The 71,592-nt window shown below is 54.2% G+C and overlaps 1 protein-coding gene across 1 annotated transcript; it reads right to left on the bottom strand.

Moving 5' to 3' along the window:
- Positions 1-18,671: 18,671 nt before the first annotated feature.
- LOC140202044 (fish-egg lectin-like) lies at positions 18,672-63,833 on the bottom strand. Its single transcript, XM_072266902.1, has 4 exons — positions 63,725-63,833; positions 62,413-62,640; positions 61,077-61,419; positions 18,672-18,828 (listed from the first exon to the last, which is right to left on the bottom strand). The coding sequence occupies exons 1-4, from the start codon at positions 63,831-63,833 to the stop codon at positions 18,672-18,674; spliced, it is 837 nt and encodes a 278-aa protein (XP_072123003.1).
- Between the last annotated feature and the right edge of the window lie 7,759 nt (positions 63,834-71,592).

Below are 71,592 nucleotides of genomic sequence, written 5' to 3'. Positions count from 1 at the left end.
GCCCACCAGGAAACTGTGGTCCACCCGGTCAAAAGCCTTCTCCTGGTCAAGAGAAAGAAACGCTGCCGGGGTCCCAGTCTCCTGGAGTAGGTGGATCAGGTCCCGTACTAGGTGGACATTGTTCACCTAGCGGCCCGGGACTGTATAAGATTGGTCAGGATGGACCACCTGTCCAATTACCGAACTCAGACGGTTGGCCATTGCCCGGGCGAAGATCTTGTAGTCCACGCACAAGAGGGAGACCGGCCGCCAGTTCTTTAGCAGGCGGAGGTCTCCCTTCTTGGGCAGTAGGACCACAACAGCTCTCCGCCATGAGAGGGGCATTTCTCCAGTGGCTAGGCTCTCCCCTAGGACAAGGCTGTAATCATCCCCCAGGACATCCCAAAAAGCCTGATAAAACTCAACACTCAGTCCATCCAAACCAGGGGACTTGCCCCTCCGGAGTTGCCGAAGGGCAGTGGACAGCTCCTCCCGAGTCAGGGGGGCATCCAGACGCACTGCGTCCTCTGGGCTGACCTTCGGCAAATCCTCCCAGACCTCATTACACGCCTCCGCATTTGACGGATCAGGCGAGAATAAGGACCGATAGAATGAACGGACCTCGTTGTTAATTCCATCAGGGTCCGTGATGGAGGAGCCATCGGCAGCCAGCAGCTCCACTAGCTGCTTTTGAACTCCCCGCCACCTTTCCAACGAGTAGAAGAAGGGTGAGCCACGGTCCAAATCCTGCAGCATTTGGATCCGTGACCTCACGTACGCACCTCGGGACTGCTGAAGCTGCAGGTTCCTTAGTGCGTCCTTCTTCTCCTGGTATTCCTGCCACAGCTGTTGGTCTCCAGCGGTCGGACCGAGGCGGGACTCCAGGTCGAGCAACGCTCTCTCAAGCCGCTCAACCTCAGAGCTCCGCCTCTTTGTCGACCCCCTAGTGTACTCCCGACATAAAAACCGGATGTGGGCTTTGCCCACATCCCACCATAGCCGTAGGGAGCAGAAATCTCTTCGCCTCTCCTTCCAGGAGACCCAGAAAGCTCGGAACGAATCCCGGAATCGGCTGTCCTCCAGCAGCCGGTTGTTAAAATGCCAGTACCCGGATCCCACCCGAGGGTGTAGTGGAATAAATTCCATCCACACAAGGTGATGATCCGAGCACGACACCGGCTGCATGGAGGACGCCGACACGCGGGAGACGTAGGCCCGAGAGATGTAAATGCGGTCTATCCTGGAACCTCCTTCTCTGGACCTCCTCGAGAAGGCGCTAGAGTTGGGGTGAAGATTCCGCCAGCTGTCCACCAAGTCAAAGGAGCCGACTAGCTCCTTTAACTTTTTTGCCGATGCTGGGTCGCGTTGGAGGCCCGAACGGTCCTCCGCCTCGAGGGTACAATTGAAATCTCCCCCGAGGATGACGCAATCTCCAGGATCGATGGAGCTCAGCAGGGTGGACAGCTGGCAGAATAGGCGCGTCCGCATCACACCGCGCCTGGGAGCATACACATTGATAAAATGCAATGGTACGCCATCCAGGCGCACAACCAGGTGGAGCAGACGGCCGGGCACAACGTCCTGGACTCTTTCAATTACTGGCTGGAAGGTCGGGGCCAACAGGATCGCCACCCCGCTAGAAATGGAGCTGAGGTGACTCATGTAGACCCCGCCCCGCCACTCCAGGAGCCAAGCAGACTCGTCCCCAGGGATGGTATGGGTTTCCTGCAGGAAACTCACCGTATACCGCCCATCCCTGAGGGCTGAGAGATTGTTATGCCTGCGAAGAGGACCCCTGCTGCCGTTTACGTTGAGACTAGCTATGGTAAGCTTCATGGCGGGAGCACACTAGGTCTCAGCAGCTGTGCCCATTTCGGTGAGAGCGGAGGCGCCCTCCACCACACTGTCCGGAAAGAAAGCAAGGTTACTTTTTGCCTTCCGGGCTCGAGCGGTACCAGCGACACCCTGTGACCCACCATCCCCCGTAGGAGCGAGGCTGCTTCTCCCTCTAATGTCCCTTACTAGGTCATCTAGGAAGGATTTTAGTTGCCGTCTGTCGTTCCCCGCCACCGCATTCCTCTTTCCCTTTCCCTTTCGTCCGAGGATGACTCGCAGGGACCTCACCAGCCTCGGCATGCTGGGCCAGCGTAGCGAGGCTAGTTGAGGCCGGTGCTTGGCACCCTCAGAGGTAAGAATAAAATGCTTAATTTCCTCTACAGGTATCAATGGGGACTTCTCAGGAGGGGTGAGGATGTCCATTATTTCACTATCGAAAGAGTCCCCCTCCAACCCGTCACTGCAGACAGAATCCCCATCGGCCTCCCCGCATGTTCCAAAAGATGGCTGCGCTTGTGACCCATACCGCGCAGCGGGCACCTCGCTCTTACCTGCCCGCTCCACCGTCGCATCAGCCTCATCCACATTTGCGACAGTGGAGGGACAATCCCCAGGGACTCCCTGCAAGTCATTAATTGCTGGGGTCGACGTGCACAGAAAAACGCCCTCCCCAGGGGGCAGGCATAGAGGGGAACCCGGCACCTTTGGTCCAAGGGATTCACAAGCAGCCTGGTGCTGAGAATGAGAGCGCTTTGTCTCGTCTCCTCTTACATTATTCGGTACACTGGCCTCCAGAGAGGCGCTGACTTGTAGGTCCTGGGTGGAGGCCTCCAGGGCTGCCTCATTGGTGCAAACAGGGCTATCACAAGCTATTTGCACAACCACACCATCTTCCCCAGGACTGGTGGCTACATCTGGGGACTCAGGTTTAGAACCAACCCCTACCCGGATTCCCACCCCTTCCTGGGACTCCTCCGCATCTACATCCCCTGCCCTCTTGCGGGAACGTTCCCTTCTCCTCTTCACACCGGAGGAGCACACAGGTGCAGGCTTCACCGATGGGGCGGCGCTCTCTGTTTCCATCGCCCCGTCTGCTAGCGCACCTCCCCGAGCCCCACGCTCCACTTCAGGCGAAATGGGCGTGAGCTCTGCAGCCTCAAAGGCCCGCTTCTTACTGTGTTTGGATTTCCCCTTTGCCTTCTTACTCCGCACAGACTCCACCCCGTCCCCCACCCGAACCACAGGGAGAGGAGCAGGGACCGACCCAACCGTAGGAGTAGAGGTAGGGGTAGGGGCAGGGGCAGGGTGAGGGGCTGGGGCAGGATTACGGGCGGGGGCAGGGTCAGATGCAGGCGCAGATGCACGTGCAGGAGTAGGATCAGGGGCAGAGGTAGCTGGGGCACTGGTGCCCGAAATGGGCTCCCTCGGGTTCCGGCCGGCAGGACAGTCCCTCCGAAAGTGCCCCACCCCCCTGCACGCATGGCACCGCGGGCGCTCGGAGCTCCAGTACACCTGATAATCCACTCCCTCATGCCGGACAGTAAACCGGCCCTCAACATCGTCCTCCCTTTCCAGCTGCATGAATACCTGACGCCGGAAAGAGATTACGGTGCGGAGGGTGCGTCTCTTAAATTTGTGTCGGATGGCAGTGATCTCCGACCTTACTTGCCCTAAACGGGCCAGTGGGGGTAGCAAGTCCTCATTTGGAATGAAAGGCTTAACATGCCCAAGCACGATACGTTGCGTGGGGGCCGTCACCAGCTCCATAGGTAAAAAGATGTTGTCTACCGTGACTCCCCTGCTTAGGGCCCGGTGCACTAGCTCTTCATTCACCAGATAAAACACCGCCTTTCCAAACTCCTTCTCGGTGGCCAGAATACCACCTTTCCCAACAAGGTCCTCCATTGCCTCCGTACACTTTTCTAGTGTCATTCCAGGACGCAAAATACATTGCACCCCACGTTCCACCTTCACCGACCGAAACAGGGCGTTGTCCGAGGCCGGGGAGGCAGCCGCCCTTGCGTAACTCCCCGAAGGCCCGCGACTCCCTGGAGACCGGTCCGGCATGCTGGCGCTCTTTCCAGTCCGAGAATCCTACAGCGGTGCCGGTTAGAAGTCCTGGAACGAGTCGAATAACTGGCCGGGAAAGTTTGCAGTCGACAGTTCCTCGCTGGCTCGACGCCAGGAAAGGCTCCGTCGGACTTGCAGAGACCCAGGCCGGGAGAGGCCGAAACGTCCTTCCAGATGCTTCGGCACCAACACCGGACGAAAATCAGGAAAAACAATGGAGGAGGAAACTTACCCCGCTGTCAATGGGGGGGAACGACGGCGTTTGCCTCCGGTTTTGGAGCGAACCGGCTTCCTGGCGAGTTGCCAGCGGCCGCAGCTGGGAGCTATGCAGTTAGCAGCCGCCAACAAACCCAGCCCAAACCGGCAGTAAAACTGCACACCGAGTTTCTTCACCAGCGCCGTCACTCACTCGATTGTTCAAGAGACTTTTAGAGCCACCTCCAAAGTATTCCACGAACTTTATCCAGTAGTTTTGCCTCGATTTCTCCCAGCTCAGTCAGCACAGCTCCTCTCTGTGTCTGACCCTGGGAGTGTGTGAAGGGGCAGTGTGGAGGAGGCTTCTATTCAAAAGGTTCAAAGGAACATTTAAACAAGCCTGATGTATTTTGGAAACAAGTCCTGTGGACTGATGAAGTTAAAATAGAACTTTTTGGCTGCAATGAGCAAAGGTATGTTTAGAGAAAAAAGGGTGCAGAATTTCATGAAAAGAACCTCTCTCCAACTGTTAAGCACGGGGGTGGATCAATCATGTTTTGGGCTTGTGTTGCAGCCAGTAGCATAGGGAAGATTTACTGGTAGAGGGAAGAATGAATTCAATTAAATACCAGCAAATTATGGAAGCAAACTTCACACCATCTGTAAAAAAGCCAAAGATAAAAAGAGGATGGCTTCGACAACAGGATAATGATTCTAAACACAGCTCAGAATCCACAATGGCTACCTCAGGAGGCACAAGCCTGACCTCAGCATCATCGAGAATCTGTGGACAGACCTCAAAAGAGCAGTGCATACAAGATGGTCCAAGAAGCTCACAGAACTAGAAGCCTTTCGCAAGGAAGAATGGGTGAAAATCCCCCAAACCACTTCCTCCAAACTGAAGGTGAAGCCATGGGCGCCTGTATGGGTCCCAGCTATGCCTGCCTTTTTGTTGGCTTTGTGGAACAATCCATGTTCCAAGCCTATTCTGGTATCTGTCCCCCACTTTTCCTTCGCTACATCGACGACTGCATTGGCGCTGCTTCCCGCACGCATGCAGAGCTCGTTGACTTCATTAACTTTGCCCCCAACTTCCACCCTGCCCATTTCTGACACCTCCCTCCCCTTTCTTGATCTTTCTGTCTCTGTCTCTGGAGACAGCTTATCTCCTGATGTCTACCATAAGCCTACAGACTCTCACAGCTACCTGGACTATTCCTCTTCTCACCCTGTCTCTTGCAAAAATGCCACCCCCTTCTCACAATTCCTCCGTCTCCACCGCATCTGCTCTCAGGATGAGGCTTTTCATTCCAGGACGAAGGAGATGTCCTCCTCTTTTAAAGAAAGGGGCTTCCCTTCCTCCACCATCAACTCTGCTCTCAAACACATCTCCCCCATTTCACGTACATCTGCTCTCACCCCATCCTCCCACCACCCCACTAGGAATAGGGTTCCCCTTGTCCTCACCTACCACCCCACCAGCCTCCGGGTCCAACATATAATTCTCCGTAACTTCCGCCACCCCCAACAGGATCCCACCACTAAGCACACCTTTCCATCCCCCTCCCCCCCGCTTTCCGCAGGGATTGCTCCCTACGCGACTCTCTTGTCCATTCATCCCCCCCATCCCTTCCCACCGATCTCCCTCCCGGCACTTATCCTTGTAAGCGGAACAAGTGCTACACATGCCCTTACACTTCCTCCCTCACCACCATTCAGGGCCCCAGACAGTCCTTCCAGGTGAGGCAACACTTCACCTGTGAGTCGACTGGGGTGATATACTGTGTCCGGTGCTCCCGATGTGGCCTTCTATGTTTTGGTGAGACCTGACTCAGACTGGGAGATCGTTTCGCTGAACACCTACGCTCTGTCCGCCAGAGAAAGCAGGATCTCCCAGTGGCCACACATTTTAATTCCACATCCCATTCCCATTCTGATATGTCTATCCATGGCCTCCTCTACTGTAAAGATGAAGCCACACTCAGGTTGGAGGAACAACACCTTATATTCCGTCTGGGTAGCCTCTAACCTGATGGCATGAACATTGACTTCTCTAACTTCCGTTACTGCCCCACCTCCCCTTCGTACCCCATCCCTTATTTATTTTCTCTTTCCTTTTTCTCCCTCTGTCCCTCTCACTATAACTCCTTGCCCATCTTCTGGGCTCCCCCCCCCTTTCTTTCTCCCTAGGCCTCCCATCCCATTGATCCTCCCCCCTCTCCAGTCTTGTATCCCTTTTGCCAATCAAAGTTCCAGCTCTTAGCTCCATCTCTCCCCCTCCTGTCTTCTCCTATCATTTTGGATCTCCCCCTCCCCCTTTCAAAACTCTTACTATCTCTTCTTTCAGTTAGTCCTGACAAAGGGTCTCGGCCTGAAATGTCAACTGTACCTCTTCCTATAGATGCTGCCTGGCCTGCTGCATTCACCAGCAACTTTGATGTGTGGGTTGCTTGAAAGTCTCTTAACTGGCTACAAAAAGCATTTACAAGCTATGATACTTGCCAAAGGGGGTGTTACTGTCACAATGGGGTGCTGGGAACAGACCCAAATGCAAGACACAGACACTGAAGTACAAGGAACAGGACTTGGCTAGAGTAGGGACGTGACATGGTTCCAACCAGGAGCAGGGACAAGAGCACAGACTTGGGCTAGGGAAAGCAGGAGCAGGACTAGGAACCATGTACTAGGAGACAAGGCATGGACTCCGAGCCCGAGACTGGACAAGGACCCAAAACCTAGGTCATGGCTCAGGCTTGGATCCTGGAACCAGGCAAGGACATGACATGGCTTCAGGACAGGACATGGCTGGGGTCTAGAGGCCTGATCTTGGAAACAAGACAAGGTTCGGACTCCGAGCCCGAGACTGAAAAAGGACCCAGAACCTGGGTCTTGCCTTGGGCTCGGACTCCAGAACCAGGCAAGGACATGACATGGTTTGAGGCTTGGGATCTTGGAGCCTGACCTTGGCTGTGGGATCCTCGAGGCTGGCATTCTTGGGTCTTGCCCTTGGCTGTGGGATCCGCGAGACTGGCATCCTTGGAGCTCAGAGACAGACTGGGAACCAAACATCAACATAGAGCCGGGACTTATCCTTTGACAAGCCGGGACTCATCTTTAACACGACACTAACATGAGACAGGACAGAACATAGACATAGAGCCGGGACTTATCCTAAGACAAGCCGGGACTCAACTTCTCCACACCAAGGTGGGACAGGTCCACCTGTTGGGTAACGGCAGAATGGCCAGACTTATCCAACAGAGGCAAGGACAAGACAAGACATGAACCCCCCCCCCCATGGGGCAACGGCAAGACGGCCTGACTTAACCCACAGAGGCGAGGTCAAGAAGAGACAAGCACCAAAGAACAACAGGCAGTTCCTTCTCTGTTCCGGGATAGCTCCAAGTCTCAGTTCAGCCGGCAACCTCAGCTGGCTATGGAAACAGCCGGATCCCTACTGAGCTCGGAGTGGCTGGCAGCCACTCAGCTGGCCTGGGAAACAGCCGAATCCATATCACAAAGACGACTCCTACAATTGGCAACAAGGCTCCATGAAGCAGTGGTCTTCCAACCAGGCCTAGAGATCACAAATGGTTTCACCAGCAGGTTGCTCCGAGGGGGACTGACAAGACAAACCAACAGCCCACACTCAATCCCAAGGCTACGTATATTGCAAGCCCAAAGATGGGAATCAGGCTACTTGGGTACCTATGAATAACTCAAACAAGGGACAGCTGGAAGACCCGGAGTCCTGAGTCCATGGACCAGACCGTGAACCAGAATGCGGACTTCACGGACCGGACCATGACAGTTGCTAAGTACTACCATGCAGGGTGCCCAAACTTTTGCTTCGGGCTTTTCCTTTTTTGTTATTTTGAAACTGTAAAAGATGAAAATAAAAAAGTTTTCTTGAAATATTAAAGAAATGTGTCATCTTTAACTTTATGCCTTTTGGAAATCAGTTCATCTTTTCATCAGTTCAGCTATTCACAGTAACAGAAATTTTGACCAGGGTGCCCAAACTTTTGCATGCTACTGTATCTTCTTATATATGGAAAAATAAAATTTCTCGATTAAATAAAGTTCATCTTCAAAAAACTCAAAAGAATGGAGGTTTAGCCTTACCCAATTTTAGGTTTTATTACTGGGCAGTCAATATACAGAATCTTACGTTTTGGTTATATTATATTAATTGAGAGGACTCCGGTCTGGGTCTCTTTAGAAGCTAATTCTGTTAATAAATTTTCTATCATTTCTCTCCTCAGATCCTCAATTCCTTTATCTTTAAGTAATTTAACTGATAATTTTGTAGTTAAACACACTTTGAAAGTTTGGGTACAATTTAGAAAATATTTTGGTTTATTGAGTTTTTCACTTTCAAATCCCATTTTTTTCTAACTTTTTTTTAAACCTATGACTGATGTAATTTTTAAAGAGTGGAATAGATTGGGTATTAAATGTTTTCAGGATTTGTTTGTTGGAGATAGTCTCTCTTCATTTGAACAACTGACAACTAAGTATAGCCTACCCAAAACCCACTTTTTTCGATATTTACAGATTAGAGACTTTTTGCGTTCTCAAGTACATATATTTGCTAAAAGTCCAGACAAGAATTTACTTGATACAATTTTTAATTTGAAACCCTTCCATAATGGATCTATATCTAATATTTATGGTATGTTGTTGGGAATGAGAAATATTCCTTTAGACAAAATTAAAAACCTCTGGGAACAAGATTTACAGATTCCAATTTCTGAAGATACTTGGAATGAAATTAAAATGGGTTAATACCTCATCATTATGTGCCCATCATTCCCTTCTACAATTTAAAGTGGCTCTTAGGGCCCACATGACTAAAGATAAGCTGTCTCGTTTTTATTCGGATATATCTCCCTATTGTGAATGATGTAACAATGGAGAAGCTTCACTCATTCATATGTTTTGGAATTGTCCGAGTCTTGAAAATATTGGAAGGAAGTATTCCAAACCTTTTCGGTGCTTTTTATAGTAAGTTTTAAACCTAATCCTTTGACTGCCTTATTTAGTATTGTTGGAGGAAATGATATTATTTTGGAGTCACATGATTTGCACATTTTGGTCATTATTTCTCCTATAGCCAGGAGGCATTGTTGCTTAAGTGGAAGAATGCCACTCTGCCTACCAATACTCACTGGTTACGTGATGTTGTGTCTTGCTTAAATTTAGAGAAGATTCGCTGTTCAATTTCTGAACCAAGACAAGATTTTTTAACATTGTGGGGACCTTTTTTGAATTATTTTCAAAATCTTTGATTTGCTATTAAGCACAGATATTGGCTAACAATATGTTTTATTATATGATAAGGGTTTTTTTCCTTTTGTTTTTAACCAAACAGCTGTTTTTTTCTGGTAGTGGGTTTAGATTTTTTGTTGCATAATAAAATGATTTCTTTTCAATGTTATGTTTAAATTTAATGTATATGGATATAGGGTAATGAGACTATATTTGTGATTCTAATATATTGTAATTGATATACATTATATATCCTACTGTACTCCGTATTCTTTTTTGTAAGAAATCAATAAAAATATTGAAAAAGAAAGGTTTAAATAAGTTTGTGGTGCTGGAAGCTCATGGTAGGGAGAGTTTCTCCCTTCAACTGTCTGCGTGAGATGATGGGACTTTTGAGAGACTTTGAGATTTTTTTTACTGTGCCCATGGTCTGTTCTTCATCAAATTACAGTGTTGCTTTGCACTGTTGTAACTATATGTTATAATTATGTGGGTTTAGTCAGTTTTTTTTTTAGTCTTGGTTTGTCTTGTGTTTCTGTGATATTATTCTAGAGGAACAAATTGTATCATTTCTTAATGCATGCATTACTAAATAACAATAAAAGAGGACTGCGTGTCCTCATAATCTGATCTAATCTAAATAAGATCCTCCCTCATTCTTCTAAACTTCTGCAGGTACAGGCCCAGAGCCATCAAACTTTCCTTATATGTTAATTCTTTCTTTCCAGTAAACATCCTTGTGAACCTCCTCTAGACCTTCTCCAATGCCAGCACATCTTTTCTTAGAAAAGGGGCCCAAAACTACTCACTATAGTCCAAGTGCAGTCTGACCAATGCCTTATAGAGACCTAGCATTACATCTTTGCTTTTGTACTCTAGTCCTCTCAAAATGAATACGAACATTGCATTTGCCTTTCTTACCACTGACTCAACCTGCAAGTTAACCTGTAGGGAATACTGCATAAGGACTCCTAAGTCTCTTTACACTTCCAATTTTTGAATGTTCTGCCCATTAAGAAAATGACCCACGTCTTTATTCCTTCTATCAAAGTACATGACCACACACTTCCCTGTACTTAATTCCATCTGCTACTTCTATCAAAGTACATGACCACACACTTCCCCGTACTTAATTCCATCTGCTACTTCTATCAAAGTACGTGACAACACACTTCCCTGTACCTAATTCCATCTGCTACTTCTTTGCCCATTCTCCCAATCTGTCTAAGTCCTTCTGCAGACTTCCTGCATTCCCCTCACTACCTGCCTCTCCTCCTACCTTCATATCGTCCATAAACCCGGCCACAAAGCCATTGATTCTGTCTTCCAGATCATTCACATATAATGTGAAAAAAGCAGTCTCAACACTGAACCTGTAGAACACCAGTCGTCACCAACAGCCAAACAGAAAAGACCCCCTTTATTCCCACTCTTTGCATTCTACCAATCAGCCAATCTTCTATCCATCCTAGTACCTTTCCTGTAATATCATGGGCTCTTATATTGTGTAGCAGCCTCATGTGTGGCACCTTGTCAAAGGCCTTCTGAAAATCCAAGTAAACAACATCCACTGACTCTCCCTTGTCTATTCTGCCTGTTATTTCCTCAAGGAATTTCAACAGATTTTTCAGGCAAGAGTTCCCCTTAAGGAAATCACGCTGACTTTAGTCGATTTTATCATGTGCCTCCAAGTGCCCCGAAATCTAGTCCTTAACAACCAACTCCAACATCTTCCCAACCACCCATAATTTCCATTCTTCTGTTTTCCTCTCTTCTTAAAGAGTGGAATGACATTTGGAATTTTCTAATCCTCTGGAACCATTCCGATTCTTCAAAGATCATTACTAATGCCTCCACAATCTCTTCAACTACTTCTTTCGGAACCCTGGGTGTAATCCATCTAGTACACTTCTCTACCTTCTCTACCTTCAGCCTCTTCAGCTTTCCACTCACCTTCTCCTTAGTAAGAAGAACTACACTCACTTCTGCCCTCTGACACTCTTCAATTTCTAACATACTACTAGTGTCTTCCACAGTGAAGATGGGCACAAAATATTTATTAAGTTCATCTGTAATTTCTGTGTCCCCCATTACTACCTCTCCAGTATCATTTTCCAGCAGTCTGATATCTACTGTCACCTCTCTTTTACTCTTTATGTATCTTAAAAAGAATTTGGTATCTTAAAAATCATTTTGTCTCTCTCTCTCTCTCTCTCCCTTCTCTTTCTCCACCTCTCTTTCTCTTCCTTCTCCATCTACCTCTCTCAATGTCCCTTATCTCCCTCACACTCTGTTTTTCTGTCTCTCCACATCTCTCATTCACCTTCTGCCTCTACTTCTCCATCTCTCTTTCCTCTCTCTGTCACTGCCTCTCCCTCTCTTTGTTTTCTCATCCTCTCTCCCTTCTCTCTATCTGCATCACTCTCTATCTCTCACACTCCATCTCTCTCCCCTAACTATGAGGACCCAACAATTGGCAGACCCACCAGCAATCCTGCACTCACCCTGTCAGAGAGCTTCCCGCCTTCAACCTGAGGCAAACAGATTACTGACTCCACCTGAACTGATGACTCCTCTCCTCGTTCTCCTCACATGCTGCCTGACTAACTCAGGGCTCTATTTTTATCTCAGATATCCAGCATCTGCGTGGCCTTTACTCCAGGGCCCAGGGGTGAAAGGCGGTCTGCAGAGGGAAGGTTTAGAGGCAGTGAGAGGTGCTAGCGGAATGCAGGTCTTTAGCAATATGCATGGCACGTGAAAGAAGCTTCTCTTCCCCCCGGCACAGTGGGGACAGCTGCTCCCTCTCACCTGCAGAGACGTGGGTTCAATCCCCACCTCCGTCACAGTCTGTGTGGAGTTTGTCTATAGTGGCTGCAACTCATGAGTAGCTGAGGGCGATTTGCTATGTCAGCAAAGCTCTCGCAAGCTGCCATGGCATTCTAACCGTCTGGTATCGAGGGCTCACTGCATAGAGGGTTGTTGACTTAGCCAGCTCCACCATCAAGGATATCTTCAATAGGAGATGACTCAGGAAGGCTGCCTCCCTCATGAAGAACCTCCGCCCTCCTCTTCTCATTGTTACCATCAGGGAGGAGGTACAGGAGCCTGAAGACACACACTGAACATTCCAGGAGCAGCTTCTTCCCTCCACCATCAGATTTCTGAATGGACAGTGAACCCGTCAACACCATCTCGTCATATTTTTACAATAATTATCTGTCCTTTACTGTTGTAAAAAAAATTCACATCATATAATTCAGCTGTAACAAACCTGATCCTATTCATCTGGGTGCTCTGGTTTGCATCCACATCCTAATGACGTGCTTCCTATACTGTAGACCATGTGTTATTTTATTAAGCAACACACACAAAATGCTGGTGGAACACAGCAGGCCAAACAGCATCCAGAGGAAGAAGCACAGTCGACGTTTTGGGCCGAGACCCTTCGTCAGGACGTGTTTGTGTTAGTTTATTGATGCAGTTTATTTTCTCCAAATGCAGTAGGTGTTCTTCTCATTACATTGTACAATCAGGTACTTCATTTTGGTGTTTAAATTAAAGATTTAGTTGATTAAGTTAGGTTTGTTGAATTAGCCAGTAGGGGTTGTCTTGTTAACATTTCAGCTAATAAGATTGCGGGGAAAGAACGGATAGCCAGTTTTTCGACAGAGAGCACAGGAAACAAGGGTTTTGAGAATGAAGGAGAAAGATGGAGGAAAGAAAATGGACAATGAACATGGTGAAACACTCAGAAACAAAGAGCCCAAAAATCCTTATGCAGACTACAGTCTCACGGAGAATGCACAGATAACTTCCAGTTAGCCAGCTAGCCCACACATTGGAGGAAGTTCAACATCGGAGAAATTATTTATACATATGGTGATTATATTTATATGTAAATACAACTAATTCACATCATATAATTCAGTTGTAATAAACCTGATCCTATTCATTTTTAAATCGGAGCAAGAGGCCAAGAGTGAAGGAGTGAGGAATCTCGGAGAAAAGTCTTTTTTTTACACTGCTCGGGGAAGAGAAGCTGGACTGTGCAGGCGCATGATGTAGAGCGCCAAAGGTTTAAAAAAGACCTCCATATACAGCGGGCAGCGGAGTGAGAGGGAGCAGAGTGGGACGGCTTTGGCTTAACAGGCTTCAACGTGAACAGGCAGAGGCGAGCGTAGGTTCCAGTAAGTTTTGTTTTGTTTGTTTAGAGTAGAGAGAATGCCAAGCAGGATGTTGGAATGCTCCTCTTGCAGGATGTGGGAAGTCAGGGAGACCTCCGGTGTCCCTGACAACGACACCTGAAAGAAGTGCATCCGGCTGCAGCTCCTAACGAACCGCGTTAGGGAACTGGAGCAGGAGCTGGATGACCTGCGGATCATTCGGGAGAATGAGGAGATTATAGATCGTAGCTACAGGGAGGTAGTTACGCCAAAGGAGCAGAGCACAGGAAATTGGGTCACTGTCAGGCGAGGGAAGAGGAAAGGGCAGGCAGAGCAGGGTTCCCCTGTGGCCATTCCCCTCAACAACAAGTATACCGCATTGGATACTGTTGGGGGGGATGACCTACCTGGGACAAGCTGCAGTAGCCGGATCTCTGGCACTGAGTCTGGCTCTGCAGTGCAGAAGGGAGGGTGGAGAAAGAGGAGAGTGGTAGTGATAGGGGACTCGATAGTTAGAGGTGCAGATAGAAGGTTCTGTGGTCGTGACAGAGAATCCAGGATGGTTTGTTGCCTCCCGGGTGCCAGGGTCAAGGATGTCTCTGATCACTTGCATGGCATTCTGAAGTGGGAGGGTGACCAGCCAGATGTCGTGGTGCACATCGGTACCAATGACATAGCAAGGAAGAGTGAAGAGGTCCTGGAGAGTGAGTATAAAGAGCTTGGTAGGAAGTTGAAAAGCAGGACCTCGAGGGTGGTAATCTCAGGATTGCTACCTGTGCTACGTGCCAGTGAGGGTAAGAATAGGATGCTCTGGAGGGTGAACGAGTGGCTGAGGAACTGGTGTAAGGAGCAGGCTTTCAGATTTCAAGATCATTGGGACCTCCTCTGGGGCAGGTGGGACCTGTACAAGAGAGACGGGTTACACTTAAACTAAAAGGGGACCAATATCCTTTCAGGGAGGTTTGTTAGTGCTATTGGGGAGGGTCTAAACTAGAATTGCAGGGGGAGGCGAACCAGAATGCCAGAGCAGATAGTGGAGTGGGGGTGAAAATAAATGATGTTAAAAGTTCATGTAAAGTCACAAATAGAAGAGTTGTGTGTGGTGGTAGTAATCTTCTGAGGTGTGTCTATTTCAATGCAAGGAGTATTGTGGGGAAGGCAGACGAGCTGAGGGCGTGGATTGACACATGGAATTACGACATTATAGCCATTAGTAAAACTTGGCTACAGGAGGGGCAGGACTGGCAGCTTAATGTTCCAGGGTTCCGATGTTTCAGATGTGATCGAGGCAGAGGAATGAAAGGTGGGGGAGTAGCATTGCTTGTCAGGGAAAATATTACAGCAGTGCTCAGGCAGGACAGATTAGAGGGCTTGCCTACCGAGGCCATATAGGTGGAGCTGAGAAACAGGAAAGGTATGACCATATTAATGGGGTTGTATTATAGTCAGCGAGAATTGGAGGAGCAAATCTGCAGAGAGATAGCAGACAACTGCAGGAAACATAAAGTTGTGATAGTAGGGGATTTTAATTTTCCACATATTGATTGGGACTCCCATACTGTTAAAGGTCTAGATGGGTTAGAGTTTGTAAAATGTGTTCAGGAAAGTTTTCTAAATCCATACATAGAGGTACCAACTAGAGAGGTTGCAATATTAGATCTCCTATTAGGAAACGAGTTAGGACAGGTGATGGAAGTGTATGTAGAGGAACACTTTGGTTCCAGTGATCATAACACCATTAGTTTCAACTTGATCTTGGATAAAGATAGATCTGGTCCTCGGGTTGAGGTTCTAAACTGGAAAATGCCAAATTTGAAGAAAGGGGAAAGGATCTAAAAAGCGTGGATTGGGACAGGTTGTTCTCTGGCAAGGATGTGATTAGTAAGTGGGAGGCCTTCAAGGAGAAATTTTGAGAGTGCAGAGTTTGTATGTTCCTGTCAGGATTAAAGGCAAAGTGAATAAGAATAAGGAACCTTGGTTCTCAGGGGATATTGCAACTCTGATAAAGAGGAAGAGAGAGATGTATGACACGTATAGGAAACGGAGCAAATAAGGTGCTTGAGGAGTATAAAAAGTGCAAAAAAATATTTAAGAAAGAAATCAGGAGGGCTAAAAGAAGACATGAGGTTGCCTTGGCAGTCAAGGTGAAGGATAATCCAAAGAGCTTCCACAGGTATATTAAGAGCAAAAGGATAGTAAGGGATAAAATTGGTCCTCTTGAAAATCAGAGTGGTCAGCTATGTATGGAACCAAAAGAAATGGGGGAGATCTTAAATGTTTTTTTGCATCTGTATTTACTAAGGCAACTGGCCCATGGAGTCAATGGAAATAAGGCAAACAAGTAGTGAGGTCATGGAACCTATACAGATTGAAGAGGAGGAGGTGCTTGCTATCTTGAGGCAAATCAGGGTAGATAAATCCCCAGAACCTAACACGGTATTCCCTCGGACCTTGAAGGAGACTAGCCTTGAAATTGCAGGGGCCCTGGCAGATATAATTAAAATGTCAGTATCTATGGGTGAGGTGCTGGAGGATTGGAGGATAGCTAATGTTGTTCTGCTGTTTAAAAAGGCTCTAAAAGTAATCCGGGAAATTATAGGCCGATAACTTTGATGTCAGTAGTAGGTAAATTAATGGAAGGGGTACTAAGGGATAGGATCTACAAGAATTTGGATAGACAGGGATTTATTAGGGATAGCCAACATAGCTTTGTGCGTGGTAGGTCATGTTTAACTAATCTATTAGAGTTTTTCGAGGAGGTTACCAGGAAAGTGGATGAAGGGAAGGCAGTGGATGTTGTCTACATGGACTTCAGTAAGGCCTTTGACAAGGTCCCGCATGGGAGGTTAGTTAGGAAGATTCAGTCGCTAGGTATACATGGAGAGGTGGTAAATTGGATGGTAAATGGAAGAAGCCAGAGAGTGGTAGTGGAGGATTGCTTCTCTGAGTAGAGGCCTGTGACTAGTGGTGTGCCACAGGGATCAGTGCTGGGTCCATTGTTCTTTGTCATCTATATCAATGATCTGGATGATAATGTGGTAAATTGGATCAGCAAATTTGTAGTGGACAGTGAGGAAGGTTTTCAAAGCTTGCAGAGGGATTTGGACCAGCTGGAAAAATGGGCTGAAAAATGGCAGATCAAGTTTAATACAGACAAGTGCGAGGTATTGCACGTTGGAAGGACAAACCAAGGTAAAATATATAGGGTAAATGGTAAGGTACTGAGGAGTGCAGTAGAACGGAGGGATCTGGAAATACAGATACAAAATTCCCTAAAAGTGGTGTCAGAGGTAGATAGGGTCGTAAAGAGAGCTTTTGGTACATTGGCCTTTATAAGTCAAAGTATTGAGAATAAAAGTTGGAATGTTATGGTGAGGATGTATAAGGCATTGGTGAGGCCGAATCTGGAGTATTGTGTTCAGTTTTGGTCACCGAATTACAGGAGGGATGTTAATAAGGTTGAAAGAGTGCAGAAAAGGTTTACAAGGATGTTGCCGGGACTTGAGAAACTCAGTTACAGAGAAAGGTTGAATAGGTTAGGACTTTGTTCCCTGGAGTGTAGAAGAATGAGGGGGAGAATTGATAGAGGTATATAAAATTATGATGGATATAGATAGAGTGAATGCAAGCAGGCTTTTTCCACTGAGGCAAGAGGAGAAAAAAACCAGAGGACATGGGTTAAGGGTGAGGGGGGGAAAAGTTTAAAAGGAACATGGGTGGGGCTTCTTCACACAGAGAGTGGTGGGAGTATGGAATGAGCTGCCAGATGAAGTGGTAAATGTGGGCTCACTTTTAACACTTAAGAAAATTCTGGACAGGTACATGGATGAGAGGTGTATGGAAGGATATGGTCCAGGTGCAGGTCAGTGGGACTAGGCAGAAAAATAGTTTGGCACAGCCGAGAAGGGCCAAAAGGCCTGTTTCTGTGCTGTAATGTTCTATGGTCCTATGGGTGCCTGAGCTCGAGCCTCAGCTGAGGCAGTGTGTTGTGTCCTTGAGCAAGGCACTTAACCACACATTGCTCTGTGATGACACCAGTGCCAAGGGAGGAGGAGAAGATGGCAGCGCGACGCAGCGTGCGCGGCCTCTCCGGTGATGAATATCTGTAATCTGTCAAGTAGGAGGCCCTGCATAATTCTGACTTGATGGAGACAGATGTGAGAGCACGGAGGAACATCTGGTGAAACTTCTGAAATGCCTGCTTCGCTGCTGCTGCTACTGTGTGGTCCAGAATCTCTGGAGGATAAGGCCCCGAGTCCTTGGCTTTGCTTGTTGCTTGGCGGCCGGGGCCGGGGTCGAAGCACTCGGCAGAGATGGTGCTCGGTGCTTGGTGTCGGAGGGCTGGTCGAAGGCTCGAAGTTTTTGGATGGACTCAGAGTTGGACTGTGGTCGGGTGCTTCCAGAATGCTGCATTGGCAAGTTTGCAGTGCTGGAAGCTCATGGCAGAGAGAGTTTCTTCCTTCTACCATCTGCGTGAGATGTTGGGGCAATCTGGACTTTGAGACTTTTTTTTACCATGCCCACGGTCTGCTGTTATCAAATTACAGTATTGCTTTGCACTGTTGTAACTATATGTTATAATTATGTGGTTTTTGTCAGTTTTAATCTTGGTCTCTCTTGTGTTTCTGTGATATCATACCGGAGGAACATTGTATCATTTTTTAATGCATGCATTACTAAATGACAATAAACGAGGACTGAGTGTCCTCATAATCTAATCTAAATTGTATCGGCCCTGGTGCCCTTCCCTTGGACAACGGTGGCGTGGAGAGGGGAGACTTGCAGAATGGGCAACTGTCAGTCTTCCATACAACCTAGCCTGGAAACCTTCCAAGGCACAAATCCATGGTCTTATGAGACTAACGGATGCCTATATTTATATATAGTGATTGTATTTATAGATATAGTGATTGTATGTACATATAGTGATTGTATTTATAGATATAGTGATTGTATTTATGTATATAGTGATAGTATTTTTCCCGTTCTCATAGTTATAGGTGTGGGATGTGCTGTGTGTGACTGTTGGTTCTGTGTATTTCACATTGGCTCTTTGGTTCAGCTGTATTCATGTGTTTGGCTGAATGAAAATTAAACTTGAAACTGGAACTTGTCAGGATGGAGGTCTCAGATGTCCCGCATGGGGCAGGACTTCTCTCAGCTGATGTCAGTGCCGGTGCAGTGGACAACCCGGCCATTGTCTGTCAGTAGCCAGAGGTGCCCCAGGTCCCATGTCACGTGCCTGAAGAGCAGGTTCCCGATCTGGATGTTGGTCCAACCCTGGCCAGTTGGTCTTTCTGGGGTGATACCGCTCCTGAGAGAGAGAAATGCGGCGAGTAGTCAGGTGCTATATCAAACATCCCATCCATTCTGGCACCTACACCCCTCCCAGTCTCTGTAAAACCCTCCGGCCCCTACAGCCCTCCCATCTCTGTGACTCCCCCCTATACCCCTCCCAGTCTCTGTGATTCCACCCTATACCCCTCCCAGTCTCTGTAAAACCCTCCGGCCCCTACAACCCTCCCATCTCTGTAAAACCCTCTGGCACCTACACACCTCCCAGTCTCTGTAAAACCCTCCGGCCCCTACAGCCCTCCCATCTCTGTGACTCCCCCCAATACCCCTCCCAGTCTCTGTAAAACCCTCTGGCCTCAACACCCTCCCATCTCTGTGACTCCCCCCTACAACCCTCCCATCTCTGTGACTCCCCCCTATACCCCTCCCAGTCTCTGTGATTCCCCCCTATACCCCTCCCAGTCTCTGTGATTCCCCCCTATACCCCTCCCAGTCTCTGTAAAACCCTCCGGCCCCTACAACCCTCCCATCTCTGTAAAACCCTCTGGCACCTACACACCTCCCAGTCTCTGTAAAACCCTCCGGCCCCTACAGCCCTCCCATCTCTGTGACTCCCCCCAATACCCCTCCCAGTCTCTGTAAAACCCTCTGGCCTCAACACCCTCCCATCTCTGTGACTCCCCCCTACAACCCTCCCATCTCTGTGACTCCCCCCTATACCCCTCCCAGTCTCTGTGATTCCCCCCTATACCCCTCCCAGTCTCTGTGATTCCCCCCTATACCCCTCCCAGTCTCTGTAAAACCCTCCGGCCCCTACAACCCTCCCATCTCTGTAAAACCCTCTGGCACCTACACACCTCCCAGTCTCTGTAAAACCCTCCGGCCCCTACAGCCCTCCCATCTCTGTGACTCCCCCCTATACCCCTCCCAGTCTCTGTGATTCCCCCCTATACCCCTCCCAGTCTCTGTAAAACCCTCCGGCCCCTACAACCCTCCCATCTCTGTAAAACCCTCTGGCACCTACACACCTCCCAGTCTCTGTAAAACCCTCCGGCCCCTACAGCCCTCCCATCTCTGTGACTCCCCCCAATACCCCTCCCAGTCTCTGTAAAACCCTCTGGCCTCAACACCCTCCCATCTCTGTGACTCCCCCCTACAACCCTCCCATCTCTGTGACTCCCCCCTATACCCCTCCCAGTCTCTGTGATTCCCCCCTACACACCTCCCAGTCTCTGTAAAACCCTCCGGCCCCTACAGCCCTCCCAGTCTCTGTGACTCCCCCCTATACCCCTCCCAGTCTCTGTAAAACCCTCCGGCCCCTACAACCCGCCCATCTCTGTGACTCCCCCCATACCCCTCCCAGTCTCTGTAAAACCCTCTGGCCTCAACACCTTCCCATCTCTGTGATTCCCCCTACACACCTCCCAGTCTCTGTAAAACCCTCTGGCCCCTACAACCCTCCCAGTCTCTGTGATTCCCCCCTATACCCCTCCCAGTCTCTGTGATTCCCCCCTATACCCCTCCCAGTCTCTGTAAAACCCTCCGGCCCCTACAACCCTCCCATCTCTGTAAAACCCTCTGGCACCTACACACCTCCCAGTCTCTGTAAAACCCTCTGGCCCCTACAACCCTCCCAGTCTCTGTGATTCCCCCCTATACCCCTCCCAGTCTCTGTGATTCCCCCCTATACCCCTCCCAGTCTCTGTAAAACCCTCTGGCCTCAACACCCTCCCATCTCTGTGACTCCCCCCTACAACCCTCCCATCTCTGTGACTCCCCCCTATACCCCTCCCAGTCTCTGTGACTCCCCCCTATACCCCTCCCAGTCTCTGTAAAACCCTCCGGCCCCTACAACCCTCCCATCTCTGTGACTCCCCCCATACCCCTCCCAGTCTCTGTAAAACCCTCTGGCCTCAACACCTTCCCATCTCTGTGATTCCCCCTACACACCTCCCAGTCTCTGTAAAACCCTCTGGCCCCTACAACCCTCCCATCTCTGTGACTCCCCCCTATACCCCTCCCATCTCTGTGACTCCCCCCTATACCCCTCCCAGTCTCTGTAAAACCCTCTGGCCCCTACAACCTTCCCATCTCTGTAAAACCCCTACACACCTCCCAGTCTCTGTAAAACCCTCCGGCCCCTACAACCCTCCCATCTCTGTGACTCCCCCCAATACCCCTCCCAGTCTCTGTAAAACCCTCTGGCCTCAACACCTTCCCATCTCTGTGACTCCCCCCTACAACCCTCCCATCTCTGTGACTCCCCCCTACAACCCTCCCATCTCTGTGACTCCCCCCCTATACCCCTCCCAGTCTCTGTAAAACCCTCCGGCCCCTACAACCCTCCCATCTCTGTGACTCCCCCCATACCCCTCCCAGTCTCTGTAAAACCCCTCCGGCCCCTACAACCTTCCCATCTCTGTGACTCCCCCCTATACCCGTCCCAGTCTCTGTGATTCCCCCCTATACCCCTCCCAGTCTCTGTAAAACCCTCCGGCCCCTACAACCCTCCCATCTCTGTGACTCCCCCCCTATACCCCTCCCAGTCTCTGTAAAACCCTCCGGCCCCTACAACCCTCCCATCTCTGTGATTCCCCCTATACCCCTCCCAGTCTCTGTGACTCCCCCCTATACCCCTCCCAGTCTCTGTAAAACCCTCTGGCCCCTACAACCTTCCCATCTCTGTGATTCCCCCCTATACCCCTCCCAGTCTCTGTAAAACCCTCCGGCCCCTACAGCCCTCCCATCTCTGTGACTCCCCCCTACAACCCTCCCATCTCTGTGACTCCCCCCTATACCCCTCCCAGTCTCTGTAAAACCCTCTGGCCCCTACAATCCTCCCATCTCTGTGATTCCCCCCTATACCCCTCCCAGTCTCTGTAAAACCCTCTGGCCTCAACACCTTCCCATCTCTGTGACTCCCCCCTATACCCCTCCCAGTCTCTGTGACTCCCCCCTATACCCGTCCCAGTCTCTGTAAAACCCTCTGGCCCCTACACCTTCCCATCTCTGTGACTCCCCCTATACCCCTCCCAGTCTCTGTAAAACCCTCCGGCCTCTACAACCCTCCCATCTCTGTGACTCCCCACTATACCCGTCCCAGTCTCTGTAAAACCCTCTGGCCTCAACACCTTCCCATCTCTGTGACTCCCCCCCTACAACCCTCCCATCTCTGTGACTCCCCCCTACAACCCTCCCATCTCTGTGACTCCCCCCTATACCCCTCCCATCTCTGTAAAACCCTCCGGCCCCTACAGCCCTCCCATCTCTGTGACTCCCCCCTATACTGCTCCCAGTCTCTGTAAAACCCTCCGGCCCCTACAACCCTCCCATCTCTGTGACTCCCCCCATACCCCTCCCAGTCTCTGTAAAACCCTCCGGCCCCTATACCCCTCCCAGTCTCTGTGACTCCTCCCTATACTGCTCCCAGTCTCTGTAAAACCCTCTGGCCCCTACAACCCCTCCCATCTCTGTTATTCCCCCCTATACCCCTCCCAGTCTCTGTAAAACCCTCCGGCCCCTACAGCCCTCCCATCTCTGTGACTCCCCCCTATACCCCTCCCAGTCTCTGTAAAACCCTCCGGCCCCTACAGCCCTCCCATCTCTGTGACTCCCCCCTACAACCCTCCCATCTCTGTGACTCCCCCCATACCCCTCCCAGTCTCTTTTATAACCCTCTGGCCCCTACAACCCTCCCATCTCTTTGATTCCCCCCATACCCCTCCCAGTCTCTGTAAAACCCTCCGGCCCCTACAACCCTCCCATCTCTGTGACTCCCCCCATACCCCTCCCAGTCTCTGTAAAACCCTCTGGCCTCAACACCTTCCCATCTCTGTGACTCCCCCCTATACCCGTCCCAGTCTCTGTGACTCCCCCCTATACCCCTCCCAGTCTCTGTGACTCCCCCCTATACCCCTCCTAGTCTCTGTAAAACCCTCCGGCCCCTACAACACTCCCATCTCTGTGACTCCCCCCTATACCCGTCCCAGTCTCTGTGACTCCCCCCTATACCCCTCCCAGTCTCTGTAAAACCCTCCGGCCCCTACAACCCTCCCATCTCTGTGACTCCCCCCTATACCCCTCCCAGTCTCTGTAAAACCCTCTGGCCTCAACACCTTCCCATCTCTGTGACTCCCCCCTATACCCCTCCCAGTCTCTGTGATTCCCCCCTATACCCCTCCCAGTCTCTGTAAAACCCTCTGGCCTCAACACCTTCCCATCTCTGTGACTCCCCCCTATACCCGTCCCAGTCTCTGTAAAACCCTCTGGCCCCTACAACCCTCCCATCTCTGTGATTCCCCCCTATACCCTTCTCATCTCTGTAAAACCCTCTGGCCTCAACACCTTCCCATCTCTGTGATTCCCCCCTATACCCCTCCCAGTCTCTGTAAAACCCTCTGGCCCCTACAGCCCTCCCATCTCTGTGACTCCCCCCTATACCCCTCCCAGTCTCTGTGACTACCCCCTATACCCCTCCCAGTCTCTGTAAAACCCTCTGGCCCCTACAACCCTCCCATCTCTGTGATTCCCCCCTATACCCCTCCCAGTCTCTGTAAAACCCTCTGGCCCCTACAGCCCTCCCATCTCTGTGATTCCCCCCTATACCCGTCCCAGTCTCTGTAAAACCCTCTGGCTTCAACACCTTCCATCTCTGTGACTCCCCACTATACCCGTCCCAGTCTCTGTGATTCCCCCCTATACCCCTCCCAGTCTCTGTAAAACCCTCTGGCCCCTACAACCCTCCCATCTCTGTGATTCCCCCCTATACCCCTCCCAGTCTCTGTAAAACCCTCTGGCCTCAACACCTTCCCATCTCTGTGACTCCCCCCTATACCCGTCCCAGTCTCTGTGACTCCCCCCTATACTGCTCCCAGTCTCTGTAAAACCCTCTGGCCTCAACACCTTCCCATCTCTGTGACTCCCCCCTATACCCCTCCCAGTCTCTGTAAAACCCTCCGGCCCCTACAACCCTCCCATCTCTGTGATTCCCCCTATACCCGTCCCAGTCTCTGTAAAACCCTCTGGCCCCTACAACCCTCCCATCTCTGTGATTCCCCCCTATACCCTTCCCATCTCTGTAAAACCCTCTGGCCTCAACACCTTCCATCTCTGTGATTCCCCCCTATACCCCTCCCAGTCTCTGTAAAACCCTCTGGCCCCTACAGCCCTCCCATCTCTGTGACTACCCCCCTATACCCCTCCCAGTCTCTGTGACTCCCCCCCTATACCCCTCCCAGTCTCTGTAAAACCCTCTGGCCCCTACAACCCTCCCATCTCTGTGATTCCCCCCTATACCCCTCCCAGTCTCTGTAAAACCCTCTGGCCCCTACAGCCCTCCCATCTCTGTGATTCCCCCCTATACCCGTCCCAGTCTCTGTAAAACCCTCTGGCCTCAACACCTTCCCATCTCTGTGACTCCCCCCCTATACCCGTCCCAGTCTCTGTGATTCCCCCCTATACCCCTCCCACTCTCTGTAAAACCCTCTGGCCCCTACAACCCTCCCATCTCTGTGATTCCCCCCAATACCCCTCCCAGTCTCTGTAAAACCCTCTGGCCTCAACACCTTCCCATCTCTGTGACTCCCCCCTATACCCGTCCCAGTCTCTGTGACTCCCCCCTATACTGCTCCCAGTCTCTGTAAAACCCTCTGGCCTCAACACCTTCCCATCTCTGTGACTCCCCCCTATACCCGTCCCAGTCTCTGTGACTCCCCCCTATACCCGTCCCAGTCTCTGTGACTCCCCCCTATACTGCTCCCAGTCTCTGTAAAACCCTCTGGCCCCTACAACCCTCCCATCTCTGTGATTCCCCCCTATACCCCTCCCAGTCTCTGTAAAACCCTCTGGCCTCAACACCTTCCCATCTCTGTGACTCCCCCTATACCCGTCCCAGTCTCTGTGACTCCCCCCTATACTGCTCCCAGTCTCTGTAAAACCCTCTGGCCCCTACAGCCCTCCCATCTCTGTGACTCCCCCCTATACCCCTCCCAGTCTCTGTGACTCCCCCCTATACCCCTCCCAGTCTCTGTGACTCCCCCCTATACCCCTCCCAGTCTCTGTGATTCCCCCCTATACCCCTCCCAGTCTCTGTAAAACCCTCTGGCCCCTACAGCCCTCCCATCTCTGTGACTCCCCCCTATACCCCTCCCAGTCTCTGTGACTCCCCCCTATACCCCTTCCAGTCTCTGTGACTCCCCCCTATACCCCTCCCAGTCTCTGTGATTCCCCCCTATACCCCCTTCCCCAGTCTCTGTAAAGCCCTCTGGCCCCTACAGCCTCCCATCTCTGTGACTCCCCCCTATACCCGTCCCAGTCTCTGTAAAACCCTCTGGCCACAACACCTTCCCATCTCTGTGACTCCCCCCTATACCCCTCCCAGTCTCTGTGACTCCCCCCTATACTGCTCCCAGTCTCTGTAAAACCCTCCAGCCCCTACAACCCTCCCATCTCTGTGATTCCCCCCTATACCCGTCCCAGTCTCTGTGACTGCCCCCTATACTGCTCCCAGTCTCTGTAAAACCCTCCGGCCCCTACAACCCTCCCATCTCTGTGATTCCCCCCTATACCCCTCCCAGTCTCTGTAAAACCCTCTGGCCCCTACAACCCTCCCATCTCTGTGATACCCCCTATACCCCTCCCAGTCTCTGTAAAACCCTCTGGCCTCAACATCTTCCCATCTCTGTGACTCCCCCCTATACCCCTCCCAGTCTCTGTGACTCCCCCCTATACTGCTCCCAGTCTCTGTAAAACCCTCTGGCCCCTACAGCCCTCCCATCTCTGTGACTCCCCCCTATACCCCTCCCAGTCTCTGTGACTCCCCCCTATACCCCTCCCTGTCTCTGTAAAACCCTCTGGCCTCAACACCTTCCCATCTCTGTGACTCCCCCCTATACCCGTCCCAGTCTCTGTGACTCCCCCCTATACCCGTCCCAGTCTCTGTGACTCCCCCCTATACTGCTCCCAGTCTCTGTAAAACCCTCTGGCCCCTACAACCCTCCCATCTCTGTGATTCCCCCCTATACCCCTCCCAGTCTCTGTAAAACCCTCTGGCCTCAACACCTTCCCATCTCTGTGACTCCCCCCTATACCCGTCCCAGTCTCTGTGACTCCCCCCTATACTGCTCCCAGTCTCTGTAAAACCCTCTGGCCCCTACAGCCCTCCCATCTCTGTGACTCCCCCCTATACCCCTCCCAGTCTCTGTGACTCCCCCCTATACCCCTCCCAGTCTCTGTGACTCCCCCCTATACCCCTCCCAGTCTCTGTGATTCCCCCCTATACCCCTCCCAGTCTCTGTAAAACCCTCTGGCCCCTACAGCCCTCCCATCTCTGTGACTCCCCCCTATACCCCTCCCAGTCTCTGTGACTCCCCCCTATACCCCTTCCAGTCTCTGTGACTCCCCCCTATACCCCTCCCAGTCTCTGTAAAACCCTCTGGCCCCTACAGCCCTCCCATCTCTGTGACTCCCCCCTATACCCGTCCCAGTCTCTGTAAAACGCTCTGGCCTCAACACCTTCCCATCTCTGTGACTCCCCCCTATACCCCTCCCAGTCTCTGTGACTCCCCCCTATACTGCTCCCAGTCTCTGTAAAACCCTCCAGCCCCTACAACCCTCCCATCTCTGTGATTCCCCCCTATACCCGTCCCAGTCTCTGTGACTCCCCCCTATACTGCTCCCAGTCTCTGTAAAACCCTCCGGCCCCTACAACCCTCCCATCTCTGTGATTCCCCCCTATACCCCTCCCAGTCTCTGTAAAACCCTCTGGCCCCTACAACCCTCCCATCTCTGTGATACCCCCTATACCCCTCCCAGTCTCTGTAAAACCCTCTGGCCTCAACATCTTCCCATCTCTGTGACTCCCCCTATACCCCTCCCAGTCTCTGTGACTCCCCCCTATACTGCTCCCAGTCTCTGTAAAACCCTCTGGCCCCTACAGCCCTCCCATCTCTGTGACTCCCCCCTATACCCCTCCCAGTCTCTGTGACTCCCCCCTATACCCCTCCCTGTCTCTGTAAAACCCTCTGGCCTCAACACCTTCCCATCTCTGTGACTCCCCCCTATACCCCTCCCAGTCTCTGTAAAACGCTCTGGCCCCTACAACCCTCCCATCTCTGTGATTCCCCCCTTTACCCCTCCCAGTCTCTGTAAAACCCTCTGGCCTCAACACCTTCCCATCTCTGTGACTCCCCCCTATACCCCTCCCAGTCTCTGTGATTCCCCCCTATACCCCTCCCAGTCTCTGTAAAACCCTCTGGCCTCAACACCTTCCCATCTCTGTGACTCCCCCCTATACCCGTCCCAGTCTCTGTAAAACCCTCTGGCCCCTACAACCCTCCCATCTCTGTGATTCCCCCCTATACCCTTCCCATCTCTGTAAAACCCTCCGGCCTCAACACCTTCCCATCTCTGTGATTCCCCCCTATACCCCTCCCAGTCTCTGTAAAACCCTCTGGCCCCTACAGCCCTCCCATCTCTGTGACTCCCCCCTATACCCCTCCCAGTCTCTGTGACTCCCCCCTATACCCCTCCCAGTCTCTGTAAAACCCTCTGGCCCCTACAACCCTCCCATCTCTGTGATTCCCCCCTATACCCCTCCCAGTCTCTGTAAAACCCTCTGGCCCCTACAGCCCTCCCATCTCTGTGATTCCCCCCTATACCCGTCCCAGTCTCTGTAAAACCCTCCGGCCCCTACAGCCCTCCCATCTCTGTGACTCCCCCCTATACCCCTCCCAGTCTCTGTAAAACCCTCCGGCCCCTACAGCCCTCCCATCTCTGTGACTCCCCCCTACAACCCTCCCATCTCTGTGACTCCCCCCATACCCCTCCCAGTCTCTTTTATAACCCTCTGGCCCCTACAACCCTCCCATCTCTTTGATTCCCCCCATACCCCTCCCAGTCTCTGTAAAACCCTCCGGCCCCTACAACCCTCCCATCTCTGTGACTCCCCCCATACCCCTCCCAGTCTCTGTAAAACCCTCTGGCCTCAACACCTTCCCATCTCTGTGACTCCCCCCTATACCCGTCCCAGTCTCTGTGACTCCCCACTATACCCCTCCCAGTCTCTGTGACTCCCCCCTATACCCCTCCTAGTCTCTGTAAAACCCTCCGGCCCCTACAACCCTCCCATCTCTGTGACTCCCCCCTATACCCGTCCCAGTCTCTGTGACTCCCCCCTATACCCCTCCCAGTCTCTGTAAAACCCTCCGGCCCCTACAACCCTCCCATCTCTGTGACTCCCCCCTATACCCCTCCCAGTCTCTGTAAAACCCTCTGGCCTCAACACCTTCCCATCTCTGTGACTCCCCCCTATACCCCTCCCAGTCTCTGTGATTCCCCCCTATACCCCTCCCAGTCTCTGTAAAACCCTCTGGCCTCAACACCTTCCCATCTCTGTGACTCCCCCCTATACCCGTCCCAGTCTCTGTAAAACCCTCTGGCCCCTACAACCCTCCCATCTATGTGATTCCCCCCTATACCCTTCCCATCTCTGTAAAACCCTCTGGCCTCAACACCTTCCCATCTCTGTGATTCCCCCCTATACCCCTCCCAGTCTCTGTAAAACCCTCTGGCCCCTACAGCCCTCCCATCTCTGTGACTCCCCCCTATACCCCTCCCAGTCTCTGTGACTCCCCCCTATACCCCTCCCAGTCTCTGTAAAACCCTCTGGCCCCTACAACCCTCCCATCTCTGTGATTCCCCCCTATACCCCTCCCAGTCTCTGTAAAACCCTCTGGCCCCTACAGCCCTCCCATCTCTGTGATTCCCCCCTATACCCGTCCCAGTCTCTGTAAAACCCTCTGGCTTCAACACCTTCCCATCTCTGTGACTCCCCCCTATACCCGTCCCAGTCTCTGTGATTCCCCCCTATACCCCTCCCAGTCTCTGTAAAACCCTCTGGCCCCTACAACCCTCCCATCTCTGTGATTCCCCCCTATACCCCTCCCAGTCTCTGTAAAACCCTCTGGCCTCAACACCTTCCCATCTCTGTGACTCCCCCCTATACCCGTCCCAGTCTCTGTGACTCCCCCCTATACTGCTCCCAGTCTCTGTAAAACCCTCTGGCCTCAACACCTTCCCATCTCTGTGACTCCCCCCTATACCCCTCCCAGTCTCTGTAAAACCCTCCGGCCCCTACAACCCTCCCATCTCTGTGATTCCCCCTATACCCGTCCCAGTCTCTGTAAAACCCTCTGGCCCCTACAACCCTCCCATCTCTGTGATTCCCCCCTATACCCTTCCCATCTCTGTAAAACCCTCTGGCCTCAACACCTTCCCATCTCTGTGACTCCCCCCTACAACCCTCCCATCTCTGTGACTCCCCCCTATACCCCTCCCAGTCTCTGTGATTCCCCCCTATACCCCTCCCAGTCTCTGTGATTCCCCCCTATACCCCTCCCAGTCTCTGTAAAACCCTCCGGCCCCTACAACCCTCCCATCTCTGTAAAACCCTCTGGCACCTACACACCTCCCAGTCTCTGTAAAACCCTCCGGCCCCTACAGCCCTCCCATCTCTGTGACTCCCCCCAATACCCCTCCCAGTCTCTGTAAAACCCTCTGGCCTCAACACCCTCCCATCTCTGTGACTCCCCCCTACAACCCTCCCATCTCTGTGACTCCCCCCTATACCCCTCCCAGTCTCTGTGATTCCCCCCTATACCCCTCCCAGTCTCTGTGATTCCCCCCTATACCCCTCCCAGTCTCTGTAAAACCCTCCGGCCCCTACAACCCTCCCATCTCTGTAAAACCCTCTGGCACCTACACACCTCCCAGTCTCTGTAAAACCCTCCGGCCCCTACAGCCCTCCCATCTCTGTGACTCCCCCCTATACCCCTCCCAGTCTCTGTGATTCCCCCCTATACCCCTCCCAGTCTCTGTAAAACCCTCCGGCCCCTACAACCCTCCCATCTCTGTAAAACCCTCTGGCACCTACACACCTCCCAGTCTCTGTAAAACCCTCCGGCCCCTACAGCCCTCCCATCTCTGTGACTCCCCCCAATACCCCTCCCAGTCTCTGTAAAACCCTCTGGCCTCAACACCCTCCCATCTCTGTGACTCCCCCCTACAACCCTCCCATCTCTGTGACTCCCCCCTATACCCCTCCCAGTCTCTGTGATTCCCCCCTACACACCTCCCAGTCTCTGTAAAACCCTCCGGCCCCTACAGCCCTCCCAGTCTCTGTGACTCCCCCCTATACCCCTCCCAGTCTCTGTAAAACCCTCCGGCCCCTACAACCCGCCCATCTCTGTGACTCCCCCCATACCCCTCCCAGTCTCTGTAAAACCCTCTGGCCTCAACACCTTCCCATCTCTGTGATTCCCCCTACACACCTCCCAGTCTCTGTAAAACCCTCTGGCCCCTACAACCCTCCCAGTCTCTGTGATTCCCCCCTATACCCCTCCCAGTCTCTGTGATTCCCCCCTATACCCCTCCCAGTCTCTGTAAAACCCTCCGGCCCCTACAACCCTCCCATCTCTGTAAAACCCTCTGGCACCTACACACCTCCCAGTCTCTGTAAAACCCTCCGGCCCCTACAGCCCTCCCATCTCTGTGACTCCCCCCAATACCCCTCCCAGTCTCTGTAAAACCCTCTGGCCTCAACACCCTCCCATCTCTGTGACTCCCCCCTACAACCCTCCCATCTCTGTGACTCCCCCCTATACCCCTCCCAGTCTCTGTGACTCCCCCCTATACCCCTCCCAGTCTCTGTAAAACCCTCCGGCCCCTACAACCCTCCCATCTCTGTGACTCCCCCCATACCCCTCCCAGTCTCTGTAAAACCCTCTGGCCTCAACACCTTCCCATCTCTGTGATTCCCCCTACACACCTCCCAGTCTCTGTAAAACCCTCTGGCCCCTACAACCCTCCCATCTCTGTGACTCCCCCCTATACCCCTCCCATCTCTGTGACTCCCCCCTATACCCCTCCCAGTCTCTGTAAAACCCTCTGGCCCCTACAACCTTCCCATCTCTGTAAAACCCTCCGGCACCTACACACCTCCCAGTCTCTGTAAAACCCTCCGGCCCCTACAACCCTCCCATCTCTGTGACTCCCCCCAATACCCCTCCCAGTCTCTGTAAAACCCTCTGGCCTCAACACCTTCCCATCTCTGTGACTCCCCCCTACAACCCTCCCATCTCTGTGACTCCCCCCTACAACCCTCCCATCTCTGTGACTCCCCCCTATACCCCTCCCAGTCTCTGTAAAACCCTCCGGCCCCTACAACCCTCCCATCTCTGTGACTCCCCCCATACCCCTCCCAGACTCTGTAAAACCCTCCGGCCCCTACAACCTTCCCATCTCTGTGACTCCCCCCTATACCCGTCCCAGTCTCTGTGATTCCCCCCTATACCCCTCCCAGTCTCTGTAAAACCCTCCGGCCCCTACAACCCTCCCATCTCTGTGACTCCCCCCTATACCCCTCCCAGTCTCTGTAAAACCCTCCGGCCCCTACAACCCTCCCATCTCTGTGATTCCCCCTATACCCCTCCCAGTCTCTGTGACTCCCCCCTATACCCCTCCCAGTCTCTGTAAAACCCTCTGGCCCCTACAACCTTCCCATCTCTGTGATTCCCCCCTATACCCCTCCCAGTCTCTGTAAAACCCTCCGGCCCCTACAGCCCTCCCATCTCTGTGACTCCCCCCTACAACCCTCCCATCTCTGTGACTCCCCCCTATACCCCTCCCAGTCTCTGTAAAACCCTCTGGCCCCTACAATCCTCCCATCTCTGTGATTCCCCCCTATACCCCTCCCAGTCTCTGTAAAACCCTCTGGCCTCAACACCTTCCCATCTCTGTGACTCCCCCCTATACCCCTCCCAGTCTCTGTGACTCCCCCCTATACCCGTCCCAGTCTCTGTAAAACCCTCTGGCCCCTACACCTTCCCATCTCTGTGACTCCCCCCTATACCCCTCCCAGTCTCTGTAAAACCCTCCGGCCTCTACAACCCTCCCATCTCTGTGACTCCCCACTATACCCGTCCCAGTCTCTGTAAAACCCTCTGGCCTCAACACCTTCCCATCTCTGTGACTCCCCCCTACAACCCTCCCATCTCTGTGACTCCCCCCTACAACCCTCCCATCTCTGTGACTCCCCCCTATACCCCTCCCATCTCTGTAAAACCCTCCGGCCCCTACAGCCCTCCCATCTCTGTGACTCCCCCCTATACTGCTCCCAGGCTCTGTAAAACCCTCCGGCCCCTACAACCCTCCCATCTCTGTGACTCCCCCCATACCCCTCCCAGTCTCTGTAAAACCCTCCGGCCCCTATACCCCTCCCAGTCTCTGTGACTCCTCCCTATACTGCTCCCAGTCTCTGTAAAACCCTCTGGCCCCTACAACCCTCCCATCTCTGTTATTCCCCCCTATACCCCTCCCAGTCTCTGTAAAACCCTCCGGCCCCTACAGCCCTCCCATCTCTGTGACTCCCCCCTATACCCCTCCCAGTCTCTGTAAAACCCTCCGGCCCCTACAGCCCTCCCATCTCTGTGACTCCCCCCTACAACCCTCCCATCTCTGTGACTCCCCCCATACCCCTCCCAGTCTCTTTTATAACCCTCTGGCCCCTACAACCCTCCCATCTCTTTGATTCCCCCCATACCCCTCCCAGTCTCTGTAAAACCCTCCGGCCCCTACAACCCTCCCATCTCTGTGACTCCCCCCATACCCCTCCCAGTCTCTGTAAAACCCTCTGGCCTCAACACCTTCCCATCTCTGTGACTCCCCCCTATACCCGTCCCAGTCTCTGTGACTCCCCCCTATACCCCTCCCAGTCTCTGTGACTCCCCCCTATACCCCTCCTAGTCTCTGTAAAACCCTCCGGCCCCTACAACACTCCCATCTCTGTGACTCCCCCCTATACCCGTCCCAGTCTCTGTGACTCCCCCCTATACCCCTCCCAGTCTCTGTAAAACCCTCCGGCCCCTACAACCCTCCCATCTCTGTGACTCCCCCCTATACCCCTCCCAGTCTCTGTAAAACCCTCTGGCCTCAACACCTTCCCATCTCTGTGACTCCCCCCTATACCCCTCCAGTCTCTGTGATTCCCCCCTATACCCCTCCCAGTCTCTGTAAAACCCTCTGGCCTCAACACCTTCCCATCTCTGTGACTCCCCCCTATACCCGTCCCAGTCTCTGTAAAACCCTCTGGCCCCTACAACCCTCCCATCTCTGTGATTCCCCCCTATACCCTTCTCATCTCTGTAAAACCCTCTGGCCTCAACACCTTCCCATCTCTGTGATTCCCCCCTATACCCCTCCCAGTCTCTGTAAAACCCTCTGGCCCCTACAGCCCTCCCATCTCTGTGACTCCCCCCTATACCCCTCCCAGTCTCTGTGACTACCCCCTATACCCCTCCCAGTCTCTGTAAAACCCTCTGGCCCCTACAACCCTCCCATCTCTGTGATTCCCCCCTATACCCCTCCCAGTCTCTGTAAAACCCTCTGGCCCCTACAGCCCTCCCATCTCTGTGATTCCCCCCTATACCCGTCCCAGTCTCTGTAAAACCCTCTGGCTTCAACACCTTCCCATCTCTGTGACTCCCCACTATACCCGTCCCAGTCTCTGTGATTCCCCCCTATACCCCTCCCAGTCTCTGTAAAACCCTCTGGCCCCTACAACCCTCCCATCTCTGTGATTCCCCCCTATACCCCTCCCAGTCTCTGTAAAACCCTCTGGCCTCAACACCTTCCCATCTCTGTGACTCCCCCCTATACCCGTCCCAGTCTCTGTGACTCCCCCCTATACTGCTCCCAGTCTCTGTAAAACCCTCTGGCCTCAACACCTTCCCATCTCTGTGACTCCCCCCTATACCCCTCCCAGTCTCTGTAAAACCCTCCGGCCCCTACAACCCTCCCATCTCTGTGATTCCCCCTATACCCGTCCCAGTCTCTGTAAAACCCTCTGGCCCCTACAACCCTCCCATCTCTGTGATTCCCCCCTATACCCTTCCCATCTCTGTAAAAACCCTCTGGCCTCAACACCTTCCCATCTCTGTGATTCCCCCCTATACCCCTCCCAGTCTCTGTAAAACCCTCTGGCCCCTGCAGCCCTCCCATCTCTGTGACTACCCCCCCTATACCCCTCCCAGTCTCTGTGACTCCCCCCTATACCCCTCCCAGTCTCTGTAAAACCCTCTGGCCCCTACAACCCTCCCATCTCTGTGATTCCCCCCTATACCCCTCCCAGTCTCTGTAAAACCCTCTGGCCCCTACAGCCCTCCCATCTCTGTGATTCCCCCCTATACCCGTCCCAGTCTCTGTAAAACCCTCTGGCCTCAACACCTTCCCATCTCTGTGACTCCCCCCTATACCCGTCCCAGTCTCTGTGATTCCCCCCTATACCCCTCCCACTCTCTGTAAAACCCTCTGGCCCCTACAACCCTCCCATCTCTGTGATTCCCCCCTATACCCCTCCCAGTCTCTGTAAAACCCTCTGGCCTCAACACGCTTCCCATCTCTGTGACTCCCCCCTATACCCGTCCCAGTCTCTGTGACTCCCCCCTATACTGCTCCCAGTCTCTGTAAAACCCTCTGGCCTCAACACCTTCCCATCTCTGTGACTCCCCCCTATACCCGTCCCAGTCTCTGTGACTCCCCCCTATACCCGTCCCAGTCTCTGTGACTCCCCCCTATACTGCTCCCAGTCTCTGTAAAACCCTCTGGCCCCTACAACCCTCCCATCTCTGTGATTCCCCCCTATACCCCTCCCAGTCTCTGTAAAACCCTCTGGCCTCAACACCTTCCCATCTCTGTGACTCCCCCCTATACCCGTCCCAGTCTCTGTGACTCCCCCCCTATACTGCTCCCAGTCTCTGTAAAACCCTCTGGCCCCTACAGCCCTCCCATCTCTGTGACTCCCCCCTATACCCCTCCCAGTCTCTGTGACTCCCCCCTATACCCCTCCCAGTCTCTGTGACTCCCCCCTATACCCCTCCCAGTCTCTGTGATTCCCCCCCTATACCCCTCCCAGTCTCTGTAAAACCCTCTGGCCCCTACAGCCCTCCCATCTCTGTGACTCCCCCCTGTACCCCTCCCAGTCTCTGTGACTCCCCCCTATACCCCTTCCAGTCTCTGTGACTCCCCCCTATACCCCTCCCAGTCTCTGTGATTCCCCCCTATACCCCTCCCAGTCTCTGTAAAACCCTCTGGCCCCTACAGCCTCCCATCTCTGTGACTCCCCCCTATACCCGTCCCAGTCTCTGTAAAACCCTCTGGCCACAACACCTTCCCATCTCTGTGACTCCCCCCTATACCCCTCCCAGTCTCTGTGACTCCCCCCTATACTGCTCCCAGTCTCTGTAAAACCCTCCAGCCCCTACAACCCTCCCATCTCTGTGATTCCCCCCTATACCCGTCCCAGTCTCTGTGACTCCCCCCTATACTGCTCCCAGTCTCTGTAAAACCCTCCGGCCCCTACAACCCTCCCATCTCTGTGATTCCCCCCTATACCCCTCCCAGTCTCTGTAAAACCCTCTGGCCCCTACAACCCTCCCATCTCTGTGATACCCCCTATACCCCTCCCAGTCTCTGTAAAACCCTCTGGCCTCAACATCTTCCCATCTCTGTGACTCCCCCCTATACCCCTCCCAGTCTCTGTGACTCCCCCCTATACTGCTCCCAGTCTCTGTAAAACCCTCTGGCCCCTACAGCCCTCCCATCTCTGTGACTCCCCCCTATACCCCCTCCCAGTCTCTGTGACTCCCCCCTATACCCCTCCCTGTCTCTGTAAAACCCTCTGGCCTCAACACCTTCCCATCTCTGTGACTCCCCCCTATACCCGTCCCAGTCTCTGTGACTCCCCCCTATACCCGTCCCAGTCTCTGTGACTCCCCCCTATACTGCTCCCAGTCTCTGTAAAACCCTCTGGCCCCTACAACCCTCCCATCTCTGTGATTCCCCCCTATACCCCTCCCAGTCTCTGTAAAACCCTCTGGCCTCAACACCTTCCCATCTCTGTGACTCCCCCCTATACCCGTCCCAGTCTCTGTGACTCCCCCCTATACTGCTCCCAGTCTCTGTAAAACCCTCTGGCCCCTACAGCCCTCCCATCTCTGTGACTCCCCCCTATACCCCTCCCAGTCTCTGTGACTCCCCCCTATACCCCTCCCAGTCTCTGTGACTCCCCCCTATACCCCTCCCAGTCTCTGTGATTCCCCCCTATACCCCTCCCAGTCTCTGTAAAACCCTCTGGCCCCTACAGCCCTCCCATCTCTGTGACTCCCCCCTATACCCCTCCCAGTCTCTGTGACTCCCCCCTATACCCCTTCCAGTCTCTGTGACTCCCCCCTATACCCCTCCCAGTCTCTGTAAAACCCTCTGGCCCCTACAGCCCTCCCATCTCTGTGACTCCCCCCTATACCCGTCCCAGTCTCTGTAAAACCCTCTGGCCTCAACACCTTCCCATCTCTGTGACTCCCCCCTATACCCCTCCCAGTCTCTGTGACTCCCCCCTATACTGCTCCCAGTCTCTGTAAAACCCTCCAGCCCCTACAACCCTCCCATCTCTGTGATTCCCCCCTATACCCGTCCCAGTCTCTGTGACTCCCCCCTATACTGCTCCCAGTCTCTGTAAAACCCTCCGGCCCCTACAACCCTCCCATCTCTGTGATTCCCCCCTATACCCCTCCCAGTCTCTGTAAAACCCTCTGGCCCCTACAACCCTCCCATCTCTGTGATACCCCCTATACCCCTCCCAGTCTCTGTAAAACCCTCTGGCCTCAACATCTTCCCATCTCTGTGACTCCCCCTATACCCCTCCCAGTCTCTGTGACTCCCCCCTATACTGCTCCCAGTCTCTGTAAAACCCTCTGGCCCCTACAGCCCTCCCATCTCTGTGACTCCCCCCTATACCCCTCCCAGTCTCTGTGATTCCCCCCTATACCCCCCCCAGTCTCTGTAAAACCCTCTGGCCTCAACACCTTCCCATCTCTGTGACTCCCCCCTATACCCGTCCCAGTCTCTGTAAAACCCTCTGGCCCCTACAACCCTCCCATCTCTGTGATTCCCCCCTATACCCTTCCCATCTCTGTAAAACCCTCCGGCCTCAACACCTTCCCATCTCTGTGATTCCCCCCTATACCCCTCCCAGTCTCTGTAAAACCCTCTGGCCCCTACAGCCCTCCCATCTCTGTGACTCCCCCCTATACCCCTCCCAGTCTCTGTGACTCCCCCCTATACCCCTCCCAGTCTCTGTAAAACCCTCTGGCCCCTACAACCCTCCCATCTCTGTGATTCCCCCCTATACCCCTCCCAGTCTCTGTAAAACCCTCTGGCCCCTACAGCCCTCCCATCTCTGTGATTCCCCCCTATACCCGTCCCAGTCTCTGTAAAACCCTCCGGCCCCTACAGCCCTCCCATCTCTGTGACTCCCCCCTATACCCCTCCCAGTCTCTGTAAAACCCTCCGGCCCCTACAGCCCTCCCATCTCTGTGACTCCCCCCTACAACCCTCCCATCTCTGTGACTCCCCCCATACCCCTCCCAGTCTCTTTTATAACCCTCTGGCCCCTACAACCCTCCCATCTCTTTGATTCCCCCCATACCCCTCCCAGTCTCTGTAAAACCCTCCGGCCCCTACAACCCTCCCATCTCTGTGACTCCCCCCATACCCCTCCCAGTCTCTGTAAAACCCTCTGGCCTCAACACCTTCCCATCTCTGTGACTCCCCCCTATACCCGTCCCAGTCTCTGTGACTCCCCACTATACCCCTCCCAGTCTCTGTGACTCCCCCCTATACCCCTCCTAGTCTCTGTAAAACCCTCCGGCCCCTACAACCCTCCCATCTCTGTGACTCCCCCCTATACCCGTCCCAGTCTCTGTGACTCCCCCCTATACTGCTCCCAGTCTCTGTAAAACCCTCTGGCCTCAACACCTTCCCATCTCTGTGACTCCCCCCTATACCCCTCCCAGTCTCTGTAAAACCCTCCGGCCCCTACAACCCTCCCATCTCTGTGATTCCCCCTATACCCGTCCCAGTCTCTGTAAAACCCTCTGGCCCCTACAACCCTCCCATCTCTGTGATTCCCCCCTATACCCTTCCCATCTCTGTAAAACCCTCTGGCCTCAACACCTTCCCATCTCTGTGATTCCCCCCTATACCCCTCCCAGTCTCTGTAAAACCCTCTGGCCCCTGCAGCCCTCCCATCTCTGTGACTACCCCCCTATACCCCTCCCAGTCTCTGTGACTCCCCCCTATACCCCTCCCAGTCTCTGTAAAACCCTCTGGCCCCTACAACCCTCCCATCTCTGTGATTCCCCCCTATACCCCTCCCAGTCTCTGTAAAACCCTCTGGCCCCTACAGCCCTCCCATCTCTGTGATTCCCCCCTATACCCGTCCCAGTCTCTGTAAAACCCTCTGGCCTCAACACCTTCCCATCTCTGTGACTCCCCCCTATACCCGTCCCAGTCTCTGTGATTCCCCCCTATACCCCTCCCACTCTCTGTAAAACCCTCTGGCCCCTACAACCCTCCCATCTCTGTGATTCCCCCCTATACCCCTCCCAGTCTCTGTAAAACCCTCTGGCCTCAACACCTTCCCATCTCTGTGACTCCCCCCTATACCCGTCCCAGTCTCTGTGACTCCCCCCTATACTGCTCCCAGTCTCTGTAAAACCCTCTGGCCTCAACACCTTCCCATCTCTGTGACTCCCCCCTATACCCGTCCCAGTCTCTGTGACTCCCCCCTATACCCGTCCCAGTCTCTGTGACTCCCCCCTATACTGCTCCCAGTCTCTGTAAAACCCTCTGGCCCCTACAACCCTCCCATCTCTGTGATTCCCCCCTATACCCCTCCCAGTCTCTGTAAAACCCTCTGGCCTCAACACCTTCCCATCTCTGTGACTCCCCCCTATACCCGTCCCAGTCTCTGTGACTCCCCCCTATACTGCTCCCAGTCTCTGTAAAACCCTCTGGCCCCTACAGCCCTCCCATCTCTGTGACTCCCCCCTATACCCCTCCCAGTCTCTGTGACTCCCCCCTATACCCCTCCCAGTCTCTGTGACTCCCCCCTATACCCCTCCCAGTCTCTGTGATTCCCCCCTATACCCCTCCCAGTCTCTGTAAAACCCTCTGGCCCCTACAGCCCTCCCATCTCTGTGACTCCCCCCTGTACCCCTCCCAGTCTCTGTGACTCCCCCCTATACCCCTTCCAGTCTCTGTGACTCCCCCCTATACCCCTCCCAGTCTCTGTGATTCCCCCCTATACCCCTCCCAGTCTCTGTAAAACCCTCTGGCCCCTACAGCCTCCCATCTCTGTGACTCCCCCCTATACCCGTCCCAGTCTCTGTAAAACCCTCTGGCCACAACACCTTCCCATCTCTGTGACTCCCCCCTATACCCCTCCCAGTCTCTGTGACTCCCCCCTATACTGCTCCCAGTCTCTGTAAAACCCTCCAGCCCCTACAACCCTCCCATCTCTGTGATTCCCCCCTATACCCGTCCCAGTCTCTGTGACTCCCCCCTATACTGCTCCCAGTCTCTGTAAAACCCTCCGGCCCCTACAACCCTCCCATCTCTGTGATTCCCCCCTATACCCCTCCCAGTCTCTGTAAAACCCTCTGGCCCCTACAACCCTCCCATCTCTGTGATACCCCCTATACCCCTCCCAGTCTCTGTAAAACCCTCTGGCCTCAACATCTTCCCATCTCTGTGACTCCCCCCTATACCCCTCCCAGTCTCTGTGACTCCCCCCTATACTGCTCCCAGTCTCTGTAAAACCCTCTGGCCCCTACAGCCCTCCCATCTCTGTGACTCCCCCCTATACCCCTCCCAGTCTCTGTGACTCCCCCCTATACCCCTCCCTGTCTCTGTAAAACCCTCTGGCCTCAACACCTTCCCATCTCTGTGACTCCCCCCTATACCCGTCCCAGTCTCTGTGACTCCCCCCTATACCCGTCCCAGTCTCTGTGACTCCCCCCTATACTGCTCCCAGTCTCTGTAAAACCCTCTGGCCCCTACAACCCTCCCATCTCTGTGATTCCCCCCTATACCCCTCCCAGTCTCTGTAAAACCCTCTGGCCTCAACACCTTCCCATCTCTGTGACTCCCCCCTATACCCGTCCCAGTCTCTGTGACTCCCCCCTATACTGCTCCCAGTCTCTGTAAAACCCTCTGGCCCCTACAGCCCTCCCATCTCTGTGACTCCCCCCTATACCCCTCCCAGTCTCTGTGACTCCCCCCTATACCCCTCCCAGTCTCTGTGACTCCCCCCTATACCCCTCCCAGTCTCTGTGATTCCCCCCTATACCCCTCCCAGTCTCTGTAAAACCCTCTGGCCCCTACAGCCCTCCCATCTCTGTGACTCCCCCCTATACCCCTCCCAGTCTCTGTGACTCCCCCCTATACCCCTTCCAGTCTCTGTGACTCCCCCCTATACCCCTCCCAGTCTCTGTAAAACCCTCTGGCCCCTACAGCCCTCCCATCTCTGTGACTCCCCCCTATACCCGTCCCAGTCTCTGTAAAACCCTCTGGCCTCAACACCTTCCCATCTCTGTGACTCCCCCCTATACCCCTCCCAGTCTCTGTGACTCCCCCCTATACTGCTCCCAGTCTCTGTAAAACCCTCCAGCCCCTACAACCCTCCCATCTCTGTGATTCCCCCCTATACCCGTCCCAGTCTCTGTGACTCCCCCCTATACTGCTCCCAGTCTCTGTAAAACCCTCCGGCCCCTACAACCCTCCCATCTCTGTGATTCCCCCCTATACCCCTCCCAGTCTCTGTAAAACCCTCTGGCCCCTACAACCCTCCCATCTCTGTGATACCCCCTATACCCCTCCCAGTCTCTGTAAAACCCTCTGGCCTCAACATCTTCCCATCTCTGTGACTCCCCCTATACCCCTCCCAGTCTCTGTGACTCCCCCCTATACTGCTCCCAGTCTCTGTAAAACCCTCTGGCCCCTACAGCCCTCCCATCTCTGTGACTCCCCCCTATACCCCTCCCAGTCTCTGTGATTCCCCCCTATACCCCCCCCAGTCTCTGTAAAACCCTCTGGCCTCAACACCTTCCCATCTCTGTGACTCCCCCCTATACCCGTCCCAGTCTCTGTAAAACCCTCTGGCCCCTACAACCCTCCCATCTCTGTGATTCCCCCCTATACCCTTCCCATCTCTGTAAAACCCTCCGGCCTCAACACCTTCCCATCTCTGTGATTCCCCCCTATACCCCTCCCAGTCTCTGTAAAACCCTCTGGCCCCTACAGCCCTCCCATCTCTGTGACTCCCCCCTATACCCCTCCCAGTCTCTGTGACTCCCCCCTATACCCCTCCCAGTCTCTGTAAAACCCTCTGGCCCCTACAACCCTCCCATCTCTGTGATTCCCCCCTATACCCCTCCCAGTCTCTGTAAAACCCTCTGGCCCCTACAGCCCTCCCATCTCTGTGATTCCCCCCTATACCCGTCCCAGTCTCTGTAAAACCCTCCGGCCCCTACAGCCCTCCCATCTCTGTGACTCCCCCCTATACCCCTCCCAGTCTCTGTAAAACCCTCCGGCCCCTACAGCCCTCCCATCTCTGTGACTCCCCCCTACAACCCTCCCATCTCTGTGACTCCCCCCATACCCCTCCCAGTCTCTTTTATAACCCTCTGGCCCCTACAACCCTCCCATCTCTTTGATTCCCCCCATACCCCTCCCAGTCTCTGTAAAACCCTCCGGCCCCTACAACCCTCCCATCTCTGTGACTCCCCCCATACCCCTCCCAGTCTCTGTAAAACCCTCTGGCCTCAACACCTTCCCATCTCTGTGACTCCCCCCTATACCCGTCCCAGTCTCTGTGACTCCCCACTATACCCCTCCCAGTCTCTGTGACTCCCCCCTATACCCCTCCTAGTCTCTGTAAAACCCTCCGGCCCCTACAACCCTCCCATCTCTGTGACTCCCCCCTATACCCGTCCCAGTCTCTGTGACTCCCCCCTATACCCCTCCCAGTCTCTGTAAAACCCACCGGCCCCTACAACCCTCCCATCTCTGTGACTCCCCCCTATACCCCTCCCAGTCTCTGTAAAACCCTCTGGCCTCAACACCTTCCCATCTCTGTGACTCCCCCCTATACCCCTCCCAGTCTCTGTGATTCCCCCCTATACCCCTCCCAGTCTCTGTAAAACCCTCTGGCCTCAACACCTTCCCATCTCTGTGACTCCCCCCTATACCCGTCCCAGTCTCTGTAAAACCCTCTGGCCCCTACAACCCTCCCATCTATGTGATTCCCCCCTATACCCTTCCCATCTCTGTAAAACCCTCTGGCCTCAACACCTTCCCATCTCTGTGATTCCCCCCTATACCCCTCCCAGTCTCTGTAAAACCCTCTGGCCCCTACAGCCCTCCCATCTCTGTGACTCCCCCCTATACCCCTCCCAGTCTCTGTGACTCCCCCCTATACCCCTCCCAGTCTCTGTAAAACCCTCTGGCCCCTACAACCCTCCCATCTCTGTGATTCCCCCCTATACCCCTCCCAGTCTCTGTAAAACCCTCTGGCCCCTACAGCCCTCCCATCTCTGTGATTCCCCCCTATACCCGTCCCAGTCTCTGTAAAACCCTCTGGCTTCAACACCTTCCCATCTCTGTGACTCCCCCCTATACCCGTCCCAGTCTCTGTGATTCCCCCCTATACCCCTCCCAGTCTCTGTAAAACCCTCTGGCCCCTACAACCCTCCCATCTCTGTGATTCCCCCCTATACCCCTCCCAGTCTCTGTAAAACCCTCTGGCCTCAACACCTTCCCATCTCTGTGACTCCCCCCTATACCCGTCCCAGTCTCTGTGACTCCCCCCTATACTGCTCCCAGTCTCTGTAAAACCCTCTGGCCTCAACACCTTCCCATCTCTGTGACTCCCCCCTATACCCCTCCCAGTCTCTGTAAAACCCTCCGGCCCCTACAACCCTCCCATCTCTGTGATTCCCCCTATACCCGTCCCAGTCTCTGTAAAACCCTCTGGCCCCTACAACCCTCCCATCTCTGTGATTCCCCCCTATACCCTTCCCAGCTCTGTAAAACCCTCTGGCCTCAACACCTTCCCATCTCTGTGATTCCCCCCTATACCCCTCCCAGTCTCTGTAAAACCCTCTGGCCCCTACAGCCCTCCCATCTCTGTGACTACCCCCCTATACCCCTCCCAGTCTCTGTGACTCCCCCCTATACCCCTCCCAGTCTCTGTAAAACCCTCTGGCCCCTACAACCCTCCCATCTCTGTGATTCCCCCCTATACCCCTCCCAGTCTCTGTAAAACCCTCTGGCCCCTACAGCCCTCCCATCTCTGTGATTCCCCCCTATACCCGTCCCAGTCTCTGTAAAACCCTCTGGCCTCAACACCTTCCCATCTCTGTGACTCCCCCCTATACCCGTCCCAGTCTCTGTGATTCCCCCCTATACCCCTCCCAGTCTCTGTAAAACCCTCTGGCCCCTACAACCCTCCCATCTCTGTGACTCCCCCCTATACCCCTCCCAGTCTCTGTGACTCCCCCCTATACCCCTTCCAGTCTCTGTGACTCCCCCCTATACCCCTCCCAGTCTCTGTAAAACCCTCTGGCCCCTACAGCCCTCCCATCTCTGTGACTCCCCCCTATACCCGTCCCAGTCTCTGTAAAACCCTCTGGCCTCAACACCTTCCCATCTCTGTGACTCCCCCCTATACCCCTCCCAGTCTCTGTGACTCCCCCCTATACTGCTCCCAGTCTCTGTAAAACCCTCCAGCCCCTACAACCCTCCCATCTCTGTGATTCCCCCCTATACCCGTCCCAGTCTCTGTGACTCCCCCCTATACTGCTCCCAGTCTCTGTAAAACCCTCCGGCCCCTACAACCCTCCCATCTCTGTGATTCCCCCCTATACCCCTCCCAGTCTCTGTAAAACCCTCTGGCCCCTACAACCCTCCCATCTCTGTGATACCCCCTATACCCCTCCCAGTCTCTGTAAAACCCTCTGGCCTCAACATCTTCCCATCTCTGTGACTCCCCCCTATACCCCTCCCAGTCTCTGTGACTCCCCCCTATACTGCTCCCAGTCTCTGTAAAACCCTCTGGCCCCTACAGCCCTCCCATCTCTGTGACTCCCCCCTATACCCCTCCCAGTCTCTGTGACTCCCCCCTATACCCCTCCCTGTCTCTGTAAAACCCTCTGGCCTCAACACCTTCCCATCTCTGTGACTCCCCCCTATACCCCTCCCAGTCTCTGTAAAACGCTCTGGCCCCTACAACCCTCCCATCTCTGTGATTCCCCCCTTTACCCCTCCCAGTCTCTGTAAAACCCTCTGGCCTCAACACCTTCCCATCTCTGTGACTCCCCCCTATACCCCTCCCAGTCTCTGTGATTCCCCCCTATACCCCTCCCAGTCTCTGTAAAACCCTCTGGCCTCAACACCTTCCCATCTCTGTGACTCCCCCCTATACCCGTCCCAGTCTCTGTAAAACCCTCTGGCCCCTACAACCCTCCCATCTCTGTGATTCCCCCCTATACCCTTCCCATCTCTGTAAAACCCTCTGGCCTCAACACCTTCCCATCTCTGTGATTCCCCCCTATACCCCTCCCAGTCTCTGTAAAACCCTCTGGCCCCTACAGCCCTCCCATCTCTGTGACTCCCCCCTATACCCCTCCCAGTCTCTGTGACTCCCCCCTATACCCCTCCCAGTCTCTGTAAAACCCTCTGGCCCCTACAACCCTCCCATCTCTGTGATTCCCCCCTATACCCCTCCCAGTCTCTGTAAAACCCTCTGGCCTCAACACCTTCCCATCTCTGTGACTCCCCCCTATACCCGTCCCAGTCTCTGTAAAACCCTCTGGCCCCTACAACCCTCCCATCTCTGTGATTCCCCCCTATACCCTTCTCATCTCTGTAAAACCCTCTGGCCTCAACACCTTCCCATCTCTGTGATTCCCCCCTATAACCCCCCTCCCAGTCTCTGTAAAACCCTCTGGCCCCTACAGCCCTCCCATCTCTGTGACTCCCCCCTATACCCCTCCCAGTCTCTGTGACTCCCCCCTATACCCCTCCCAGTCTCTGTAAAACCCTCTGGCCCCTACAACCCTCCCATCTCTGTGATTCCCCCCTATACCCCGTCCCAGTCTCTGTAAAACCCTCTGGCCCCTACAGCCCTCCCATCTCTGTGATTCCCCCCCTATACCCGTCCCAGTCTCTGTAAAACCCTCTGGCTTCAACACCTTCCCATCTCTGTGACTCCCCCCTATACCCGTCCCAGTCTCTGTGATTCCCCCCTATACCCCTCCCAGTCTCTGTAAAACCCTCTGGCCCCTACAACCCTCCCATCTCTGTGATTCCCCCCTATACCCCTCCCAGTCTCTGTAAAACCCTCTGGCCTCAACACCTTCCCATCTCTGTGACTCCCCCCTATACCCGTCCCAGTCTCTGTGACTCCCCCCTATACTGCTCCCAGTCTCTGTAAAACCCTCTGGCCTCAACACCTTCCATCTCTGTGACTCCCCCCTATACCCCTCCCAGTCTCTGTAAAACCCTCCGGCCCCTACAACCCTCCCATCTCTGTGATTCCCCCTATACCCGTCCCAGTCTCTGTAAAACCCTCTGGCCCCTACAACTCTCCCATCTCTGTGATTCCCCCCTATACCCTTCCCATCTCTGTAAAACCCTCTGGCCTCAACACCTTCCCATCTCTGTGATTCCCCCCTATACCCCTCCCAGTCTCTGTAAAACCCTCTGGCCCCTACAGCCCTCCCATCTCTGTGACTACCCCCCTATACCCCTCCCAGTCTCTGTGACTCCCCCCTATACCCCTCCCAGTCTCTGTAAAACCCTCTGGCCCCTACAACCCTCCCATCTCTGTGATTCCCCCCTATACCCCTCCCAGTCTCTGTAAAACCCTCTGGCCCCTACAGCCCTCCCATCTCTGTGATTCCCCCCTATACCCGTCCCAGTCTCTGTAAAACCCTCTGGCCTCAACACCTTCCCATCTCTGTGACTCCCCCCTATACCCGTCCCAGTCTCTGTGATTCCCCCCTATACCCCTCCCAGTCTCTGTAAAACCCTCTGGCCCCTACAACCCTCCCATCTCTGTGATTCCCCCCCTATACCCCTCCCAGTCTCTGTAAAACCCTCTGGCCTCAACACCTTCCCATCTCTGTGACTCCCCCCTATACCCGTCCCAGTCTCTGTGACTCCCCACTATACTGCTCCCAGTCTCTGTAAAACCCTCTGGCCTCAACAGCTTCCCATCTCTGTGACTCCCCCCTATACCCGTCCCAGTCTCTGTGACTGCCCCCTATACCCCGTCCCAGTCTCTGTGACTCCCCCCTATACTGCTCCCAGTCTCTGTAAAACCCTCTGGCCCCTACAACCCTCCCATCTCTGTGATTCCCCCCTATACCCCTCCCAGTCTCTGTAAAACCCTCTGGCCTCAACACCTTCCCATCTCTGTGACTCCCCCCTATACCCGTCCCAGTCTCTGTGACTCCCCCCTATACCCCTCCCAGTCTCTGTGACTCCCCCCTATACCCCTCCCAGTCTCTGTGACTCCCCCCTATACCCCTCCCAGTCTCTGTGATTCCCCCCTATACCCCTCCCAGTCTCTGTAAAACCCTCTGGCCCCTACAGCCCTCCCATCTCTGTGACTCCCCCCTATACCCCTCCCAGTCTCTGTGACTCCCCCCTATACCCCTTCCAGTCTCTGTGACTCCCCCCTATACCCCTCCCAGTCTCTGTGATTCCCCCCTATACCCCTCCAGTCTCTGTAAAACCCTCTGGCCCCTACAGCCTCCCATCTCTGTGACTCCCCCCTATACCCGTCCCAGTCTCTGTAAAACCCTCTGGCCACAACACCTTCCCATCTCTGTGACTCCCCCCTATACCCCTCCCAGTCTCTGTGACTCCCCCCTATACTGCTCCCAGTCTCTGTAAAACCCTCCAGCCCTACAACCCTCCCATCTCTGTGATTCCCCCCTATACCCGTCCCAGTCTCTGTGACTCCCCCCTATACTGCTCCCAGTCTCTGTAAAACCCTCCGGCCCCTACAACCCTCCCATCTCTGTGATTCCCCCCTATACCCCTCCCAGTCTCTGTAAAACCCTCTGGCCCCTACAACCCCCCCATCTCTGTGATACCCCCTATACCCCTCCCAGTCTCTGTAAAACCCTCTGGCCTCAACATCTTCCCATCTCTGTGACTCCCCCCTATACCCCTCCCAGTCTCTGTGACTCCCCCTATACTGCTCCCAGTCTCTGTAAAACCCTCTGGCCCCTACAGCCCTCCATCTCTGTGACTCCCCCCTATACCCCTCCCAGTCTCTGTGACTCCCCCCTATACCCCTCCCTGTCTCTGTAAAACCCTCTGCCTCAACACCTTCCATCTCTGTGACTCCCCCCTATACCCGTCCCAGTCTCTGTCACTCCCCCCTATACCCGTCCCAGTCTCTGTGACTCCCCCCTATACTGCTCCCAGTCTCTGTAAAACCCTCTGGCCCCTACAACCCTCCCATCTCTGTGATTCCCCCCATACCCCTCCCAGTCTCTGTAAAACCCTCTGGCCTCAACACCTTCCCATCTCTGTGACTCCCCCCTATACTGCTCCCAGTCTCTGTAAAACCCTCTGGCCCCTACAGCCCTCCCATCTCTGTGACTCCCCCCTATACCCCTCCCAGTCTCTGTGACTCCCCCCTATACCCCTCCCAGTCTCTGTGACTCCCCCCTATACCCCTCCCAGTCTCTGTGATTCCCCCCTATACCCCTCCCAGTCTCTGTAAAACCCTCTGGCCCCTACAGCCCTCCCATCTCTGTGACTCCCCCCTATACCCCTCCCAGTCTCTGTGACTCCCCCCTATACCCCTTCCAGTCTCTGTGACTCCCCCCTATACCCCTCCCAGTCTCTGTAAAACCCTCTGGCCCCTACAGCCCTCCCATCTCTGTGACTCCCCCCCTATACCCGTCCCAGTCTCTGTAAAAACCCTCTGGCCTCAACACCTTCCCATCTCTGTGACTCCCCCCTATACCCCTCCCAGTCTCTGTGACTCCCCCCTATACTGCTCCCAGTCTCTGTAAAACCCTCCAGCCCCTACAACCCTCCCATCTCTGTGATTCCCCCCTATACCCGTCCCAGTCTCTGTGACTCCCCCCCTATACTGCTCCCAGTCTCTGTAAAACCCTCCGGCCCCTACAACCCTCCCATCTCTGTGATTCCCCCCTATACCCCTCCCAGTCTCTGTAAAACCCTCTGGCCCCTACAACCCTCCCATCTCTGTGATACCCCCTATACCCCTCCCAGTCTCTGTAAAACCCTCTGGCCTCAACATCTTCCCATCTCTGTGACTCCCCCCTATACCCCTCCCAGTCTCTGTGACTCCCCCCTATACTGCTCCCAGTCTCTGTAAAACCCTCTGGCCCCTACAGCCCTCCCATCTCTGTGACTCCCCACTATACCCCTCCCAGTCTCTGTGACTCCCCCCTATACCCCTCCCTGTCTCTGTAAAACCCTCTGGCCTCAACACCTTCCCATCTCTGTGACTCCCCCCTATACCCCTCCCAGTCTCTGTAAAACGCTCTGGCCCCTACAACCCTCCATCTCTGTGATTCCCCCCTTTACCCCTCCCAGTCTCTGTAAAACCCTCTGGCCTCAACACCTTCCCATCTCTGTGACTCCCCCCTATACCCCTCCCAGTCTCTGTGATTCCCCCCTATACCCCTCCCAGTCTCTGTAAAACCCTCTGGCCTCAACACCTTCCCATCTCTGTGACTCCCCCCTATACCCGTCCCAGTCTCTGTAAAACCCTCTGGCCCCTACAACCCTCCCATCTCTGTGATTCCCCCCTATACCCTTCCCATCTCTGTAAAACCCTCTGGCCTCAACACCTTCCCATCTCTGTGATTCCCCCTATACCCCTCCCAGTCTCTGTAAAACCCTCTGGCCCCTACAGCCCTCCCATCTCTGTGACTCCCCCCTATACCCCTCCCAGTCTCTGTGACTCCCCCCTATACCCCTCCCAGTCTCTGTAAAACCCTCTGGCCCCTACAACCCTCCCATCTCTGTGATTCCCCCCTATACCCCTCCCAGTCTCTGTAAAACCCTCTGGCCCCTACAGCCCTCCATCTCTGTGATTCCCCCCTATACCCGTCCCAGTCTCTGTAAAACCCTCCGGCCCCTACAGCCCTCCCATCTCTGTGACTCCCCCCTATACCCCTCCCAGTCTCTGTAAAACCCTCCGGCCCCTACAGCCCTCCCATCTCTGTGACTCCCCCCTACAACCCTCCCATCTCTGTGACTCCCCCCATACCCCTCCCAGTCTCTTTTATAACCCTCTGGCCCCTACAACCCTCCCATCTCTTTGATTCCCCCATACCCCTCCCAGTCTCTGTAAAACCCTCCGGCCCCTACAACCCTCCCATCTCTGTGACTCCCCCCATACCCCTCCCAGTCTCTGTAAAACCCTCTGGCCTCAACACCTTCCCATCTCTGTGACTCCCCCCTATACCCGTCCCAGTCTCTGTGACTCCCCCCTATACCCCCTCCCAGTCTCTGTGACTCCCCCTATACCCCTCCTAGTCTCTGTAAAACCCTCCGGCCCCTACAACCCTCCCATCTCTGTGACTCCCCCCTATACCCGTCCCAGTCTCTGTGACTCCCCCCTATACCCCTCCCAGTCTCTGTAAAACCCTCCGGCCCCTACAACCCTCCCATCTCTGTGACTCCCCCCTATACCCCTCCCAGTCTCTGTAAAACCCTCTGGCCTCAACACCTTCCCATCTCTGTGACTCCCCCCTATACCCCTCCCAGTCTCTGTGATTCCCCCCTATACCCCTCCCAGTCTCTGTAAAACCCTCTGGCCTCAACACCTTCCCATCTCTGTGACTCCCCCCTATACCCGTCCCAGTCTCTGTAAAACCCTCTGGCCCCTACAACCCTCCCATCTATGTGATTCCCCCCTATACCCTTCCCATCTCTGTAAAACCCTCTGGCCTCAACACCTTCCCATCTCTGTGATTCCCCCCTATACCCCTCCCAGTCTCTGTAAAACCCTCTGGCCCCTACAGCCCTCCCATCTCTGTGACTCCCCCCTATACCCCTCCCAGTCTCTGTGACTCCCCCCTATACCCCTCCCAGTCTCTGTAAAACCCTCTGGCCCCTACAACCCTCCCATCTCTGTGATTCCCCCCTATACCCCTCCCAGTCTCTGTAAAACCCTCTGGCCCCTACAGCCCTCCCATCTCTGTGATTCCCCCCTATACCCGTCCCAGTCTCTGTAAAACCCTCTGGCTTCAACACCTTCCCATCTCTGTGACTCCCCCCTATACCCGTCCCAGTCTCTGTGATTCCCCCCTATACCCCTCCCAGTCTCTGTAAAACCCTCTGGCCCCTACAACCCTCCCATCTCTGTGATTCCCCCCTATACCCCTCCCAGTCTCTGTAAAACCCTCTGGCCTCAACACCTTCCCATCTCTGTGACTCCCCCCTATACCCGTCCCAGTCTCTGTGACTCCCCCCTATACTGCTCCCAGTCTCTGTAAAACCCTCTGGCCTCAACACCTTCCCATCTCTGTGACTCCCCCCTATACCCCTCCCAGTCTCTGTAAAACCCTCCGGCCCCTACAACCCTCCCATCTCTGTGATTCCCCCTATACCCGTCCCAGTCTCTGTAAAACCCTCTGGCCCCTACAACCCTCCCATCTCTGTGATTCCCCCCTATACCCTTCCCATCTCTGTAAAACCCTCTGGCCTCAACACCTTCCCATCTCTGTGATTCCCCCCTATACCCCTCCCAGTCTCTGTAAAACCCTCTGGCCCCTACAGCCCTCCCATCTCTGTGACTACCCCCCTATACCCCTCCCAGTCTCTGTGACTCCCCCCTATACCCCTCCCAGTCTCTGTAAAACCCTCTGGCCCCTACAACCCTCCCATCTCTGTGATTCCCCCCTATACCCCTCCCAGTCTCTGTAAAACCCTCTGGCCCCTACAGCCCTCCCATCTCTGTGATTCCCCCCTATACCCGTCCCAGTCTCTGTAAAACCCTCTGGCCTCAACACCTTCCCATCTCTGTGACTCCCCCCTATACCCGTCCCAGTCTCTGTGATTCCCCCCTATACCCCTCCCAGTCTCTGTAAAACCCTCTGGCCCCTACAACCCTCCCATCTCTGTGACTCCCCCCTATACCCCTCCCAGTCTCTGTGACTCCCCCCTATACCCCTTCCAGTCTCTGTGACTCCCCCCTATACCCCTCCCAGTCTCTGTAAAACCCTCTGGCCCCTACAGCCCTCCCATCTCTGTGACTCCCCCCTATACCCGTCCCAGTCTCTGTAAAACCCTCTGGCCTCAACACCTTCCCATCTCTGTGACTCCCCCCTATACCCCTCCCAGTCTCTGTGACTCCCCCCTATACTGCTCCCAGTCTCTGTAAAACCCTCCAGCCCCTACAACCCTCCCATCTCTGTGATTCCCCCCTATACCCGTCCCAGTCTCTGTGACTCCCCCCTATACTGCTCCCAGTCTCTGTAAAACCCTCCGGCCCCTACAACCCTCCCATCTCTGTGATTCCCCCCTATACCCCTCCCAGTCTCTGTAAAACCCTCTGGCCCCTACAACCCTCCCATCTCTGTGATACCCCCTATACCCCTCCCAGTCTCTGTAAAACCCTCTGGCCTCAACATCTTCCCATCTCTGTGACTCCCCCCTATACCCCTCCCAGTCTCTGTGACTCCCCCCTATACTGCTCCCAGTCTCTGTAAAACCCTCTGGCCCCTACAGCCCTCCCATCTCTGTGACTCCCCCCTATACCCCTCCCAGTCTCTGTGACTCCCCCCTATACCCCTCCCTGTCTCTGTAAAACCCTCTGGCCTCAACACCTTCCCATCTCTGTGACTCCCCCCTATACCCCTCCCAGTCTCTGTAAAACGCTCTGGCCCCTACAACCCTCCCATCTCTGTGATTCCCCCCTTTACCCCTCCCAGTCTCTGTAAAACCCTCTGGCCTCAACACCTTCCCATCTCTGTGACTCCCCCCTATACCCCTCCCAGTCTCTGTGATTCCCCCCTATACCCCTCCCAGTCTCTGTAAAACCCTCTGGCCTCAACACCTTCCCATCTCTGTGACTCCCCCCTATACCCGTCCCAGTCTCTGTAAAACCCTCTGGCCCCTACAACCCTCCCATCTCTGTGATTCCCCCCTATACCCTTCCCATCTCTGTAAAACCCTCTGGCCTCAACACCTTCCCATCTCTGTGATTCCCCCCTATACCCCTCCCAGTCTCTGTAAAACCCTCTGGCCCCTACAGCCCTCCCATCTCTGTTACTCCCCCCTATACCCCTCCCAGTCTCTGTGACTCCCCCCTATACCCCTCCCAGTCTCTGTAAAACCCTCTGGCCCCTACAACCCTCCCATCTCTGTGATTCCCCCCTATACCCCTCCCAGTCTCTGTAAAACCCTCTGGCCCCTACAGCCCTCCCATCTCTGTGATTCCCCCCTATACCCGTCCCAGTCTCTGTAAAACCCTCCGGCCCCTACAGCCCTCCCATCTCTGTGACTCCCCCCTACAACCCTCCCATCTCTGTGACTCCCCCCATACCCCTCCCAGTCTCTTTTATAACCCTCTGGCCCCTACAACCCTCCCATCTCTTTGATTCCCCCCATACCCCTCCCAGTCTCTGTAAAACCCTCCGGCCCCTACAACCCTCCCATCTCTGTGACTCCCCCCATACCCCTCCCAGTCTCTGTAAAACCCTCTGGCCTCAACACCTTCCCATCTCTGTGACTCCCCCCTATACCCGTCCCAGTCTCTGTGACTCCCCCCTATACCCCTCCCAGTCTCTGTGACTCCCCCCTATACCCCTCCTAGTCTCTGTAAAACCCTCCGGCCCCTACAACCCTCCCATCTCTGTGACTCCCCCCTATACCCGTCCCAGTCTCTGTGACTCCCCCCTATACCCCTCCCAGTCTCTGTAAAACCCTCCGGCCCCTACAACCCTCCCATCTCTGTGACTCCCCCCTATACCCCTCCCAGTCTCTGTAAAACCCTCTGGCCTCAACACCTTCCCATCTCTGTGACTCCCCCCTATACCCCTCCCAGTCTCTGTGATTCCCCCCTATACCCCTCCCAGTCTCTGTAAAACCCTCTGGCCTCAACACCTTCCCATCTCTGTGACTCCCCCCTATACCCGTCCCAGTCTCTGTAAAACCCTCTGGCCCCTACAACCCTCCCATCTCTGTGATTCCCCCCTATACCCTTCCCATCTCTGTAAAACCCTCTGGCCTCAACACCTTCCCATCTCTGTGATTCCCCCCTATACCCCTCCCAGTCTCTGTAAAACCCTCTGGCCCCTACAGCCCTCCCATCTCTGTGACTCCCCCCTATACCCCTCCCAGTCTCTGTGACTCCCCCCTATACCCCTCCCAGTCTCTGTAAAACCCTCTGGCCCCTACAACCCTCCCATCTCTGTGATTCCCCCCTATACCCCTCCCAGTCTCTGTAAAACCCTCTGGCCCCTACAGCCCTCCCATCTCTGTGATTCCCCCCTATACCCGTCCCAGTCTCTGTAAAACCCTCTGGCTTCAACACCTTCCCATCTCTGTGACTCCCCCCTATACCCGTCCCAGTCTCTGTGATTCCCCCCTATACCCCTCCCAGTCTCTGTAAAACCCTCTGGCCCCTACAACCCTCCCATCTCTGTGATTCCCCCCTATACCCCTCCCAGTCTCTGTAAAACCCTCTGGCCTCAACACCTTCCCATCTCTGTGACTCCCCCCTATACCCGTCCCAGTCTCTGTGACTCCCCCCTATACTGCTCCCAGTCTCTGTAAAACCCTCTGGCCTCAACACCTTCCCATCTCTGTGACTCCCCCCTATACCCCTCCCAGTCTCTGTAAAACCCTCCGGCCCCTACAACCCTCCCATCTCTGTGATTCCCCCTATACCCGTCCCAGTCTCTGTAAAACCCTCTGGCCCCTACAACCCTCCCATCTCTGTGATTCCCCCCTATACCCTTCCCATCTCTGTAAAACCCTCTGGCCTCAACACCTTCCCATCTCTGTGATTCCCCCCTATACCCCTCCCAGTCTCTGTAAAACCCTCTGGCCCCTACAGCCCTCCCATCTCTGTGACTACCCCCCTATACCCCTCCCAGTCTCTGTGACTCCCCCCTATACCCCTCCCAGTCTCTGTAAAACCCTCTGGCCCCTACAACCCTCCCATCTCTGTGATTCCCCCCTATACCCCTCCCAGTCTCTGTAAAACCCTCTGGCCCCTACAGCCCTCCCATCTCTGTGATTCCCCCCTATACCCGTCCCAGTCTCTGTAAAACCCTCTGGCCTCAACACCTTCCCATCTCTGTGACTCCCCCCTATACCCGTCCCAGTCTCTGTGATTCCCCCCTATACCCCTCCCAGTCTCTGTAAAACCCTCTGGCCCCTACAACCCTCCCATCTCTGTGATTCCCCCCTATACCCCTCCCAGTCTCTGTAAAACCCTCTGGCCTCAACACCTTCCCATCTCTGTGACTCCCCCCTATACCCGTCCCAGTCTCTGTGACTCCCCCCTATACTGCTCCCAGTCTCTGTAAAACCCTCTGGCCTCAACACCTTCCCATCTCTGTGACTCCCCCCTATACCCGTCCCAGTCTCTGTGACTCCCCCCTATACCCGTCCCAGTCTCTGTGACTCCCCCCTATACTGCTCCCAGTCTCTGTAAAACCCTCTGGCCCCTACAACCCTCCCATCTCTGTGATTCCCCCCTATACCCCTCCCAGTCTCTGTAAAACCCTCTGGCCTCAACAACTTCCCATCTCTGTGACTCCCCGCTATACCCGTCCCAGTCTCTGTGACTCCCCCCTATACTGCTCCCAGTCTCTGTAAAACCCTCTGGCCCCTACAGCCCTCCCATCTCTGTGACTCCCCCCTATACCCCTCCCAGTCTCTGTGACTCCCCCCTATACCCCTCCCAGTCTCTGTGACTCCCCCCTATACCCCTCCCAGTCTCTGTGATTCCCCCCTATACCCCTCCCAGTCTCTGTAAAACCCTCTGGCCCCTACAGCCCTCCCATCTCTGTGACTCCCCCCTATACCCCTCCCAGTCTCTGTGACTCCCCCCTATACCCCTTCCAGTCTCTGTGACTCCCCCCTATACCCCTCCCAGTCTCTGTGATTCCCCCCTATACCCCTCCCAGTCTCTGTAAAACCCTCTGGCCCCTACAGCCTCCCATCTCTGTGACTCCCCCCTATACCCGTCCCAGTCTCTGTAAAACCCTCTGGCCACAACACCTTCCCATCTCTGTGACTCCCCCCTATACCCCTCCCAGTCTCTGTGACTCCCCCCTATACTGCTCCCAGTCTCTGTAAAACCCTCCAGCCCCTACAACCCTCCCATCTCTGTGATTCCCCCCTATACCCGTCCCAGTCTCTGTGACTCCCCCCTATACTGCTCCCAGTCTCTGTAAAACCCTCCGGCCCCTACAACCCTCCCATCTCTGTGATTCCCCCCTATACCCCTCCCAGTCTCTGTAAAACCCTCTGGCCCCTACAACCCTCCCATCTCTGTGATACCCCCTATACCCCTCCCAGTCTCTGTAAAACCCTCTGGCCTCAACATCTTCCCATCTCTGTGACTCCCCCCTATACCCCTCCCAGTCTCTGTGACTCCCCCCTATACTGCTCCCAGTCTCTGTAAAACCCTCTGGCCCCTACAGCCCTCCCATCTCTGTGACTCCCCCCTATACCCCTCCCAGTCTCTGTGACTCCCCCCTATACCCCTCCCTGTCTCTGTAAAACCCTCTGGCCTCAACACCTTCCCATCTCTGTGACTCCCCCCTATACCCGTCCCAGTCTCTGTGACTCCCCCCTATACCCGTCCCAGTCTCTGTGACTCCCCCCTATACTGCTCCCAGTCTCTGTAAAACCCTCTGGCCCCTACAACCCTCCCATCTCTGTGATTCCCCCCTATACCCCTCCCAGTCTCTGTAAAACCCTCTGGCCTCAACACCTTCCCATCTCTGTGACTCCCCCCTATACCCGTCCCAGTCTCTGTGACTCCCCCCTATACTGCTCCCAGTCTCTGTAAAACCCTCTGGCCCCTACAGCCCTCCCATCTCTGTGACTCCCCCCTATACCCCTCCCAGTCTCTGTGACTCCCCCCTATACCCCTCCCAGTCTCTGTGACTCCCCCCTATACCCCTCCCAGTCTCTGTGATTCCCCCCTATACCCCTCCCAGTCTCTGTAAAACCCTCTGGCCCCTACAGCCCTCCCATCTCTGTGACTCCCCCCTATACCCCTCCCAGTCTCTGTGACTCCCCCCTATACCCCTTCCAGTCTCTGTGACTCCCCCCTATACCCCTCCCAGTCTCTGTAAAACCCTCTGGCCCCTACAGCCCTCCCATCTCTGTGACTCCCCCCTATACCCGTCCCAGTCTCTGTAAAACCCTCTGGCCTCAACACCTTCCCATCTCTGTGACTCCCCCCTATACCCCTCCCAGTCTCTGTGACTCCCCCCTATACTGCTCCCAGTCTCTGTAAAACCCTCCAGCCCCTACAACCCTCCCATCTCTGTGATTCCCCCCTATACCCGTCCCAGTCTCTGTGACTCCCCCCTATACTGCTCCCAGTCTCTGTAAAACCCTCCGGCCCCTACAACCCTCCCATCTCTGTGATTCCCCCCTATACCCCTCCCAGTCTCTGTAAAACCCTCTGGCCCCTACAACCCTCCCATCTCTGTGATACCCCCTATACCCCTCCCAGTCTCTGTAAAACCCTCTGGCCTCAACATCTTCCCATCTCTGTGACTCCCCCCTATACCCCTCCCAGTCTCTGTGACTCTCCCCTATACTGCTCCCAGTCTCTGTAAAACCCTCTGGCCCCTACAGCCCTCCCATCTCTGTGACTCCCCCCTATACCCCTCCCAGTCTCTGTGACTCCCCCCTATACCCCTCCCTGTCTCTGTAAAACCCTCTGGCCTCAACACCTTCCCATCTCTGTGACTCCCCCCTATACCCCTCCCAGTCTCTGTAAAACGCTCTGGCCCCTACAACCCTCCCATCTCTGTGATTCCCCCCTTTACCCCTCCCAGTCTCTGTAAAACCCTCTGGCCTCAACACCTTCCCATCTCTGTGACTCCCCCCTATACCCGTCCCAGTCTCTGTAAAATCCTCTGGCCCCTACAACCCTCCCATCTCTGTGATTCCCCCCTATACCCTTCCCATCTCTGTAAAACCCTCTGGCCTCAACACCTTCCCATCTCTGTGATTCCCCCCTATACCCCTCCCAGTCTCTGTAAAACCCTCTGGCCCCTACAGCCCTCCCATCTCTGTGACTCCCCCCTATACCCCTCCCAGTCTCTGTGACTCCCCCCTATACCCCTCCCAGTCTCTGTAAAACCCTCTGGCCCCTACAACCCTCCCATCTCTGTGATTCCCCCCTATACCCCTCCCAGTCTCTGTAAAACCCTCTGGCCCCTACAGCCCTCCCATCTCTGTGATTCCCCCCTATACCCGTCCCAGTCTCTGTAAAACCCTCTGGCTTCAACACCTTCCCATCTCTGTGACTCCCCCCTATACCCGTCCCAGTCTCTGTGATTCCCCCCTATACCCCTCCCAGTCTCTGTAAAACCCTCTGGCCCCTACAACCCTCCCATCTCTGTGATTCCCCCCTATACCCCTCCCAGTCTCTGTAAAACCCTCTGGCCTCAACACCTTCCCATCTCTGTGACTCCCCCCTATACCCGTCCCAGTCTCTGTGACTCCCCCCTATACTGCTCCCAGTCTCTGTAAAACCCTCTGGCCTCAACACCTTCCCATCTCTGTGACTCCCCCCTATACCCCTCCCAGTCTCTGTAAAACCCTCCGGCCCCTACAACCCTCCCATCTCTGTGATTCCCCCTATACCCGTCCCAGTCTCTGTAAAACCCTCTGGCCCCTACAACCCTCCCATCTCTGTGATTCCCCCCTATACCCTTCCCATCTCTGTAAAACCCTCTGGCCTCAACACCTTCCCATCTCTGTGATTCCCCCCTATACCCCTCCCAGTCTCTGTAAAACCCTCTGGCCCCTACAGCCCTCCCATCTCTGTGACTACCCCCCTATACCCCTCCCAGTCTCTGTGACTCCCCCCTATACCCCTCCCAGTCTCTGTAAAACCCTCTGGCCCCTACAACCCTCCCATCTCTGTGATTCCCCCCTATACCCCTCCCAGTCTCTGTAAAACCCTCTGGCCCCTACAGCCCTCCCATCTCTGTGATTCCCCCCTATACCCGTCCCAGTCTCTGTAAAACCCTCTGGCCTCAACACCTTCCCATCTCTGTGACTCCCCCCTATACCCGTCCCAGTCTCTGTGATTCCCCCCCTATACCCCTCCCAGTCTCTGTAAAACCCTCTGGCCCCTACAACCCTCCCATCTCTGTGATTCCCCCCTATACCCCTCCCAGTCTCTGTAAAACCCTCTGGCCTCAACACCTTCCCATCTCTGTGACTCCCCCCTATACCCGTCCCAGTCTCTGTGACTCCCCCCTATACTGCTCCCAGTCTCTGTAAAACCCTCTGGCCTCAACACCTTCCCATCTCTGTGACTCCCCCCTATACCCGTCCCAGTCTCTGTGACTCCCCCCTATACCCGTCCCAGTCTCTGTGACTCCCCCCTATACTGCTCCCAGTCTCTGTAAAACCCTCTGGCCCCTACAACCCTCCCATCTCTGTGATTCCCCCCTATACCCCTCCCAGTCTCTGTAAAACCCTCTGGCCTCAACACCTTCCCATCTCTGTGACTCCCCGCTATACCCGTCCCAGTCTCTGTGACTCCCCCCTATACTGCTCCCAGTCTCTGTAAAACCCTCTGGCCCCTACAGCCCTCCCATCTCTGTGACTCCCCCCTATACCCCTCCCAGTCTCTGTGACTCCCCCCTATACCCCTCCCAGTCTCTGTGACTCCCCCCTATACCCCTCCCAGTCTCTGTGATTCCCCCCTATACCCCTCCCAGTCTCTGTAAAACCCTCTGGCCCCTACAGCCCTCCCATCTCTGTGACTCCCCCCTGTACCCCTCCCAGTCTCTGTGACTCCCCCCTATACCCCTTCCAGTCTCTGTGACTCCCCCCTATACCCCTCCCAGTCTCTGTGATTCCCCCCTATACCCCTCCCAGTCTCTGTAAAACCCTCTGGCCCCTACAGCCTCCCATCTCTGTGACTCCCCCCTATACCCGTCCCAGTCTCTGTAAAACCCTCTGGCCACAACACCTTCCCATCTCTGTGACTCCCCCCTATACCCCTCCCAGTCTCTGTGACTCCCCCCTATACTGCTCCCAGTCTCTGTAAAACCCTCCAGCCCCTACAACCCTCCCATCTCTGTGATTCCCCCCTATACCCGTCCCAGTCTCTGTGACTCCCCCCTATACTGCTCCCAGTCTCTGTAAAACCCTCCGGCCCCTACAACCCTCCCATCTCTGTGATTCCCCCCTATACCCCTCCCAGTCTCTGTAAAACCCTCTGGCCCCTACAACCCTCCCATCTCTGTGATACCCCCTATACCCCTCCCAGTCTCTGTAAAACCCTCTGGCCTCAACATCTTCCCATCTCTGTGACTCCCCCCTATACCCCTCCCAGTCTCTGTGACTCCCCCCTATACTGCTCCCAGTCTCTGTAAAACCCTCTGGCCCCTACAGCCCTCCCATCTCTGTGACTCCCCCCTATACCCCTCCCAGTCTCTGTGACTCCCCCCTATACCCCTCCCTGTCTCTGTAAAACCCTCTGGCCTCAACACCTTCCCATCTCTGTGACTCCCCCCTATACCCGTCCCAGTCTCTGTGACTCCCCCCTATACCCGTCCCAGTCTCTGTGACTCCCCCCTATACTGCTCCCAGTCTCTGTAAAACCCTCTGGCCCCTACAACCCTCCCATCTCTGTGACTCCCCCCTATACCCCTCCCAGTCTCTGTGACTCCCCCCTATACCCCTCCCAGTCTCTGTGACTCCCCCCTATACCCCTCCCAGTCTCTGTGATTCCCCCCTATACCCCTCCCAGTCTCTGTAAAACCCTCTGGCCCCTACAGCCCTCCCATCTCTGTGACTCCCCCCTATACCCCTCCCAGTCTCTGTGACTCCCCCCTATACCCCTTCCAGTCTCTGTGACTCCCCCCTATACCCCTCCCAGTCTCTGTAAAACCCTCTGGCCCCTACAGCCCTCCCATCTCTGTGACTCCCCCCTATACCCGTCCCAGTCTCTGTAAAACCCTCTGGCCTCAACACCTTCCCATCTCTGTGACTCCCCCCTATACCCCTCCCAGTCTCTGTGACTCCCCCCTATACTGCTCCCAGTCTCTGTAAAACCCTCCAGCCCCTACAACCCTCCCATCTCTGTGATTCCCCCCTATACCCGTCCCAGTCTCTGTGACTCCCCCCTATACTGCTCCCAGTCTCTGTAAAACCCTCCGGCCCCTACAACCCTCCCATCTCTGTGATACCCCCTATACCCCTCCCAGTCTCTGTAAAACCCTCTGGCCTCAACATCTTCCCATCTCTGTGACTCCCCCCTATACCCCTCCCAGTCTCTGTGACTCCCCCCTATACTGCTCCCAGTCTCTGTAAAACCCTCTGGCCCCTACAGCCCTCCCATCTCTGTGACTCCCCCCTATACCCCTCCCAGTCTCTGTGACTCCCCCCTATACCCCTCCCTGTCTCTGTAAAACCCTCTGGCCTCAACACCTTCCCATCTCTGTGACTCCCCCCTATACCCCTCCCAGTCTCTGTAAAACGCTCTGGCCCCTACAACCCTCCCATCTCTGTGATTCCCCCCTTTACCCCTCCCAGTCTCTGTAAAACCCTCTGGCCTCAACACCTTCCCATCTCTGTGACTCCCCCCTATACCCCTCCCAGTCTTTGTAAAACCCTCTGGCCCCTACAACCCTCCCATCTCTGTGATTCCCCCCTATACCCCTCCCAGTCTCTGTAAAACCCTCTGGCCTCAACACCTTCCCATCTCTGTGACTCCCCCCTATACCCCTCCCAGTCTCTGTAAAACCCTCTGGCCTCAACACATTCCCATCTCTGTGACTCCCCCCTATACCCGTCCCAGTCTCTGTGACTCCCCCCTATACTGCTCCCAGTCTCTGTAAAACCCTCTGGCCCCTACAGCCCTTCCATCTCTGTGTTTCCCCCAACATCCTCCCATCTCTGTGACCCCTCTCCAGCTTCTACACCTCTCCCCATCTCTATGATCCTCTCTAGCCCCTGCACCCCACAATCGCGGTTTCCATATTGACCACCAAACAAGACCCGCTGGGGCACCAAATGTTCCTGCCCCTCCCACTCCCACCACCTCTCTCCATTTCCCTCTTCCAACCCCCCCCACTTCCTCTCCCATCTCACCTCATGTAGAGTTGGTTGGAGATGCTGACAGCATATACTTGACCGTCCGTGCCCACCTCAACCATCTGGAACTTTCCAGAGACCTGCTCCCAGCTGGTGATGAGGCAGGAGGAGGAACAGGCCGCGTGGCAATGGTAGACGTCGTCGGCCAGAGAGACGCCCCAGCAACCCTGTGGCCCACAGGATAGGTACTTCATCCGGCCGCCCTGGATTCTGAAGGCTGGGCTGCCGCCGGTGGTCACTGGGCCCGGCCTAACCACCCTCAGGCAGTGAGTGGAACCAAAACGGTCCACACCCCACACGGTCCCAACACCACCAGCATCCAACTGCAGCAGCTGCTCACCTGCAGGGTGGGGAGAGGGAGAGGGAGAGGGGGAGGTGGGGGAAAGAAAGAGGCAGGAGAGAGAGAGGGAGGGAGGGAGAGAGGGAGGGAGAGAGGGAGGGAGGGAAAGAGAGAGGGAGATGGGGGAAAGAAACAGGCAGGAGGGAGAGAACAAGGTGGGTGAAAGAAAGAGGCAGGGAGGGAGGGAGGGAAAAAGAGAGGGACGGAAAGAGAGAGGGAGATGGGGAAAAGAAAGAGGCAGGAGGGAGAGAGGGAGAGAGGGAGGGAGGGAAAGAGAGAGGGAGATGGGGAAAGAAAGAGGGAGATGGGGAATGAAAGAAGCAGGAGGGAGAGAGGGAGGAAGGGAAAAAGAGTGGGAGAGAGAGAGGGAAAAGAAGGTTGGAAGTTGAAAGGAGAAATGGAGAAAGAAGAGGGAGTAGTTGTGGGAGGGAGAAGAAGGCTTAGCTTGCAGTCTGCAGTCACACCAATATCACCCCCAGTCTTTCCTCAGCCTTCCCCTCCCCATCTCTATGACCCCTACACCCCTCCCCATCTCTGTGACCCCTACACCCCTCCCCATCTCTGTGACCTCTACACCCCTCCCTGTCTCTGTGATCCCCCACACCCCTCCCCCTCCCCTTCTCTGTGACCCCTACACCCCTCCCCATCTCTGTGACCCCCTACACCCCTCCCCATCTCTGTGACCCCCTATACACCCCTCCCTATCTCTGTGACCCCAACAACCTTCTCCATCTCTGAGACCCCTAACCCCTCACCTCCCCCATCTCTGTAACCTTCATACACCTCCCATCCGTGACCCCTTTGAGTGTGATTTCCTACACCCTTTCTGTGTCTGACTGCCTGAAACCCTCACTGTCTCCTAGACTCCCTACACCCCATTTTCTCCATCACATCTTCCACCCCTCCACATTTCTCCACATCCTCTCTGGTGGTACATGAGCTCTGAGGCTGGAAAGTCCGTTTCCCAAATCTAGAAGAAATTCCTGCACTTACCAGTGACGTTCCGCCAGCCGCCAGCCGCCAGCCGGTAGATGCCCATGTCTTGTCCGACTCCCCACACCCCTGCCGGTCCCACCGTCACGTGCCGGAGCCTGCCGGGGAATAGTACCCAGGCGTCTCCGACGCGTGTGTACACGAAGCTGGTGGCATCAACTCCAAAAACCATCCCGTTCCCGGCATCGATCTGGCTGAACTCCCCATCCACATCCTGGCATCTGTTGGCTGGGAGGGAGGGAAGGAAGAGAATGAAGTTCCAATCCCATATCCACAGACAATTTTCACCATTCCCTCCAACCCAGCTATGTTGCCATCAAGCTTCCTCTGAAGACCTATCATTGCCTCACCCCACTGCCCTACGTTGCCAGCAGAATTTCCATCCATTTTTTCCCCACGGCAGAATCCCCATCTGATATTCCCATCTGATATTCCCATGTTCCCAAAAGAATCCACACCCAATATTCCCACAATCCCATCAGAATGTCTACATCATATTCCTGTAATCCCAATAGGATCTCTATCCAAAATTCCCAGTCCTATCTGTATTCTCACCTAATATTCCCATGATACAAGTAGAGTCCATCCAATATTCCCACAATCCTAGAAAAATTCCTACCTCATATTAGATTATGAAGACACACAGTCCTCTTTTACTGTCATTTAGTAATGCATGCATTACGAAATGATACAATATCTCCTCCAGTGTGATATCACAAAACACAGGACAGACCAAGACTGAAAAAACTAACAAAACCACAGAATTATAACATATAATTACAACAGTGCAACAATACCATAACTTGATGAAGAAGTCCATGAGCACAGTAAAAAATTCAAAGTCTCTTAAATGTCCCACATCTCACGCAGACGGGAGAGGGAAGAAAAACTCTCCCTGCCATGCCGACCACAGTCCGACTCTGAGTCATCCGAAAATTTCGAGCCTCCGAAAAGCTCTCCGACACCGAGTACTGAGCGCCATCTCTGTCCGAACGATTCGACCTCAACCTCAGTCGCCAACAGTAGGCAAAGCCAGGGATTTTGAAGCCTTCCCTCCGGAAGATTCCCGACTGCGCAGTAACAACAGCAGCGAACTAGTGTTTCAGAAATTTCTCCAGATGTTCCTCTGTGCTTTCACGTCTGTCTCCATCAAATCAGAATTGTCCACGGCCCCTATTTAACGGATACGATATCATTTTTCACTGGAGAGCTGCTCTATCTCTCCTGCCACTGATATTCATCCAACTCCAGCAAAATCTTTAACCATATACTTCCACTCCCTTTGAAAATCCTATCTATTCCCTCTCAACACCTGCAGAATCCGGTCCCATCCAGAAGAATTTTCGATTGATATCTGAGCATTCCGAGCAGAATTCCTGTTTGATATCCATGTAATCTCGGAAGTCCCAGCAGAATTCCATCTACTTGATCCTCCAGGATGCAGCATTCCTGGCAGAATCCAATGTCCTGCCCCTATCTGTACTCTTCACAAGCAGGGTCCGGAGACCTGCGGGGAGATTGGGATAGGGATCTGTGTTGGACATTGCAGAGAGTGCAAAGGGAGCTGCTGTGTGAGATGGGAAAGGGAGAAGGAGGGAAGGAATGCGGAAAATTGTGGAAACACTCAGCAAGTTGAGACGTCTGCGGAGTGAGAGCCAGAGTTAATGTTTCAGATCTGAGACCATTTGTCAGACAAAGATGGTGGGGAGACTAGTAACTTCTGACTTGTAGAGAGCTTGGGGAGTGTTGTAGAACAGGGGAATAGGTATATGATTCCTTGAAAGTGTGGATGTGTCAGTAAGGCAAAGATAGACTAGGGCAGTTGTAGCCAAGCGAGACCTTTGAAGTGAGACTGCCTGAGATACCTCTGCTTACTATGGACAAGCTAAACTGTGAGATACGGTATCTCAATGAGTCAAGCTGAATATGTCAGGCCTCTGCAGTGAAACTTTTCCAGGAAGTTCTTCCTAAACACAGCATCCCATTACACAATAAGGGGGCATCAGAGACAGACAAGATAACAAAAAGATGTGAAATATACCCAACCACTAAGGTTCTATTATCTTTACTAACTTCAAGATATCATCAGCTGTCCGCTTGAAGTTTTGATTGTCTTTAACTCCTTTATTGTGAGTGGCAATTGATCTCATGAGTAAAGAATTCAAACATACAATTTATCTTGATCAATATCAGCAACAGATCAACTAATTCTATATAAGAATAGCAGTTCACTGCTCAGACCTCAGAACAGTGTGAGTGACAGGAGCCAAGCTGCTCTTCTTGTGCACAAGTAAATTAAAACGTATCTTTGAGTTGTAAGAGTGAGTGTGTTCCATTTTAGTGTTTTTTATTATTGGTGACGACAGTTACTTCGACAAAAGTGGTGACACAGGTAGATATGGTGGTGAAGAAGGTGTTTGGAATGCTGGCCTTCATTTGTCAGGACACTGTGTACAGGAGGTGGGATGTCATGTTACAGCTGTAAAAGGTGTTGGTGAGACCGCACTTGGTGTGTTGTGTGTAATTTGGGTCACACAGCTACAGGAAGAATGTCATTAAGCTGGAACAAGTCCAGAGAAGGTTCAAGTACATTTCTTATAGGCATCCGTCAGTCTCGTGAGACCACGGATTTGCGCCTTGGAAGGTTTCCAGGGTGCAGGCCCGGGCAAGGTTGTATGGAAGACTGGCAGTTGCCCATGCTGTAAGTCTCCCCTCTCTACACCACTGGTGTTGTCCAAGGGAAGGGCATTAGGACCTGTACAACTTGGCACCGGTGTCGTCGCAGAGCGATGTGTGGTTAAGTGCCTTGCTCAAGGACACAACATGCTGCCTCAGCTGAGGCTCGAACTAGCAACCTTCAGATCACTAGACCGACACCTTAACCACTTGGCCACGTGCCAACGCCAAGTACATTTATTATTGAAGAATGTATCAATTATACACCTTGAGATTTGTTTCCTTGCAGGCAGCCACAAAGCAAGAAGCCCAAAGAACTCAATTTAAAACAAAAACATAGACAAGGAAATAAACCACATCATACAAACAATAGAAGTAAAAAAATCATAGCATTGCAAACCAGATAGAGTCCTTTGATACACCTCCCAGAGTCGGCCAAACTTGTCACACAGTGTCAGTAGTACCACTGTAAGCTGGGAGTTCACAAGTATGTTCCCAGGACTCAAGAAGGAGAGGCTGGCAAAGCTAATGTTTTATTCGTTGGTTGTAAAGGCTGAACAGTGTCCTATCATGATCATACACCATGTCGTGTCACTAAGGCGATCATCATCTCATGACCATGATGGTTCTTGACGATTTTTCTGCAGAATTGCTTTGTCATTACCTTCTTCTGCTCTACGGATGTGTAAAAAGTGGTGTAGAGGTGCAGAGACACGGTTCTTTTTATCGTGTCTCACCGGACAATCAGCCATTCTTGTCTGGCGCGTGATGTCAGGATTGGTCTCCTTCGGATTACCCGGGTCACGATATGAACGTTCCTGACTCGATCCTGTTTTCTTACCAAGCCGAGTGCCTAGCTCGATGCCCAACCCAGCATGGATGGAAAGCGTGCTCGGGGGGGGGGGGTGCGTGTGGCCCGACTGGGATTCGAACTCGGGAACCTTCGCTCCGGAGTCCGGCGCTGATGCCATTGCGCCACCAGCCAGCCAAGAGACAGGGTGCATGCACACAATCTTTGTCAGAGGGACAGGGAATCACAGAGTAGAGGACTGAGGCCAAAGTGGGGTTTATTGTTGGAGAACAAGTCTGTGTGTGTGGACTGGACTTGCATGAACATCACAGGCAACACAGCATTCACAAGAAAAACATCAATTTTAAACATAAATTTAATAACCATATACAAACATTTCACACGAAAGAACACACTAAGAACAAAAAAACACATAGCCTCACACTAAAATGGCATAGGAGAAGTTCAACAGGTTTCCCACACAGAGGAAGGTGGGTTTACGGAACGTGCCAGAGGGAGGTTAGTTTATGGAATATGGCCTGAGGAAGGTGAGATTTTGGAACGCGCGAACAGAGAAGTGATTGCAGCTGGTACCTTAACAAATTTAGCAGATGGTGGACAGGAGAGTTGTGAGCCAAATGCAGGCACCTGATACTGGCTTAGTTGTGGCATCTTGCTTGGCATTGACCAGTTGTGTCGATAAGCCTGACTGTATATTTATCACAGGGTGGGACAGACTGGCGAACAAATGAACAGAAGATTGTGAAATGCAGTCTGAGGAACATGAGCAGGCAGTGAGACCAAAATACAACTTCAGATGGAAAGCAACCACAGTTACAAAATCAGAAATAAATTCAACAGCATCAGATTGAACTTAAGCACTCACCTTCTGTAGGTCCAAGGGTAAACAGCCACTGGAGAAGCAATTGAATCATCGCCTCTACAGGCTCCTCCACCGTCTCAGGGGAGATTACTTGCAAGCTGGCTCAACTGTGCTTGAGCTACAGAGGGCAGGTCGCTAAGTAACAAGGATGGAAAATAAGTTTATGAATCACACTCTGAAACTTTAGAATATTGTCATGATATTACTGGGCAACCCAACAGCATGGCGCTTCCTCCTCATGGCCAAAACCACTCTGGGGCTTCTTCAACAGCCTTGCCCCAGCAAGTTTCCTCTTCACCTCCCACCCCACAACCCAGACACAGAGCGAAGTTCCCTCCACACCGTCCCATCACACACTCCCAGGGTCAGACACAGAGTGAAGCTCCCTCCACACCGTCCCATCACACACTCCCAGGGTCAGACACAGAGTGAATCTCCCTCCACACCATCCCACCACACACTCCCAGGGTCAGACACAGAGTGAAGCTCCCTCCACACCATCCCATCACACACTCCCAGAGTCAGACACAGAGTGAAACTCCTTCCACACCGTCCCATCACAAACCTCCCAGGGTCAGACACAGAATGAAGCTCCCTTCACACCGCCCCATCACACACTCCCAGGGTCAGACACAGAGTGAAGCTCCCTCCACACCGTCCCATCACACACTCCCAGGGTCAGACACAGAGTGAAGCTCCCTCCACACCGTCCCATTACACACTCCCAGGGACAGACACAGAATGAAGCTCCCTCCACACCGTCCCATCACACACTCCCAGGGACAGACACAGAGTGAAGCTCCCTCCACACTGTCCCACCACACACTCCCAGGGTCAGACACAGAGTGAAGCTCCCTCCACACCGTCCCATCACACACTCCCAGGGTCAGACACAGAGTGAAGCTCCCTCCACACCGTCCCATCACACACTCCCAGGGTCAGACACAGAGTGAAGCTCCCTCCACACCGTCCCATCACACACTCCCAGGGTCAGACACAGAGTGAATCTCCCTCCACACCATCCCACCACACACTCCCAGGGTCAGACACAGAGTGAAGCTCCCTCCACACCGTCCCATCACACACTCCCAGGGTCAGACACAGAGTGAAGCTCCCTCCACACCATCCCATCACACACTCCCGGGGTCAGACACCACACTGTCCCATCACACACACACCGTCCCTCACACACACCCAGGGTCAGACACAGAGTGAAGCTCCCTCCACACTGTCCCATCACACACTCCCAGGGTCAGACACAGAGTGAATCTCCCTCCACACTGTCCCATCTCACACTCCCAGGGTCAGACACAGAGTGAAGCTCCCTCCACACCGTCCCATCACACACTCCCAGGGTCAGACACAGAGTGAAGCTCCCTCCACACCGTCCCATCACACACTCCCAGGGTCAGACACAGAGTGAAGCTCCCTCCACACCGTCCCATCACACACTCCCAGGGTCAGACACAGAGTGAATCTCCCTCCACACCATCCCACCACACACTCCCAGGGTCAGACACAGAGTGAAGCTCCCTCCACACCGTCCCATCACACACTCCCAGGGTCAGACACAGAGTGAAGCTCCCTCCACACCATCCCATCACACACTCCCGGGGTCAGACACCACACTGTCCCATCACACACACACCGTCCCTCACACACACCCAGGGTCAGACACAGAGTGAAGCTCCCTCCACACTGTCCCATCACACACTCCCAGGGTCAGACACAGAGTGAAGCTCCCTCCACACTGTCCCATCACACACTCCCAGGGTCAGACACAGAGTGAATCTCCCTCCACACTGTCCCATCTCACACTCCCAGGGTCAGACACAGAGTGAAGCTCCCTCCACACCGTCCCATCACACACTCCCAGGGTCAGACACAGAGTGAAGCTCCCTCCACACCGTCCCATCACACACTCCCAGGGTCAGACACAGAGTGAAGCTCCCTCCACACCGTCCCATCACACACTCCCAGGGTCAGACACAGAGTGAATCTCCCTCCACACCATCCCACCACACACTCCCAGGGTCAGACACAGAGTGAAGCTCCCTCCACACCGTCCCATCACACACTCCCAGGGTCAGACACAGAGTGAAGCTCCCTCCACACCATCCCATCACACACTCCCGGGGTCAGACACCACACTGTCCCATCACACACACACCGTCCCTCACACACACCCAGGGTCAGACACAGAGTGAAGCTCCCTCCACACTGTCCCATCACACACTCCCAGGGTCAGACACAGAGTGAATCTCCCTCCACACTGTCCCATCTCACACTCCCGGGGTCAGACACAGAGTGAAGCTCCCTCCACACCAACCGGTCACACACTCCCGGGGTGAGACAGAGAGTGAAGCTCCCTCCACACCATCCCATCACACACTCCCGGGGTGAGACACAGAGTGAAGCTCCCTGTGCAGCAACTCATCAGATACATACTCACCCCTGCCACCCCAGTCACTCACTAGAACTTCTGAGGCTGTCTCCAGTGCTGCCAGATGAAAGACCCCACAGGATGACTCAGAATCTGGTCCAGCCCCCAGCTTGGGACTGCACCATCAATGCCACTGTGCCAGCCCGCAGGGATGGGATGTTACTGCTTGCTCGTGGCAACTTTATATCAACAAGGTTTTTCTGCACAGTGACGAAGGTCAGCGGCTTTCGAGCTACATCCGTTGGAACATTTTATTCCATGGGATAAGCCACTAAAATTGTTTTCTCAGAAGGTTACAATGTTGTGATGTTTATCTGGCTGTGCACTGTACACAAGCACATTTACATCCGTCCATCAGACTGTGCTCACTCAACAATGACCACTCGGAACAGAATGAGGAGCAGTTTCTTCGGCCTAAGAGTGGGGAGTTCATTGCACAGGTGCCCGTGGAGGCCAGATGACTGGGTTTGTGGAGGCCAGATGACTGGGTTTATTTAAGGCAGATGTTGCTGGGTTCTTGATTTGTCAGAGCATGAAGGGATATGGAGAAAAGGCAGGAGATCGTCACTGAGAGGACAGTAGATGAAGCCAGATGAAATGGTGGAGCAGACGCAATGGGCCAAAAGGCCTAATTCTCTTCCTGTATTTTATGGTCTTATATCTGAAAACAAGGAATGACACAAAGTAACTTAAACTGTATCTGACCCCGGGAGTGTGTGATGGGACGGTGTGGATGGAGCTTCACTCTGTGTCTGACCCTGGGAGTGTGTGATGGGATGGTGTGGAAAGAGCTTCACTCTGTGTCTGACCCTGGGAGTGTGTGATGGGACGTTGTGGAGGGAGATTCACTCTGTGTCTGACCCTCGGAGTGTGTGATGGGATGGTGTGGAGGGAGATTCACTCTGTGTCTGACCCTGGGAGTGTGTGAAGGGACTGTGTGAATGGAGCTTCACTCTGTATCTGACCCCAGGACTGTGCAATGGCGCAGTGTGGAGGATGCCGCACTCTGTGTCTGACCCTCGGAGTGTGTGATGGGACGTTGTGGAGGGAGCTTCACTCTATGTCTGACCCTGGGAGTGTGTGAAGGGACGGTGTGGAGGGAGCTTCACTGTCTCTGACCCCGGGAGTGTGTGATGGGACAGTGTGGAGGGAGATTCACTCCGTGTCTGACCCTGGGACTGTGTAATGGGACAGTGTGGAGGACGCTTCACTCTGTGTCTGACCCTGGGAGTGTGTGATGGGACAGTGTGGCACGAGATTCACTTTGTGTCTGACCCCAGGCCTGTGCATTGGGGCAGTGTGGAGGGAGCTTCACTCTGTGTCTGACCCTGGGAGTGTGTGATGGGACGGTGCGGAGGGAGATTCACTGTTTCTGACCCCGGGAGCGTGCGATGGGACAGTGTGGTGCGAGATTCACTTTGTGTCCGACCCCAGGCCTGTGTAATGGGGCAGTGTGGAGGGAGCTTCACTCTGTGTCTGACCCTGGGAGGGTGTGAAGGGACGGTGTGGAGGGAGCTTCACTCTGTGTCTGACCCTGGGAGTGTGTGATGGGACGGTGTGGAGGGAGTTTCACTCTGTGTCTGACCCTGGGAGTGTGTGATAGGACAGTGTGGAGGGAGCTGCACTCTGTGTCTGACCCTGGGCGTGTGTGATGGGATGGTGTGGAGGGAGATTTACTCTGTGTCTGACGCTGGGAGTGTGTGATGGGACGGTGTGGTGGGAGCTTCACTCTGTGTCTGACCCTGGGAGTTTCACTCTGTGTCTGACCCTGGGAGTGTGTGATGGGACGGTGTGGATGGAGCTTCACTCTGTGTCTGACCCCAGGACTGTGAAATGGCGCAGTGTGGAGGATGCCGCACGCTGTGTCTGACCCTCGGAGTGTGTGATGGGATGGTGTGGAGGGAGCTTCACTCTATGTCTGACCCTGGGAGTGTGTGAAGGGACGGTGTGGAGGGAGCTTCACTGTCTCTGACCCCGAGACTGTGTGATGGGACAGTGTGGAGGGAGATTCACTCCGTGTCTGACCCTGGGACTGTGTGATGGGACAGTGTGGAGGGAGCTTCACTCTGTGTCTGACCCTGGGAGTGTGTGATGGGACGGTGTGGAGGGAGCTTCACTCTGTGTCTGACCCTGGGAGTGTGTGATGGGACAGTGTGGCGCGAGATTCACTTTGTGTCTGACCCCAGGCCTGTGCATTGGGGCAGTGTGGAGGGAGCTTCACTCTGTGTCTGACCCTGGGAGTGTGTGAAGGGATGGTGTGGAGGGAGCTTCACTCTGTGTCTGACCCTGGGAGTGTGTGATGGGACGGTGTGGACGGAGTTTCACTCTGTGTCTGACCCTGGGACTGTGTAATGGGACAGTGTGGAGGACGCTTCACTCTGTGTCTGA

The sequence above is a fragment of the Mobula birostris genome, chromosome 8 (assembly GCF_030028105.1).
Source record: "Mobula birostris isolate sMobBir1 chromosome 8, sMobBir1.hap1, whole genome shotgun sequence".
Classification (NCBI taxonomy): domain Eukaryota; kingdom Metazoa; phylum Chordata; class Chondrichthyes; order Myliobatiformes; family Myliobatidae; genus Mobula; species Mobula birostris.
The sequence above is the reverse complement of the archived record's forward strand: the minus strand, read 5'-3'. Positions and strand labels throughout refer to the sequence as shown.

Excerpts from the sequence above, each read along its gene's own strand:
- LOC140202044 (XM_072266902.1), bottom strand. The coding sequence starts at position 63,833 with ATGGAATTCTGCTGGGACTTCCGAGATTACATGGATATCAAACAGGAA. Across the intron at positions 62,641-63,724 it reads GATGGGACCGGATTCTGCAG|CCAACAGATGCCAGGATGTG; the intron begins GTGTTGAGAGGG and ends CCTCCCTCCCAG. Across the intron at positions 61,420-62,412 it reads CGGCTGGCGGAACGTCACTG|GTGAGCAGCTGCTGCAGTTG; the intron begins GTAAGTGCAGGA and ends CCCACCCTGCAG.